Source organism: Ixodes scapularis, unplaced genomic scaffold, assembly GCF_016920785.2.
Source record: "Ixodes scapularis isolate PalLabHiFi unplaced genomic scaffold, ASM1692078v2 PGA_scaffold4__175_contigs__length_147842914, whole genome shotgun sequence".
NCBI classification, from domain to species: Eukaryota; Metazoa; Arthropoda; class Arachnida; order Ixodida; family Ixodidae; genus Ixodes; species Ixodes scapularis.
In genome coordinates this window covers 23,567,890-23,639,978 of record NW_024609879.1, presented here as the reverse complement: position 1 = coordinate 23,639,978, position 72,089 = coordinate 23,567,890, and the positions used below count along the sequence as shown (strand labels likewise).

General features: G+C 45.9%; 1 protein-coding gene across 1 annotated transcript; it reads left to right on the top strand.

Annotated features, from left to right (window-relative positions):
- Window positions 1–47,067: 47,067 nt before the first annotated feature.
- Window positions 47,068–47,619, top strand: LOC120843987 (classical arabinogalactan protein 9-like). The gene has a single exon (XM_040215530.1). It carries the CDS (start codon window positions 47,068–47,070, stop codon window positions 47,617–47,619), a length of 552 nt encoding a protein of 183 aa, XP_040071464.1.
- Window positions 47,620–72,089: the final 24,470 nt, after the last annotated feature.

Here is a 72,089-nt window from a genome sequence, read left to right as displayed (position 1 = left end):
TATGTTAATTAGGAGTATATGAGACATTTGGTCAACACATTTTGATATATTTTATGCAATGAACATGTTTAGGCTACAACAAGAAATATTACTTCCCTTCTCTGGTTACGTGTCGCATTTTGAGTTTAAAATTCCGAACTTTATATGTAATTGTCATATTTTCTTATGTCAAACAGATATGCAGTGCATATACATATGTGCGATTTAGTATCTGACGCTTAGGAAGTACGGTCTATTTTGTGCACATACGGGCTCTTTCGTAAAATAACGAGCATTTCGTGGCGTGTAAGGACGAGCATTTCGTGGCGTGTAAGTCTTCAAATGCGTTAGTCATGTGTTTAGGTTTCATTTCTATTTGCAGTGATTCATGCCAGGTTACTTAGACGTTTCCCTCGTGACTTAAGTTTGTCCGTGAGTTTAGATGTTACGTACTTCTCCGTCAATACATAAGGCGAAGCTCACACACCTTTCAAATCACCCCAGTGCCAAGTAAATAAATGTTGTAAGGATAAACATTGTTACTTCACTTGCTTCAACGCTCAGATATTGTGGTAAGTACTAACATTAAATAGAAAACTTTACATTGGCCAAAATTCTGCTCAGCAAAGCGCCTGTGCGAAGTCCCGTCCAAAACGCTCATAGCACGAGATTCGAGTCTTAATAGCGGCCATACAAACAATATCTTACAATTTCTGTTGGTAGTTCCTGATAGACTACTATATTAACTAACTGTGAATAAAAAATGAAAAAAATAAAAAGTGGGTTTTTTTAGAAAATCGACTCCAAACTTGCTAGTTTTTCGAAATATTCGTTTTTCAGGCACATGTAGCGCAATATATACTTGTGGCAAAATAGTGAAATTATACTCACACAAGAAAGAGTATAATTGGCGCTTCACGGTGATATAAAGATCATAAAAATATGTTGATTAGGTCACACAGCACAGCTTGCTGAACTTCGTCAAATATCGTCACAGAGAGGCGGTTTGACAAATAAAAAAAAATCATTAAGAATGTTATGACCTGGACGCTTAATTAGCATGAAAAAGCCTATGTCTAGAGTGTTCCCAAAAAGTTATATTGATGTAGCGTAAAAAGTAGGGAAAAGGGATGGAGTGAAATATGGCACCTCCGATAGGCTGGAAAAACATTAATTTCCACATTGACCGCTTCAACGGTCCATAACTTGAGAACAAAAAATCCGACGAAATAACCGTTTGCGTCTTCTTTTATTATAGGAATTGCCCCAAAACATATATTTTTTTCGTCAAAATTAAAAATTCGATTCTAAATCCGTGCCTGAGTTGAGATGAAATCACCCATATATATTTTTGTGAGGCATGACTTTTTTTCTACATGATTTGAAGTAAAATTGCCCAGTAATCATTTTTTATATGATTATTTACATAGGAACCTATGTGTACTTCTGTTTTTATGAATAAGGTTGTTTTTTATGCCCTTCTGGCAAGTGGTTTTGACTGGCAGCAGCATTACTATTTCATGGCGATATGTACGTCAACAAGCTTAAGCTTTGTTAATTGTTATCCCAGATGTTAGCAAGGCGCTTGTCAGGTCAGCAGAAGATAATTGAACATGTGTGGCAAGTGACAACTTTGGACTTTAAAGCACAGAGGATAAAATGGATATTTTGAAAAGGTTTGAAGGCCACGAAAATTGCTTTCAAATTTTTTGAACTTGCAAATTACGAACAGCGCGTGTCATTATATCTGTGATAATATCAAGAAATAGCGAAGACCTTTGCTGGCCTCGACAAGTCGCGGAACGATGGGCAGCGAAACTCGTTCACCCCTCATGGGTTCGCTAGAACCGCTCTCTTTTGTCCGTCACTTTGCCTGAGCGGAGCATTGCCTAGAATTCGCTAAAGTCGCGAATATGGAAAAAAACAATATTAATAACTAAAATAATATTTACCAATGGCGGGAAACTAAAATAAGTTTGATGCCGTAAATTGTTTTGGGCGTGACGATCCTTTACTTTCTCGCGTGACGAAGAGGGTGGGACGGTAAATATCTTATCGACAACGCTAAGTTGTTGAAAATGCGTATACCCGTATTTTGTTCCTTACAACCAGTGAACAATCAATATTCGTATAACAAGTCGATATTACATATCTTAATATTTTAAAATTAATCCGGTGTATGGAAATCCGAAGCCACGTCAATGATTGCGCCTTGGAACGTTTTTGCAATAGAATCATTTTTTACATATTGATAAATGTTGATGGACCGCTAAGCTGAGACATTTTAAATGCAGCCTTGTACGTGTTACTAAAAAATGTAACAGATTACAATTACAATTACTTGCATAAAAGATGTAGCTGATTACAGTAATCAATTATTGCATCAAAAATAATTAAAAATCACGAGAACATAATTGATTATTTTCACGTTATTTATATTTAATTTTTGACTATCACATCAAAACCAATGCGTGTGTCCAAAGCGGTTACATTTTGTGTATTTAAGTTATTCACACCTAGTTAAGCTTGAACATCACTTTTCACTATATTTCTCGTCGGTGATCTTCCCACGTTTCCCGTTCAATGTATCTGACGCGACGCTGAAGACCCTCTCGATGGATGCGCATGAGGGAAGAGCAGCTTTGTAGTTTACAAAGATTTTTCGTACCAGTTCGTAGTTGCGGAGTGCTTCAACATACGCTTCCGAGTCTTCTAGGAAGCGAAGCGCTTGACTTCTGCCACTGCCTGTTGAAAGCGTTTCAAGTGGGGGCAACGAAAGAACTAAAAATATCGTCCGCAGACAAGGCGGCCATTGATCTACCATAGCAGCGACGAATGAGTTCGTCTTCCAAAAGACGATGAAGCTCATGAGGACGCCCTTCCATTGTCGCCCACTTTGCCTTGAATCGAGGAATCGGAACGTCAGACAGGGCGATTTGCTACCTAAGCAAAAACTCAACTCAATAACCTTAGCTCCGTCGGAAACATATAATATATTACAAAAATAATAATTGAATTACAGCTTGCGTTACCGCAAAAACAAGAAATTAAAGCTTTGTAAAAGTTACAATAAATTGTAGTTGATTCCATGTGATCAGTTAGTTGTAACTCGTCACGTAAAAGTCTGGTTACATGGAAGATAAATAAAAAGTTATAAATCAGCACTTCAACATTTGTCTGTAAACAAACACCTCACGAACTAGCTTTAACATGAAATAGTTTCTGTTGTTATCCCTAGGCAAGTTGAACTTAAAAAGTTTTAAAAGTTAGTAAAAATCAAAAGTGCAAACGCCAAGAAAAGAATAGGGGACCGGGCACAGCGCTTACTCTAACTGAGTGTTTAATGCATTCCCCGAGGAATTCATTTTGAAAAACAGCACGAATATCACACGGACAAGGAGGAGGAACACACAGGACGAGGCGCTGGTCCTGTGTGTTCTTCCTTCTTGTCCGTGTGATATTCGCGCTGTTTTTCTAAATGAATTCATACCAACTCGCCCAACTTTCCATTCTAGTAATCCCCGAGGAAGACATAAAAGAAGAAACTGGACATGCAAAGGTAGAAAGAGGAGAACATTAATGGTATAGATTATACATGCATTAAGGAAATTATAATCAAATCTGACTGCGCACCTTTCTGCTAGCAAAAAAAAAGAGAGAGAAAGCGAGCGCGATGAACAGTTTTAGACATATAAACAAAAGCAACCAGGTCATAAATAAAGTTAGAAAACATTAAAGCGACGCGGGTTAAGAGGTGATGGGGAGCTTTGGAGTAACTTTGTTATTTATGAAAGAATACTTATCATGTTATTCACTGGAATAACCCATCTCACACCTGTTCCAAATATTAAATCAGATATTGAATATCTTTACTAGAACCCGAGTTATGGGAGATCGGTCTCACTTGGAATAGATCATTTGTTACGAGTCGTTAGAGAAAAAAATTATTAGTAAATTATCAACATTTTTAATGCAACTGCATTCACAAAGGTCTAATTTGTGCGGTGATGCTATTTTAGATCTTAACTGAGAGGGTTATGCTACTAAAAAAAGAATGTAATTATAGTGTAAAAGAGATGCTTTCTCAATATTTAAGAAAGTAATTAATTGGATAGAACTCTCAAGCTGGAAAACTATAAAAATAGCCCATTAAAACTTTGGTTTGGGATAGCTGGTTCATGGTAGGTATAAGGTTTAAAAGCGCAAACAGACAGGGGCAATATAAAAAACCACAAACGACAGGGACAAGGCGCTATTGTCCCTGTCTGTTTGCGCTTTTACACCTTATACCTATAAAAATAGCCTCACCGCACAGCTCAGTTCTTCCCCATTGAAATGGCACCAAACGTGTTAATATTGTCCAAGACCAACTTTAGAAAATGCCTGTAAGGCATCGGTACTTGTGAAAAAAGTATGAATGGAGAAAAAAGCCCTTGAAATATGTGTATTCCTATTGAATGTTCATAGGACATTAAGACTTCATATTTTTCTTTCATATTTAAAAATTAGATAGAGCAATAATATTTTGCTCAGAGCTGGGCGGTTATGTCTAAATACCAGAAAAGTCATTTTTTTAAAGTGAATTTTCCCAAACTTTTTACCGTTTAAAGAGCTTACGGGAAAAGGTTGAGGTACCCCATCTCTTTGTTAGACAACGCCATAGGTGGTGATTTTATGCAAGCTTCCCCTTGAGACACGATGATTTTTGCCTCATGGAGATCTGTGGATCTCCTTTTATGGTCACGCTTCAGGATTTTAGTCTGTTGGAATATAGGTGTGCAGTGGCAGCCCCGGACGTATATGGCGAGATGGCCCGATGGGAATGATTTAAGAGAAAGTTGATGCTCTCGAAGTCTCGCATTCACATAGCGGCCAGATTGTCCAACGTACACTTTTTCACATCTGAATGGAATTTCATATACTACGTTGATGTTGCAGATGACGTAGTTATGCGTATGATTGATGGTGCATTGTTTATTATTTTCTTTTAGAAAAATAACCTTGGGGTACAATTTTTTTAGTTTCTTCGGCGCTGATAACACCACCGGTACATCGTAGTTTGAGGCTATTCGTTTCAAGTTGTGAGATATGTTGTGGGTGTAGGAGCCGGCCGCGTTTTCTTCTCAGGTTTTTGTTTTTCTCTTCCCTTGGGAGTTGTCAGGCATTCTGCTACATCAAACATTAAGGAATTAGTATATCCAGAATCCTGCAGTCTTTGGACACATGCTTCGAAACTACACTTGGCGGTGTGTTCCCAGGACTTCTGCAGGGCCGCTTTGAAGCTACTTTGCACTATTCCTCTTTTGATTATCTTTCAGGGAGCAGAACCAAAAGGTAGGAGTCTTTTTTGGACCGTGGAGAGTAGGTCCAACACGTATGTGAGTCTTCAAAGGACAGTTGGAAGTCTAAAAATTGGAGCCCGCATTTAGTTGGTGACTGATGCGTGTCTTTGGGCCTGGGTCATGAAAGTGTTGCTTATGATGTTGAATGTAGCAGAATCGTATTGGTAAGGTCTGATACAAAGTAGAACGAGATGCTCATCCACGTATCTAAAGACCAAGTTTAGAAAATGAAATTCTGTCTCTCAGGTGCATTTACGGGACACGAACGCACTTGCTTTCCTTAGCCTAATATTTTATAGAAGATATCTGAAATCCTCGGCCAATGGTTGGTAACATAAATTGGTATTTACACGAAGCAGAATCTACATGATGGCATAACCATTAATGGAAGCTAGGTTTAACCCTTCATCGTCCAATATTTGCTTTTATTTAATGGCAGTCTCTTGGAGTAGGTCGCTCCCTACAATTAGGTTCAGAATTAGAATCTCGTCATTCCACTATTGTGCCAATGTTGGGCCAACAATCTTGTGCTGCCTGAGTTGAAGATGAAAAAAAGGCTGCTGCATGAATTTCCTACGGACTATTCAAGTCCGGCTTCCCAAATTTCGGTAAACAAAGGTGTCACTTCCCTGTACCCGTAGCACCGTGGGCTTTATGCAACAAGGACTAGAGCGACAACTATACTCCGCGACAACGTTTCTTGGCATTTCCGGGGAGAAGAAGAGAGCCCGTGCACAGCTTTATTCAGCGCTCAAAATGGGAGAGGGAACGCATGCCTGTACCTTCCATTGCGTGGCCAAGAAAAGCTGTCGCCGGGTATAGCAGTTAAAATACGACGTCGGATGTTTCCTTAAAGACGGAAGTGAATTAGTTAAACCAGAGGTCGCCGTACCTTTAGCGAAAGCTTCGCAGCTGAAATTACAACTTCGTTGTTAGCTGATGACCTTCTTCCGACGGTATGTTGCTTGTTAGATAGTTTAAAAATTTCCCAATTTGCTCAAGCAGCAATGAAGAAACAGTAATAAACGTAGAAAATCATTAGAAAATAGCAATTAAATGAAAAGGTATATAGTTCAAATCGACTCATCTAGATCGATTTGACAGTACCACGACATAGCCGCCTCCTTCCTGGCAATATATATATATATATATATATATATATATATATATATATATATATAAACAAACATATGCAGATGAATGAACCTTACTTAATCCAATGAATCAAAGAATCAACGTTTTCAGGAACCCGCCAAAAGCCAAAAAACGGCGGAGCCAGAATTTGAACTCCGGCCCTCCCAATGTCCGGTCGGGTGTGCTAACCTCGACACCACTCCCTCCACCTTGGCTTCCTAGCGTTTCTTACCTGTCTCAATAATGCACAAGAAACGAAATGTATCCAATCGGAGGTGTTCTGGAAACACACGCCGCCGCGTGGAACGCGGTACGACGCTTGGTGTCACGTTACACGTGCAGACGTCACGTGTGCTGCAGGACAGCATTGCGCGGAGGGGCAGATTCGCTTCGCCTTTCAATGAAGAAAACTAATATTAAAAAATATATATATTAACGGATCCCTCATATGAGTGGGTAAAAGGAGGAAATAGGAGGGGCAGCGTGTACAGAAGCGCGTGTAAAAGTCTCACTGCTTCGTACACACACACACACACACACACACACACACGCGCACACACAAAATAATGGTCCAATTCTAACAGCAAATAGAGTGCCACTTGATGAGGGTGCGTATTGGTGTTCCCTTTTAATTCCTAGACAACGCTTTAATCGCTGCAAGTGTTCCTGGATTTTCATTTATTCCTTTATCGATCGTGTTGAATCGGTATATTAGTTACGATTCGCGCTGCTCCCGTTCGCGGTCTGACTTAAATCCGGTTTTAAGGATCGTTACCAAAAGTTTCCCGAACGAATGATGTGGGAGGCTAAGGTGTTTTGAAAGAGGTAGGCTTGGGAGAGATTTTGAATGAGATTTGTGAATATTAAAGCGTTTCCTGAATGCTGTCTTCGTTTGCCCTATATGTTGCATTTTGCAGACACTGCACTCAAGCAAATAAACCACATTTGAAGAGTCACACGTCAGGGTCCCTCGAATTTTTAAGGAGAATTGCGATTTTGTGCTGCTAGCGCTGCTAGTACGTTGCATTTGTTTGTAGACCAGACATCCGCTTTCGTGCACGGCTTGCATTCGTTGTTTGACAATGACGAATTCAGTCGAGAGTTCACACGTGAGTCTCTTAGGTTACGTGGTCGTCTGTAGACCACACCGGGGGCGGACGGAAACGCACGTTTAAGACGTTCGCTTTGTTCTTGAATATTAGAGTGCCGTCTCAGTACACTGTTTCCATTAGGAAGGTTCGTGCTGTAAGTTAGACCTAGATTCGTGCGTTGTAGGTCGGGTTGGGGGGGGGGGGGGGGGCGCTGTTCGCACTTAGGTCCTCGCAGTTCGATGGTTTAGCTTTTTGAATTGCCTCGTTATTACACGTAATGGACATTTTTGTTTTTCTGGGCGCTCGCATCAAAATCTTCCTCTTTTGTGCAAATTCGTTTGAAACGCTGGGCTTGGCTGTAGGGGATGTTGTTTTTACATTGGCGAGGGTGGTCGCTCTGGTAATAAAGATAATGTTGTCGATTTGTCGGTTTACGGTAGAGATATGTGGAGAGTTTACCATTTTTAATTTTTACAGTTACACCTAAGAAGTTGATATCCGTTTGAGACTAGGCTTAAGTGAAGTTAATGTTCGGGTGTACAAAATTGTAACAGTGTACGAAAGCCAGCAGTTCCTCCTCGCTGTGTGTCCAAATAAGAAAGATATCGTCTATATATCTCCTGTAGAAAGTTGGCATTAGGGGGAATTCAGAAAGAAATTTGGACTCTAGCTTTCCCATAAATAAGTTGGCATAACTGGGGCCATTTTAGTGCCCATAGCGGTTCCGCTGATTTGCCTAAAATATTCATTACTAAATTTAAATGCATTAAGTTCTAAGACCAGCCTCGTTAAACGGGCGATGACGTGACAATCTTGGGTATCTGGATTCTAATGAAGATTGTACATGCCAATTAGAGCAGCTATTTCGTCGTCGTGGGGAATGTTTGTGTATAGAGAAGAGACATCGAGAGTGACCAGATATGCTCCCTTAGGTACGCACATCTCCGAGATTTCTCCTAGAAACCGAGTAGTGTCTGACATACAAATCGAGAGTTGTAGAAATATTGCTTATTAATTTGTCTATAAAACCGGAGATAGCTCCGGTAATTGTACCTATGCTTGGTGTAATTGGGCGCCCTGGGTTACCAGTTTTTTTTAATTTTAGGAAGCTTGTAGAACCAACTTGGTCTTGGATTTAGTGGTTTCATGACATTATGTTCCTAAAGGGTGATGTTTCATGTGTCCCAGAGATCTTGCAGTTTTGACGTTACAATACGTGAGCAGTGAATCGTTGGATCCCCCTCAAGACGCTCATAAAATTTTTGATCATTAAGCTGGCGGTATCCTTTCGAGCGTAGTCGACAGTGATGAGGATCACAATTGCTCCCCCTTAAACAGCTGGCTTTATCGTTATATCGGTCCTGGTTCTCAGAGTTTTCGGAAAGTACCATTCCGGTTTTGTTTGGTTGTACCGTTTTAGTTTCCGCGTAGGGTATTCTCGCATTATGTCTCTTTGTACAACAGCTATGTAAAGATTGAGGTAGCCATTGCGATGCGGTTTCGGCGTCCAATTACTTTTCGGGCGTTGTTGCGCGTGTTCTCAGAGTTTGAAGGCCTGCTTAGAAGTATTCCCGCAATCTCAAATTTCTTGCAAAATTATCAAGATCTCTGACTAACTGGATTTCGCAAAAGAAGCCTGTTGCTGGGCAAAAGTTTAGTCCTTTTGAGAGCAATTTTTCTTCGTCAGATGATAAGCTAATTTCAGATAATTTAACGATTACAGTGTCACAAGGTTCGGAGATGTTTTGTTCATCCGCTGTTTGCTGTCTGGGCGGTTGAATATTGCTACTATATTTATATGGCGTCAGCGCAGGTAGTGTGGGGTTCGAAACCTTGTCTCGTTCGAGCTTACCTAGTTTCGTGGTTATGATACTTTTGTACTTCATTTCCTCAAACGCCTTTAAGGTTGCTATTTCCTCTGTGGACAGGGGGTCATTTAAGTGGCGGAGGGTGGTGGTAGCAGTAGGTAATTGATTTATCTGTTTTTCCCTATGATTCATAGAAATTTATACTAGTTTAAGAGACGCCTTCAGGAGAACGTTTTGCCAAGCCTCACGCACGGTCAAGTTGATCAAGTTTTGTCGTAGCGGGAGGGAGGGAGAGCGTTAATCTTTTTTGTGTGATTCCTTCCTTCAGGTACACTTGCAGCATTGATTGATGAAGCTCGTGCCTGCTTCGCTTATCGGATAACTTTCGTACTCTTACAAATAAGGCACCGTCATTCAGAGTAGGGAAACTGGACTCACCGATTTGTGGTCAATCTTCCTTTGGGCGGGGACTTGGCGCAACTGCCCTGCGGAGGTTGTACAGTCTCGTAGGGCTTCTCGTAGTGGTGGTCATACTCTCGGCGAGCGTCGGGTACCCGTCGGCGGTTGGGGAAGGGGAGGGGGATGTTTTCCGGAGCTCTACACCGGAACGCTAGGGCGCAGATGTTCTTGGTTCTCGGGACGGGTGCCATATTGTCTTGTCTATACGAGCAAAAGACTGTTTATAGGGACGACAAAAAGCGCAAAGAGTGTAAGCAAACATCGATTTCCTTTTTTTTTTTTAAGTGGAGTTCGTTCACGCAGTTATCGGTCGACGTTTTGGCCTGAGTCAGGCCTTCATCAGGACTGGTTACGAAACATTCTTCGTAGCCGGGACCCGAGAACCCGAGTCCCATCACGTGTCACGTGACGTGCATACCTCATTGGAAGCATTAGAACAGGTGACAACTTATTTTGGGAGGGAGGTCAGAAGTAAGCGGCTCGCAGCTAAACTTTCCACAAGGTCAAACGCGGAGGCTCCCTCTGCAGGGTTCAGAAAAAAAAAAAAAAAAACACAATCATAAAAATGTTAAAAATACCCCCCTCCAAAAAAATGGTGTCAGCTAAAAGCTATTAGCCTCGACATCGACCTAAAAGTCGATCTCGAGGTCATCATTATCAAAGCAGGGATAGAATCACTGCCGCCTTAAAGTTTTCCACGTTCGCGCGAGACAGCGTAGATGCTTGCATTTATTTTGTCGCGTATTATCGGTGGGAAACCAATTCTAGTGGAAAATGGTGCGATATTGCTCGGCGCTCCAGTGGAGATCGAATCGGGTTACCAGCGTACGGCCTAAACTTAAATAATGGGTTACGTGGATGCGTCGTCAGCTTTAGGCAGACATTGGGAAGCATAGAACACCACGACGGATGCTTGTCTCTGGGTGAACTGCGCTATTTATGTTAAATGTATGTTTCTCTTTTTAATGTATCGGTTCACCAGAGTAAAAATTGAACAAAACAGTGAATTCCAACACGGATAACATAATACTGATACTGTAGGCTTTGAAATCGCAGGTTCTATGCATTTTGTAAATTTCTAGCTTTTGGAGTAATTTAAATATTTAGCCTGAAGAAATTTTTCTGCTCTATAGAAAATTGCCATGGTATCGAGTTAATCTGCAGCCAGTCTTTCCTTTTACTGTGCCATGGTGTGGGTAGGTTTTTCGGAGCCTGAACAATTCTAATACATTGCGATGAGGAGAGAGTGCCTTTTCTAGTTACGATTCGCAAACTGCACGGTTGGCAGGACAACTGAAGCAAAAGAAATAAATTGTTCTAATATATTTGCCGCGAGTGTAATAAACGAGTGTAATCGAGCAACGCAGCAACGTTCGTGTTATTCAATGCTCTTCTCGGTAGTATATGTTCACCCACTCTAATTTCCTTGGTACGGGCCGCGGATGTCAAGATGCTAATATAATAAATTTCTCGCTAAATAATCTTCTATTCAAGAACAGCAGGCTCTGCAACTCTAGCAAACGACCCGCACCAAGGCACCGACAGCATCGGCCGCAGCGACACTCTTTTACTGATGAGGGCTGGCGACTCTCACGAGCTTTCCGATCACCCTCCGCCCTCACCTAACGCATATCGGGATTGCGCAGTTCATCGATCAACCTTCAGATCATTCCAGTGGTGCTTTAAGTGCGGCCATTTTTTGCCGCTTAATCAGAATCTTGCGCTGGAGAAACTCAGCAAGGAGTAAACAAATGCCTGCCTTAATATATCTGACGTCTTTATTTATTTTATGGCACAGGCTTGCACAATAAACCACTTCAGCGTGCCTGAGATTGTCGCCGAGGAGGATTATATTGTTTAAAGAATAACTTAAAGATTACTTCACCTTAAAAGGCTTCCCGTGTTCATAATTCTGTAGGCGTCACAGCGTGAAGTTTAAAATGGGAATGCAGTGTGCCATTTAGAGCATACTAATAATAGTAAAAAAATAGCTACTTTTAACGTCTGTCATGCAACGTGACCGGAGAAAAATCAACTAACAGATTTATCGATTGATTATAATCAATCAATAAATCTGTTAGTTGATTTTTAAACCGACTAGTCGCCACCTTTTACTACTTTTACTTTTACTAGTCTATTAAAAGGTAGCGATCAGTCGAGCTTTCTAAGTAAACCACAGCTCCAATCAAGATTGAATGTTTTATAAAAGCTATGGTTTGTGCGAGATAACAAATATATGTGAGTCCAGCAGTTCTATAAAAACCACGACTTCAAAAATTATGGAAACATCCGACCTAATAATACAACACAACCTTTAATAAGAACAAAAAAATATGAAGCATTTAATAAGGAGGGTTCAGCTCAGCCGGAAACGGGCTTGCGTCGTCGAGATCCATGTGCGCCCGTAGCAGACGACGCACGGCGCTATCCCGGCTTTCGATTGTTTCCGATTTCGGCCGCACGGTGGCGACACGGCTCGATTTCGAGGTGAATAGGCTCAGCTAAACTCACCGCAAGATGAAAAAGGGAGGTTCCACTTTTGATAATGCTAATAAAAACGCAAATCCCAACAAAAAAAAAATTAATTCGAACTATAAACGCTGCCACTCAACAAAAAAAAATAAAAATAAACCAAACGCGCACGGTGCACAGACAATGAGTCGTACCGCGCAAAGGTCAGCGCAGCCATACGGCCACTGCCTCACCGACAAAGAGCGCACGGTACCCGCGCTTAGGTCTACGAGAATCGGAATTATTAAGTTAATACAAGCGAGTGCGAAACACCGCGGAAATAAAGCTTAAACCGACATAGTTGCAAAAGTATCAAAATCAATTTACAGTTTTGCCCGAAGAAGCAAGCCCAACACGGAGATTGCCCTTGAAAAAATGTGTACGTAAGAATCTTCCGGACGGAAAAGACGAAGGGTGATTGCGGCCGTTTAGAAGCGATAAGAGTGCTTAAGATGCGTTCATTGTATGCATGGATGTCATTAAACCAGCGTGTTTATTGATACCCGCTTTAAAAGCGTTGAACTTATAAATTAAATATGACTGTCTCTGTTCGCGATCCCGGATTGTTTTTAAAGCAGTCGTAGAATTGTCAGCTCGATCTCATGGTAAAAAGTTTCCGGGAATACTCATATGTTTTGAGAGGTGGAGTTAGGGGAGGGATTTTATATGGGCTTTATGATGATTGAATCTAATCCGGAAAGGTGTCATCGTCTGGCCCACGTACTGCTTATCGCTTGCGCCATCTTTCAATAAGTAAACGACGTTACTGGTATCGCAGTTTGTTACCGTAAATCTTGTTGGTAAAGTTGGAATTTGTGCTCTCTACGTTGTCTCTTGGTGTCACATGCAGACATACCTCCCAGCCTACCTTACCGCATGGTCGACTCCTGGTGTTCTCAGACACAGTTGGTTTTGACGTAACTATGGTTTCCCTAAAATTACTCGATCGTCGTTATGCCACTCGGGGGACGGTTCTGAAAACCTTTGCTAGGCGGTCACTGCGCTCTAAAATATTGAAATGTGTTTATATATATATATATACAACACGGGCACTTCACGTCATCGTACGTGGTCTCCGAGGAGGATATAAATGAATATGTGCAGATGAATGAACCGTACTTAATCCAATGAATCAAAGAATCAAAGTTTTCAGGAACCCGCCGAAAGCCAAAAAACGTTAGGGGACAGATTGCTGAAGGTCAGCACGAGGTTGGCTTGACGACCAGTTTCTGCTTGGGAACATCGTGTGCTTAATAACACGGGACGATCAAGAGCCTGCGCCTTCTTTACAGCATCGTCCATATCTGGTACAGGGTACTTTTGTTCTTTTAATACTTCACGTAATTGATTAGTGTTGGCGTTGAAGCCGTCGCTGTTTCAACACACGCGTTTGCAAAAGCGGAAAGACTATAAGAAATACTGGTTTCGCAAGGACGAGGGTGGCAACTGTCGAAGTTCAAATAAATTTGCGGTCAGTCGGGTTTCGATAGAGCGGAGTGACTAGTTTTGTGCCCTCAATTATTGCCCTGACGTATCAAAAAATTAAGATCGGTTTTGTGATAATTGTGAGTAAATCTAATAGAAGGGTGCGCAGACTTAAAGATCCGATAAATCTAAGCAGCGCTTCCTCTTTGCGTGGCCAAATTATGAATATATCATGAATATATATTTTAGAAATCATCGGTTGGAGGGAGTAGCTTGAAAGAGAATCGAACTCTATATTCTGGCGCATACAATAAGGGTGCGTGGGCCAGGCGTTGCTACCTTTCCGGATTAGATTCAATATTGATGCAGCCCATGTAATATTCCTCCCCCAAATCCCCCTTTCAGAATATATGAGTATTCCCGGATACTCATTCAATCAACTCGAGGCGACATTTCTGCAATCTGGTTTTAAAACTAACCAGGATCGCCGGAAAGAGGGAACCACTTAATTAACAATTTCAACACTATTAAAGCTGGGATCAATGAACACCCTGGCTTAAAAAATCCATGCACGAAATGAACACACCCTAAGCAGTCAAATCGGTGTAAACGACCACAATCACCCTCGTCTTTTCCGTCTTGAAGATCACTACTTGCGGAGTTTTTCATGGGCAATCGCCGTGTTGTGCCTGCCGAGTTGGGCAGCACTGTAAATTATCTTTGAAACATTTGCAGCGGTGATGGCTTAAGCTTTACTCCCGCGGTGTTTCGCACTCGCTGATATTGTTTTAATAATTCTGAATCTGGTAGCCCTAAAAGTATTTTGAACCGTGGACACCGTGCGCTCTTTGTTGATGAGGGAATGGCCGTCCAGTTCTGCTTACTTGTACAGAGCGCGACACTGTTAGCGCGAACGAGCGATTGCCGGGTTTTGCAGTTTTTCTCTTTAAAACCAAGGGATGCCATCCAAATTATTATTGCTCTGGAAAGAACTCATTTAGTTCTATAACGTAAGCGACAACATTTCGTGCTTGCTGAGACTTTTTAGAAGTCTGATGAGAAAATGCGCCGATGTCGTGTTCGCGCTAACAGTGTCGCGATGTGTACGCGATACGACTCATTGTCTGTGCAACGCGTGGTTTTGGTTTATTTTTGCCTTTTGCTGAGTATCAGTGCTTACGGTTCACGTCACCTTTTTATGGATTTGTTTGCGTTTCTATTAGAAAGTGTTTATTGAGTAAGCCTACATGCTTAGAGATCTCATTTTACAATCTTAATCAAGCAGAAGAGTCATGCTAGACTATTGTTTTTTAATAGAGTGATTCACGGTTATTTGTTTGCAGTATGTTATCATCTGTGAATTTTCCCGCACCTATCAGTGGAAGCAGACATGTCTTTCCATTTTATTCTTTTCATCGGGAGATGCAATGTGCCATTACTCGCATACAACGTACATTTAATGATATCTCCACTAACTCTATGGATATTTTTGTTAATTACAAATATTTTAAACGTGAAGTTGATTACCTTTTGTACATATAGCTACCATAGTGTCTTTAAACCTTTTCAATCAGATTGTATCAGTGAGTGTATCCATGTCATGAATGTATGAGCATGCTGTGTTTTGTACCCAAGTGTCTCATACAAACACTTCGGTCGTTTTGAGGCACGAACAGCCAAATAAATAAATATATAAATTAGCGTAGGCAAAAAGGGGAGGCTCTCTTTTTGAGCTTGTGATATGTTTATCAGCAAGGCGCTCGCTCCAGACCTCCCTCCGTCCCCCCCCCCCCCCTGCCCAAGCAGAAAAAAATAAAAAAATAATTGGCCACTTCTTATAAAAACTTGAAGTGCGATAGAAGGCATGCACTGACGTTTACAGCTTTCCGAAAAACCGCACAGCTTCGGCGGGTTTTTAAGTTTCGGTTGTCAATCGGGGCGCTTCTCGGCACTGGCGGCACCGCTCCCCGTGGAGAAATTGTGCAACCTGCCTCAGCTGCGTTGCGCGAGGACAGTGAGGCAGATGTTGACTGCACTATTTCTCCACGGGGAGCGGTACCGTCGATGGCGAGAAGCACTCCGGTTGTAAACCGCGACTTAAAAACCCGTCGAAGTTGAGCTGTTCTTAAGAAAGCTGGAAAATACAGCGCGTGCCTTCTATCGCACTCGAAGTTTTTCTTTTATTTTTATTTTATGCTTTTCGATAATGCTCAGCAAGTTTTCAAATAAAACCATGCCCTCAAACAAATATTAAAAAAAGTTATTTACGCAAAAATACTTAACAATCTAATTATTTCGAACTTTAATAATTTTCCTAAATAGGCCTCTGGTCGAGGACGAAAACCACACAACCTTTTTGTGGTGCGATGCGCCAGTTTTCGCAATATCAAATTTTTCCAGCTTTCGTGAAACACCCTGAATATACATATACAGTGTGTATATGCCCGGGGGGTATTTCTAAGCTTTGCAGAATAGTTTAAAAAAAAAAGCCGTTGGATTTACACTTATGCAGTTTGTGCAGGTGAGGTACACGGCCAGGGGGCATAGTATGAGGGGCTAATCGTAACGATGTCGGCTAGTTAAACGAAAGTCGTTTATTAACTTTTTAAATGTTGAAAATAGATATATGGTTTGAATTAAAACCTACTGGGCGGCATCAGAAACCACTACATCAGTCAATTTGAGAACGACTCGAAGCTCGTGGGAAACTCGGGGGCGCACCAAAGTTATCACTCGCGCAGTAGGCGCTTAGTTAGCAGTGAGGAACACGGAATGGTTCGATCATAATCACGCTCCGCCACTGCTAGCTTTGCGCCTGCTGCACGAGTGATAACTTTGGTGCGCCCCCGACTTCCTTACGAGCTTCGAGTCGTTCTAAAATGATTATTATAGTGGTTTCCCATTATGCTCCTTAAGTTTCTAATTGAAACAATATGTTAATTTTCACTGATTAAAAACTTAAGTAATGAATTTGATTTTTAATAAATTAGCCGACTTATCGCAAAGATTATCCACCCAAATAATATCCCCCTGACCATATCAGAAACCTGCACAAGCCGCATAAGTGTAACTTCCATGCCTTTTTTTAAGAAATCTGTAAAGCTTGAAAAAAAAAAAAACACCCTGTGTATGGAGACAAAGTGACATAAACGGTGCTACGAACTCGCTAATAAAAAAATGAGTGCAATCCAACCAACTCTTGCAAAAATACAAAATCTTGTTCAGCAACCAAATATATATTATTTTTTTTGCGTGCAGTCATCTATTTTTTTTTTTTTTTCGAGTAAGCCAGGGTAACTCCTGAGCAAACCAATCTTGATCAAATAGCACCCAACCAGACTCTTGTCGCTTTTTTTAAAAATGATGTTTACCTTAATTTTCTTGTTTAGCAATTATTTTCAAGGCTGCACAAGGACACATTTTTGACACCTGACTTGAAAGTCTGCGTGTTTAACTGCCGTATTCATAAACGGGCCTCGACTCTACACTCCACCTCGACTGACTGGAGTGGAGGAAAGCACCTCGCCTCCACTCGAGGAGCCATCGGGCTTCACAGACGCGCCTCGGCGTTTCCTCGGCTGAGGTGCGCCTCGAAAACACTTCCTCCAATCGAGTAAACTCGAGTAGACGTGAAAGGCGTCTGGTTACGAGGTTGTAGTAAAAAAAACAAAGTTGAAAACAATATTGTGGAGTGAATTGTGAGCATATTAGTTCATTTTCGTTCAAGAGACACATTTTACTGACATTGAATTGGAAGTCTGCAAGATTTCTGCTTCGCAGCGCGCATGTTTTATGCGTTGCGGCCGGTTTTCGGACAAACAGCCACAAGCTTTTTCCAGTCTGGCAACGGTGGAGGCCGCTCTCCAGCTTTTGCGTCGTAGAGGCAGCTGCAGCTCGCTACCGTCGTTCGTCTCTGCGTCTCGCCCGTTCTTCGCCGTCTCACCTCGTCGCACCGCTTATCTGCATCGCTGTCACCGCCCACAACGAGCATCTTCAACCTTCCTCTTTCTTGAAAGTCCTACTAGAGTGCCTTGCCCCTACAACGATGTCGTTCAACGAAGGTGACAAGAAGGGGCGAGTGGTTCCACCAAGAGGGGCGTTTCTTCGTCGTTCTTCTATCAACTCCCCGACAGAAGCTAAAAGTGACGCATAGAAGAATCTGCACCAAGTATAAGCCCCAGCCGCATGTCCGCCCACGAGTTTTGGGACAACGTTAAACCCAGGTGGAAGAAAACAGACTCCGAGAAGAATCAGGGCATCCAAGCAACAGGTTTGTAAGCAATTTCTAATAACACAACTGGTTCGCAAAATCACATGACAGGACGTCTGTACTAAATAACTCTGTAAGGGACTTTGCTGTGGCCACCTGCAGCTAGTCAAGCACGTTACCGTCGAGGTCGTAGGTGGGCAAGGACGGTGAATTGTCGCAATCTTTGGTGATTCTTGTGCCGACATTGACAACTTACGTTTGCGTGTTGTGCTATATCCTAGCGAAAATTGCGCAGCGAACACTCTGGTTACGCCACACTACTTTCGCTTGAGCTTCGGCCCCTTTCTTGAGATTAGAGAGGCAACCTGGACGTATCAAAAAAACGCCACGCACGAAACTGACACTAGTGCACGTAGAAGTTACGCTAAGTAGGAGTTTCGACTATGTCAATTAGACCTAGCACCTCATCTCCTTGTGTGCTAATCTTTTGAAAAAAAAAATCTTGTGCTGGTTTAATTGACTACCCTCTCTCATTTCTTAATTGTAACCTCCTAAGAAATGTCATTATGTGAACATGAGACGTGCTAAAGTCTATTTGTTGACAGATGTCTTTTTTCAGGTGTCCATGTTAGTGTGCAACCATTGTCATTTACTTGCGAGGTTAACCAACCCATTGTAGTGACACGATTAAGCTGGCACAAATTTAATATAGGTAGAAGTATACATTATTGATTTGAAAAGTTGCGTGTCTACAATAGGACTGTTGTCGATGATCACATTAAGCTATTCCAGTATTTTCCATGCCTATCAAGAAACAGCACAGGTATGACGTCACTTGTTTTGCATTTCATTCTTGCAGTTTAGTGTCGAACCACAAATGGTACCGCATAAGTTGTAGTATGATTTGCTTTTCTTTCTGCGTTGTGCTCTGTACATCTCAACTCACGGATGCTGTCACAGGATACTCTTCGGCCTTTCGTTGCAGGAGGGGGCACTGGTGTCGCACCCGCTGAACAATGCGCCCGTCCCTCCATCTTGTGAGGGCACCGGTGTCCCACATGGCAATGCGGCTGCCAAGCAACGTACAACAGTGGCAGCGCCCGCGCGGGTTAGCCGGTGCTCTCAATGCTGCCAGCCGCCATTCTTGAAGCCACAGTGAACGAGCATAACGACTGTCATGACGCCTGGTGAAAGCTTTCGATTGCATTTGCTACGTACCCATGAAGGTTAGTTGCTACTTGATGACTCGGCCTCCAATGTTTATTTATACAAAAAAAAAATATGTCTATGCTCTTCTGTTTATCTCATGGATGAAGAAAGAATAAACAATTAAAACAGGGACAACACAACCACATCTTTCATGTTCTGTTCTGTTCTGTTCTGTTTTCTATTTCAATTTTGGCATACTGTCTTGTAGGAACGCTAAAAACTATGAAATGAGCCACATTTTCATTTTCATGAATGCGACTTCTTAGGGGTGCCACGTAGGAACACAGTAAATTCCTTGAGTTTGGATAATGGCATGTTTATTGACGAATACGCCAAACGTTTGCCCAACGGCCAACAAGGTCCAAGATCACAGCGCTGTCTCTTTTGATGGGGTCACCATTTAGAGTTCGCCCTGCCGCTACTGACAGTATCACGGAAAGGAAAGGGTCAGAACAAGGAAGGAAAACTTTCATGTTTACCAACTGTTGGCATTTAACATTTCTGTAATGAGGCCGTTCTGACAGTTCCTACCAGTTCTCTGGTGTCTTCACGGTGCCTGTAACACTTGGCGTGAATGTGTTGTGCTTGCCTAGATTACCGCTGCTGGACTCGGGTGACATCATGGAGGTTGCGGTTGCTGCGTCACCAACCAAGCTCCCGCCTTCTCTACCTCCTCAGTCGCCACGTATGGTTGTCCGAGTGAAGACAACTAAAGGCCGCACCGACTGGAGGAGCTGCACCTGCTGCAGGTGGAGCTATGTCAGTGTCAGGTTTTCTATGAACAGACGCAAGCCCAGGTTTTCTATCAGCAGCAGCGTAATGAGCTGGTTCGAGCTTGAGCTGCTTCAGCTCAACGAACTAATCAAGCTGCAACAACTGCTTGTTCTCGGGGCCCAGCCACAACAGTAGGATAATTTATTCGATTTGTTTCATCTTTCTCTTTAGTAATTACAGTGTTTTACATTCTCTTTTGTGTTTAAGAATGCTTTATTAAAGTCTGTAACTTGGTTAATTTTATCTCTGACCTGAAGTTGTTACAAGTATTGACCTATCTCGTTCAGTAAAGCCTAGCATTTGTTTTAAACTTGTTTCTGGATCGGCTATTTGTAGTGAACATTTTATGCAAAAGGGCAGTTACGTCAGCTTTAAATCTATTATTTTAAAACTTAAAAAGTAACCGAGTATTTTTTCTCTTACTAATTACATTGTTTGTATGTTTAGACAACGGGAAGTTAGTCAGTTCCAGTGAGCAACTTATCTCCACTGTAGACGAGATATTCAACCAGTATCGTACCACAGCTATCCTGGGATCTTTAACTTAAATCACAGCAGTGATACACAACCGCATGCTGTTACAATGATCGTCCACATCGATACAGGCAGGAGCAGAGATTGAACTAAAGATTCCTATGTTCAGCTGCGCGAGCTTTCACTCCACGTGCTCCAAGCTGTGATGTGTTAGTGCAGTCGACCACCTATCCCCTTGAAGGAAATTAGGAATCAGTTTGAATGTACAGCCAGGGATTTCCTAAACATTGTCACTGTTATTTACGCAGTCTTTTTTATTATTGTGTAGTCCATGTACAGCCTCGTTCATTAAATGCTGTTGTGACAGAGATTCGCCATAGTTTTCATTAAATTCAGACGTCTCATTTCCTGTCCGGGGGTTTGTGCCTCGCGATCCTCTATGGACTTGCACCGCCTACCAGAGTAAAGTCATCACGACACTGACGAGGCTTGTTTACTCCCTTTTCATTGAATATGTGGCGCCGTGTCACCGAGCTTTTGGTTGCTTGTCAAAAGATCCCCAGGTGGTCAAAATTAATCCTCAGTTCCCTGCTGGGGCGTGCCAGATGCCCGTCTTTGGTTTGGCACGTAAAACCCCCAAATTTGACTTCACTGGCTTTCCACTGCACACTACTACAGTGCCGACGTAGCAATTGGGCCCAAGTTTGCAGCTGACTACACAGTGATACAGTAATTGAGGAGCGGTTCCAGCTAAACCTTGGCAAGGCGCTCACCTCATTCATGCTCGCATTACGTGCTAACCGGTCTTTTGTTGTGGGTGATACTGTGCTGGTCAAAACGGTGCGAGGCGAGCAAGTGTCATGGGAAGAAGGTGTGGTGACTCAAGTCGTCAGTCCTGTGACATATTTAGTGAAAGTGCCGCAGGTTGTGCAGTTCACACACGCCGGCCACATCCGAGACCGCCTTGAAAGCCCGACGTCCCTTACTGCACCGCCTACGCCGGAGGAGCCTACGCTCCCAGATGTTCCGGTGCCTTGAGAAATCCAGCCGATGGTGCCACAAGTTGCTTCTGCTGCTGTGCCAGCGGACTCTCAAGCCGGCAGTCAACAAGCTACACGGACGCGTCAGCAGCCGCTTCCACCACCGAGTTCCACAAGTGCGCCAGTGACGACACCGGAGCCTTGTACTGAGGCACCGACTTCCAGAAGAAGTACTCGAGTGCGGCGTCCACCGGACAGGTACAAACCGGAGGACTTCCGAAGCTGATGTGAGGGGGAAGGAATGTAGCAGCGTGGCGCTGCAAGTCACAGCGCACCACGGCGCATCGGCTGTGCGCACCCCGGTCACGGATGTCACGTGACAAGTGCCTATAAGTATAGCACGTTCAATAAAGAAGGCCTCTTTGCCCGTTGGAATGTCGTCTGCTCAAGTTAGTACAGGGGTTATGTTCCCCCTCCGATGGATACAAAGGCCAGTTTCAGGGGCTCGGTTCTCTCCGATGAATACAAAGGTCGCTCTCTTATGGCGAATTCGGGTGGTCAATCACCGGCGAGAACGAGCAGGCGGAACCGGCAACCAGAAACGCGCCGGCGGCACATCACGTGACCCTCACCACCCGAACACGAAACGCCAGAAGGTGGCAGTTTACTTCGCGTCTTGCCCGCGCGACACCGCTAGCGAGAGCGTGTCGCCGCGTCACCCACGTCCCAACCACTTGGATTGACTCTCGTAGCGGCTGCTAAAGTGGCCTCAGATCAGTTTCGTTCTTTCGTTTATTTTTTTTTCTCACTGACCGTCTCTCCCATTTTGGAAGTGACGACACCGGATACAGTCTGGCGCCTACTCGCCCGGCGCGCCCGGCCGTTTGGAGCTCGGGCGGAAAAAGCGCCGGAAAGTTGCCGGTGCTTGCCGGAGAACCACCACCCGAACGGTGCGCGCCGGCCGGAAACTGACCACGCGAACACTATTGCCCGTTTCCCGGCAAAATAAGTTGCCGACGATTGACCACCCAAATTCGTCATTAAAAAGTGGGGGTCGGAGACAAGTTGGCATCACTCTGTAGCCAATATCTATCCTTTGAAGCGGAACAAGGTGCGTTTCCAGTGAACTCTTCTTTCGATTGCGGATGGATTTGAAACGGGCGCATTACGTATATAGCGACTATAGCATCACGTATACACCGACTATAGAGAACAGTTTTTGCTGCCACGCGCTAAATCACGTAACCAAAGCAAAGCGGAGAGAATAGTGTCTCCGTCACGCGATGCTGGTCACTACGTCACCATTCAGCGATCTCAGCGCTTCAATCAGTCCCGCACGAGGCTTATATTTCTAATTCTCGGGGTCCATTATACACCTTTTTTTTAAAAAAAAACTCTTTGATACCCATCTGCACTGTACATAGTCTGCAATACACTTCACCTCAAACTTGTCATCTGTGCTTTCCTGTATTTCATCAAAATTAATGAACTTTCCGCTAAAATAATTGAATTTCAAGAATAAGGGCAAAACAGAAAAACATCGGTGATACCCTGTGTTCTTATTAGATTTGTCTCATTTTGTAGATATGTAGCATTTCTTTTACTGTGTCTTGAATAAGTTTTGCCAAATTTACTCTAATTAATAAACTAAGTGAATATTCGAATTAGGAATTTTCAGGGAATTATCGGAAAGCACTAAATGAGTCAGTTTCTAAATATTTAAAGCGCGTGCTTTGTTTATAAGCGTGTCTAAAATACGTGCTGCTTCAAAGCGCCCAAGCGGTGCTTCGGTTTCCTACCACCCGCCCTTTCGCTGCGTCAGCCGTGAGCAGGTTGCACAAGCGGCAACACTTGCGTATCTCACGCTTCCTGTGTGTTGCAAGTCTTCTCGAAATTGACCTCAGACGTATAACCTCTTCTAATGGCGTGGGTGCTTGATGGAGGGCATTTCTACGAGGTTGTTGCTCCTTTGCGTCGCCTTCCGCTTTAATAAATAGCAAAAGGCTGGCGACAGAAACGAAATGTGAAATAAAAAACCTCAATGTTAAATTGTTTTTTGTTTGTTTTAATGGGCGTTTTTTATTTATTTTTTATTAAAACCAAACGTGTCTTGGATTCGGAATTTTGTAACAAAAAAAAAAAAAAAACTATGCCCATACATTAATATAACTAAATGTATAAGACCATAAATCTACGACAACGCCTCTTCTGAGATTCTTTTTTCTGCGATATGTGAATCAGATATTGACGGGAAGACCAATGTGACTAAATTATCTAGAGTTATCTTTCGAAACTGATTTGGTTAATATAACATATAATGGAACATGTTAAGCACGCGTCGTATTTAAGAACAGGCCGTTCTAATCTTCTGCTGTATTTTTTCTGTTTTTTTCTTATTAGGCTCGGTTAGAATTACTTTGAAAGAGTAATACAGCATATAGTTTAGTCGTCGTGGCCTTCGTTTTCGACATGATAGAATATAATAGGAGTCGTTATGATGTGGTTCAGTCTAAGGCGTGCCAAGCCATAGCCGCTGACCCCAGCTTGTGGTGTTCGTTTTCAAGCTCGTGTCGCGCCACTCGTGGATCATGAATGCTCGTGCATTGCTCGGTCTGCGAGACAGGAGCAGCTTCCAATACAAAGAAAGTTATGTTGTTTTTTTTTTGTTAAAGCGTGTTATGCTCAGTTTTTGATAAGATTCAAATATTGATTAAAAAAGCTTTATGAAAACAAACAACTAAAGTGGTCCCGCTCGATACCACATGTATAGGACTGTAGTTGCATGCTATTTAATATTTTATTTGCTTCCCTTAAAGCGTTTTGTCGATAGAAGTACATTTTCTTTGATATTTCAAAGATTGCATTGTTAACTACGAAAATGGGGTTTGTACATCTATTTTGAGGTATACCCACAGACACGGTCCGAAACGCATGTTCGATATCACATGAAATTTCTAATAAACATAATGGCAAATAGACTCTTCGCTTAATATCAATCTCATTCTCCTTTCAATCACACGAGGACAAGGGTAGAAGGTATTCACTTCGCCAAGATGTAACCTGCCCAAATTAAATTATTTGGTGGTTTGCCTTGTAGCTTGCTACCAGAAAAAGTTGCCTAAGCAAGATAAACACGAGCCATCTCGCATTGGTGCATGCCTCAAGAACATGTGCGCATTTTACTAAGTAAAAAATGTAAACAGTTTAATATCTAGCCTCCATTGCAGTGCGCGTTAGAATATCGCACCTTTGGAGGAATGGCAGAAAAGTACACCTAATGCAGTCTTGTCCAGCAAAATCATTCAGGGGTAGGCGAGGGAGCGAGCAATATTACCATGAAAATGTGCAAGACACCATGTTAGCCTAGAACAAAGACATCGAATAGTAACGCTTTAACTTCTTCATGCAGCTGCTGTGGTCTCGAATAAGCGTAATTCGACTCCACGTAGCCCTCCAAAGGAACGCCTAACTCGACTCAAGCTTCGGAATCCTAGTGGCCTTAATTTGGCCTAATACAGTTTTCCTCCAAGGCCATGGTTAGTGTCGAGATACATTTCTTTGACGTTTCTACTGCCTTTTCTTGCTCGGCACATACCGCCCAAGTGCAAGACATGAGCCGAAGATTATACGTATGAGCCAAATAACCTGCAGTAAAGCCTACATCTGGCACTTGTTTTGCCATTTAGGCTCCAAGTTGCCACACGAATGCCGAACAAGCAGAACTGAAGCCTAACCTTGGCATTTGTTTAGCGAATACCCACATCATGGCCAAAGAAGGTAAAGTATGGCTCTACCTTGGATTCTTCGATCTTTTTAAGACACTAAATTTCCCCGGAAAAAATCGAGGTACAGCCCGAAAAATTCTGCTACCAGGGACTACATCGCAAACCGCAACAAATTGTTATTCCACACAAAAAATAAGCAACCTTGAGATGCTCGGCGTCTAGTCAAGAATGATCATTTATTTTTTAGCGCCTATCCGCGATGTACAGCCGAATTCATAAACGGGCCTCGACTCGAACTTGACTAAAACTCGACTCGAAACTCCACTCGAGGCCGGTTTTGCGCTTCATAAACCGACCTCCATTCCAAACGCTCCTCGACTCGAGGAAATACTCGACTCTTTCCTCGAGAATCTCAAAATAGCTCTGTTGCTTCTTCGAGCCGCTCCTCGACTTGAGTTCGGGGTGTCATGGCGGCCGGCGAGTCGTTCGCGGAGTTCGTGCACTTCGTTTTAAGCGCAGAAGAGATCCTTTACGACGACGCATGCGACAGCGAATCGAGACGTGTGACGAGACGAAATTTCAGAGAACGCCTGAACCCGCTGGAACACTTCAGTGACCGCGGATTTCCTGTGCGGTGCCGCTTCACGAAGGCGACCGGCGAGCACTCTGCTGTCTCTGCCAGGAGCGCGAGTACTCAGGGCCTGCCGCCCTCAATGATGCTGCAGCTCCTCGTTGCTTTGAGCTTTTATGGTGCGAGGACGTTCCAAGTTGTTACGGAAACCATGTGAACATGCCGCAGCCGACAGTGTGCCGGGTTGCGGAGCGAGTTTCGCGGCTCCTCGCACGGACCATTGTCATTCGCTCGGTCAAGTTCCCGCACTCCCGCACAGCGCAGCGAACTTTAATGCGTTCGTGTGGGGCTGCTGCGAAATGAAGATTCCAGGGGCGACTGGGTGCATTAATAAGAGGACCCGACGGTCACAATGTGGAAGTGTTCTCGAAACAGAAACATATACTTTTCCATCAACGTGCAGGTAAGCTCACCCCTGTTGTTTGCGTTAGTAGTGCCAAACTTAATTAATCAAATTGTACGCTGAGATGCGATATCGTAGGTCTAAACTCTGACGTAACGATATCAATCAAAACTTTAAAACAAATCTGTATCCGACTACAGTTTGCACGATCGAGCGTGAACATACTCCTGTTCTTATGAAGAAAAAAAAAATGTCATTAAACGGTTGCCGACTCTTGAGAGAGCACAGAAATACGTTAAATTAAAACGAACTCCCGATCGGGTTACCGAGCACAATGATAGTAGCGGCCCGAGCTCATCCTCCCTGCAAGAATGATCCTGACTAAAGCACATTTCCAGTGAATGTGGGATGAGACGATGTTGTGTTGCAACACAGCCTTATCCCAGATGAACCTTTTTGATCGTCAGATTTTCAAATATGAAAACTTAAAATTAAAATTGAAAATGATGATCGAGTGTTTACTTTCTACATGCACATGAGACCATTCATTTGGTGGCATTCACTAAGTTGTCTGTACAATTGGTAACTACAACAGCCCCATATGTAAACAGTTTTTGTGTCTGCATGTGCTTGTGTCGTGTAAACCAAACTGCACGGCGAACACCCACTGCTCAATAACATTTGTTGTTCATTGAGGTTGGTTTTTTGTTCGTTCTTGGCATCTGTTGCCTAAATGAGACCGCGGCTTACGAGTCCACAGAGATATACAAGAATGTAGGAAACATACGCCGATACCACACCCTTCGCAGATTGACATCCTTCGGCAAGCAGCAGGGTGTACTGAAAATACAACTACTACCAAAGTCCATATCGTACAGCATACCACCCGAACCAGACTGATGCCTGCAGCCATCCAAAAGAGACTTTCTGAAGCTTAAGATCTGCGCGAAAGGACATTATCCGCTCACGACAAAAAGCTGTGTGTGTACATCTGAAGAAGAGTGTTATCGTACACAGCACTTTCTATCGAAAACAGTAGTCTGAGCATTAATTCGACATACATTACTCCACAAACTAGTCCCCTATTTTCTATTCAAACAATAATTGTGCTGTATTGTTCTTCATTCTTGTCTTATTTAGGTACCAAAAAAGGATGTGTACTGGTTCCTCATTCTTGTCTTCTGTAGGTACCAAAAGGCCCACTTCTGGATTAGGAACTCAGTGCAGCGGGCCTAGGCACTTTCCGTGCCTCGACATGTGCTAGCAGCACAAGCCTGAATGGTCAGCTGTGATGATCACTGGTGGACTTGCTCTGCAAAACTTGGCCCACCTCCAGAACGAGCCACTTCCCGCTCTACCAGTCCCACCCCCCACTGACGATGCTGAAGGCAGTCTCATCTCCCATCGACTCCAGACCCCGTGGTCACATACAACGGGGCATAGGTGCAAGCTCAACTCGTTGTGTGGTGTTTCCAGTAGAACTGAATGCAGAGCATGTCCTTTTTAGCTTAGGGCATTAAAGAATCGAGTCACTGTCCATGTTAAAGCTCAAAATGCAATCGGGCCGGAAAGAAATCAGCCTTATACTATGGCCATACACTTTCTAATTTGAACCGCAAAAAATCCGCCGGTTTCTAAGCTAGTTGGTCACCACGGATTGTTGCAATGTCTTTGTTCCAATCAGGTTCCCGCTGGACGACAGTGCTTGAAACTATGCTGGTGGTTGCTGTTTTGTGAATCTTCCAAAAGAAACAAGACCAACTTGCCTTCTTTGTAGTGGAAACGTTTTGCTCGAGAACAATTCAATCTTTGTCGTCACAAAAGGCAGGGCGGTAGCAGGATACAAAGAAAGTGAGAAGCTTCAGGTAATTACATTGAAAGAACTGAAAATTTTGCCGTGTTCAGACTTGAGACTTTTTAGCGAGTTCTTCAGTGCACATTTGTTCGAAATAAACTTATAGATGAGAATGTCTGAAATCATGTCTTGCAGCTGTGGCCCCACATGAAGAACTTTCTTTTAAAATAAATATTACAATAGCACAGCAATTCCTTGTGAGGACACCTTCGGATGTTAGGCAGTCAAGGGTGTCCTACCTAACAATTACTTACTCAAGCATGCAGGGCCCATCCACTCAAACCGATGGCATCACACTATGTATTATATTTTCATGCGGATAGCACCTGGATGGTCCTCATGCAACAGTGCCAAAACCTGTGACTGCAGCTTTTCAGGTACAATCACCCTTGAGCCCCAGGTGACGCAGCCTTGCTCAAATGACAACTCGTCACGTCGTACATGGTACGGTTTTAGCTCTTCGCTACTTTGGGCAGGCCATCCATCCAGAACGTAGTTAGCTACGCGAGACAAGGTCAAGTCACGTTTTGTAGCTCTAGCTACGTCTTCCGCGATCAAGGGAGTACTGTCAAACAACAAAAGACACTCAGCAGGGTCATCAGCTGTTGTCATCGGTCGTGGGAGTCTAGACAGAGCATCAGCCACCTTGACATCTTTTCTTTTACGGTACTTGAGTTTGTACCTATAGGCTGCAAGAATCATTGGCCGTCTTTGCATTCGAGCTGCCGCTAGCGTAGGTACAGGCTTATCGTGCCCCAGTATCCCAAGCAGTGGCTGATGGTCTGTAGAGAGAGTGAACTCCCTACCATACAGGTAGCGATGGAACTTTTTCAGACCAAACATCAGAGCTAGCGCTTCTCGCTCGCACTGCGCATAGTTCTTTTCCGCTGACGTGAGCGTTCGCGACGCGAACGCCACTGGGCGCTCCTTCCCCTTCTGGTGTTACATGAAAAATGACAGCACCAATCCCGTACGATGAGGCATCACACAGCAATGCAATTGGCTTGTCTACGTCGTAGAACGTAAGAACCTGGCTGTTTACGAGCAACTGCTTCGTAGCAGCAAAGGCCTCGCTACACTTCCGAGTCCACGACCACTTTTCACCTTTTTTCAACAACCGATAAAGCGGTTCAGCTACGCACGAAACATTCTTAAAAAAGTTAGCGTAAAAGTTTAGCATCCCCAAATACGCCTTCAGTTCCGTTACGCAGGTGGGCTCGGGCGCTTCCGTGATAGCCTTTGTCATTGCTTCTGTCGGGTAAATGCCATCGGCACTCACCGTGTGACCAAGGTAGGTCACCGAGCTTTGGAAAAAACGGCACATGTCCGTTTTCAAAGTGACATTGTAGTCACGAAGTCGACGCAAGACGCATTCCAGCGTCTTTTCACAGTCCTGGGTGTCCTTTCCAGACACGATGACGTCATCAATGTAGCATCCTACATGAGGTATGCCTTTAAGCACCTCGTTCATGAAGGACTGAAAAATGGCTGGCGCACTGGCCACACCAAACGGTAGGCGTTGGAACTGAAACAACCCCATGTGCGTGTTTATAGTCAAAAGTGGTTTGGACTCGGCAGCCAGCGGTACCTGCTGATACGCAGCAGAAAGATCCAGCACGCAAAACACTTTGCCACCTGCGATGGCAGCGTACAGATCTTCAGGTCGCGGCAGTGGGTAATGGTCGATTTTTAGTACAGGGTTGATCGTTACTTTGTAATCCCCGCACAACCTGAGTGATCCGTCTTTCTTGTGAATTACAACGACCGGAGTCGCCCACTTACTGTGACTTACGCGGCGTAAAACCCCGCTCTTCTCTAGCCCGTCCAGCTCTTCTCCAACCTTATCGCGTAACGCGTAAGGCCCCGGTCTCGCCTTGCAAAAAACCGGCGTACAATCTTATTTTAGAACTATCTTCCCTTGATAGTTGTTCGTGACCCTAGACTGATTAGAAAATACTGTCGGGAACTTGTTACGCAGCGCTTCTATTCGGTGTGAATCAGTTACATGCTCCAGTGACATGACGCTTTTCCTATCAAGTCTGAGCCTCTCAAGCCAGTTCCGCCCCATGAGCAACGGCAATTGCTTGCCTTGGTTATCGACGACGGTAACGGGCAGTTTCAAAGTCTGGTTTTCGTATGTGACGGAAACGTCACATTGCCCTTTTACCGGGATTCGTTCACCCGTGTACGTTTTTAGGTTTACCCGAGATGGCTCACACTTCACATGAGGGAACGCGGTTTTCGCAACACTTTCAGCAACAACTGTTACAGCCGCTCCTGTATCAATTTGCATGAAAACGTCCGCCCCTTCAACATTGACTTTCACTTCATAACCCGAACGCACCGTGTTAAGGCAGTGATAGACGTCCAGTTCTGAATCGTCCTCCGAGCAGTCCACTGCATTCGCGTTCTTGGGTCCCTTTTTCTCGTTCGAGCACACTTTTTGCAAATGGCCTAACTTGCCACACTTGTGACACGTAGCATTCTTGTACCTACATTTGCTTGCCGCATGCGCCCTTCCGCATCTTTCGCAAGACTTCTTGTTTTGCTTGTGTTTTCGAACGTCACGCTTATTGACGTTGTCTTTCTGGTTCGCTCTTATCTCGTTCAACGACGCGTCTTTGCTTCCGGCGTGTAGTAACGCTGTCTGTCGTGCCGCCTGCTCTTGATCCAATGCGATCTTGCATGCCCTTTCGAAGGTTAAGCTTTCTTCGGCGAATAGCGCACGTTGCGTTTCTTCGCGCCGTATTCCCGCCACAAGCCTGTCCCTCAGAGCATCTTGTAGAAACTGGCCAAAGTCACACTTCCTTGCCAAATGCTTTAGCGCTACAATGAAATCTACAACGCTCTCCTGTTCCTCTTGTACACGTCTGTTGAATTTGCACCGTTCCGCTATGACCGAGCTCTTCGGGCTATAATGGTTTTTCAGCAAAACTTTCACTTCTTCGAACGACTTATCTCCCGGTACTGCCGGTACGACCAAGCTTTTCAGAACTTCGTAAGCTCGAGGTCCTATAACGGTCAAGAACACCGCTAGCATCTTTTCTGGTTTGATGTCGTTTGCGCTAACGAAGTGCTCGAAACGCTCTAAATACGAGTCAAAATTCTGTTGTTTTTCGTCGTATTCGTCAAGCTTTCCAAGAGCTGCCATATTTCGGCAAACCGACGGTGTACTTATCGCTTGCTGGCTTCCGTCCGTCGTGTCCGCTCCGTCCGTCGCCCGCTTGAGATGCGATGACTGCGCTGCTTAGGCTGTCGCTGTCCGTTCAGTTGGCCCCGCTCCTATGGTGCTCGTTTGCTGCCGTCTGCGACGCTTCCGCTGGGCAGCGCGGGTGCGATCCCATCCTCGTTGCCAATGTACTAACTTGAGCAGACGACATTCCAACGGGCAAAGAGGCCTTCTTTATTGAACGTGCTATACTTATAGGCACTTGTCACGTGACATCCGTGACCGGGGTGCGCACAGCCGATGCGCCGTGGTGCGCCGTGACTTGCAGCGCCACACTGCTACAACCCCCAAAGTCGTTTTTGTTTCCATCGGCTCTAATCTCCCTCTCGTGGCTTCTACAACGCTAAGTCGGAGCCGAAAGAAAAAGCAAATATTGACAGGAAGACAAAACCCTCTTCCGCGTTGGTCACGACGTCACGGAAAAGATGGGACTCTATTGGATGCGGAGGTGGCGGAGGGATATATGAATCCCTTTGAAGGGCACTTGCCGCTACCTTCTTGATCTGTAAATTACCATGGTTATATTTCATTTCTTTCATGATGCAAAACGTGCGCAGGAAAAAAAAAAACTAAAAACAAATCCGAATACGCCAAGCGAAACAATAGAAAGTTGTGTGTAAGTTACGATGAAATCTTAATATAGCTTCAAGACCGCCAACACCGCCCGGAATTTTCACCGTGGAGACTAACAAGCATAAGTCTACATGAGTTTCAGCGCTTCCCAGCCTCTATCAGCAAAATTAAAAAAAAAATGAACGCACTAAAAGCTACAATGCTTGTTGAAGGCCCCTAGATCCACGTATCCCGGAAACGACGAAAACAACCCCACCGACTTAAGCGGCCGTAGCCATCGGTCATCACTCGCTGCAGACGACCGGCTGCTTTGTTGAACAGAAAATGTTCACGGGACCCTTCTCGATTTTGCTTAAGTGGACCCCTTTGAGTTTGAACATTGAGCTAGATTGTCAGTTGAGAAGAGGAGTCTTCACTCTTCGTCATCCTCTTGTGATTATGTGGAAGCGTCGGGCGGTGGTGGCAGACACTGACGTCGCAGAGTGCCACACTCGTCGATTTTATTTGCTGCTTTCTATGACGCAACACTCAAATAAACAAGGTATGGATTAGCGTGGAATCACGCAATACGAACACTTCATTGTTGGACTATGTCTCTTTTATTCAGAAATAACGGTACACACGTCAACACGGATTGAGCTAGAACATGTATCGGGAGCAACGCTAATCACGAGACGTCTTATGAACGCTTCTTTTGCCGAACTCACGTGAGTATCGGATCGGAAAGTCACCACAGAAGGTAATGGAATAGCACTGCTGCGAGTGCGTTACATTTCTACGCTCGATCAGCTTCGGCAGAAGACAACAGCCTCAAAACCGCGCGAGCAAACAGCAAGAAAACCGGCGATTGGAATACCAAGTTCGACGCCTAATCAACCGTCCTCGCGACTGCTTTTTGTGTACTGTCTTGTACTGACAAAGTTGAAAAAAAATCCCGCCCTTAGAACAAAGCACTCCCAGAATCTATGTTTCGTCACTTGACAAGCCCCCGAAGCCTCGACCATGACCGACTTGGTCATGGTCACTACTATAAAAGTGGGTGATGTTCCGTAGGCTGTGACGTCATTGTTGTGGCGCTGCTTCAGTTTAACTTTGGTGAGATTTGCAACGAAAAGATTTAGTCATCAGCAACCCCAAACTTTCGTCCAAAATAGAGAATGAAACGTGAATTCGGAATGATATAACAACCTTCTGCAGAAGCGGTTTCGCATTACTTGTTCCTTCGTCACATCAAGGAGCGGTCAAGTGGCTCCACTTCATCCGCCGAAACTAATTCTTAACAAAAAAGAAAATAAAATTTTAAACTGTCTAATTGGGAATCAAATTGGTTAGACGGTTTTAGTTGACCTAATGAGTAATAAATCCGCTCAGGTTAGTCCAGGCCATCAAACTGGTCATATGAGGAATTGAACCAGCGAAACAGGGTGGTGTGGGTAATTCTCCAGAAAATTCACGATTAATTTGACTGTCAACGAACTTTTAAACGCCTTCCTGCCAATAATGTAACTAAAGCAAGGGTGCAGGCGAGCTGGTTCAATACTGACATGGCAACCCTGAAGTCGGGGGAAAGAAGGGACGTAAGACAGACACAAAACTCCAATTTTGAGTTTTGTGTATGTTTTACGTCCCTTCTTTCCCCCGGCTCCAGGGTTATCATGGGAGTATTTCTGCCATTATTCCTAAAATATTGCTTGTATAGCATAGCATTATAATATCCTGAGCACAATGATGTTGAATATCTCACAATTGGGATTATTTTAGAAAAACAAATTGAGTATGTATAGCCTCCTATGTTTATTTCAGCAAGTGTTTGTACTGTTAACTACCACGCTGGTGTCAAGGGCGTAAACTTTTGCTTTAGTAAGACAAGTTTTAAAAGTGTGTTTGAAAAAATTGTACATCAACGTCAGCTACAATTTATAGTATGATATGAACGTCCGATGTTTCTATAGTATTTATATTTTAATAATTAAAAATATGTTTGATTCTCCTGATTCTCTATTCTCATGATTTATTAGTTGTCACAAAATCGTATTTGATGTCAGTGGGATAAAAAAGGAGACCCATCACAGTGCCAGGCTTCACCATGACAGGACTAACGGCGCGTTTACGCCAGGACTGGAGCCGCAACCGCACAGAAGATCTGCGCAACCGCAAAGCTGATCTGGGCGTTGGGGAACATTTTCTCCAACCGCGTCACCGAGCCAATGAGATCTCCCTGCGGGAGCTCCCATTCACCAGCAGCGCGAATGCACTATAATCGGGGTGGTCGTGGTCTTATCACGGCACTTTCTGCTCCTAAAAGCATGAGCAACATCGTTAGTAAGCAACATATTACCTGGTCTGTGAGCGTTCGGGCTGAATAGTCGTCTACGATGTTCGAGACTGTAGGGTGTATGCTGATGTACCCTTTTTGCCCAAAAAGTCCTCTCCATGGCATCTTTCACCATCTCCATATACGTTGCCGTTTCCTTCCTTTCTCTTCTCATTGCATCCATGTGGCCGGCTATGAAATTTCAGTCTTCAGTCGTGGGCGAGGATGCTTGCAGCTTCCGAATATTAGAAGGAACGAAGTAAACCAACCTTGAACATAGTAAAAACACAGAGATTGCGAAAAAGAAAGGACAGGCAGCCACAGTCTTAATTAACTAGCACCAGCTCGTTTTCGTCCTAAACGTCTGTTCATAAATCAACCCTTTTCCATATGTCTGTTCTCCACCTGTGGTCGAATATTTTTTCTACATCACATGTATTTTTCTGATAACATTCAAGAGACAAAAGAGCCTACAAGCCCGAAATCAATAAATTAAAGAGCTCAATATTCAGATACTACTCAGTCAGTTCAACACCGCCTAGTTCGCAAGGCCTTAGTGTTACTGGATTCTACCCCCTCTCATAGGTCATCGCAAGGCAGACTGGAAAAAGTGCTGGATTCGCATTCAGCTGGAACACGTATTCTCACCAACTGAGCACGAGTTCTAGGCCGATGCTAACATAGCACTGTCCACTTTGTACCTTGCACTGAAATATGATAATCGGCAAAGAAAACCAAGCGCTAAAGTATTGGTATTTAGGAGGTGTTAGGCCAACTCAAAATTAAACTGTCCATTAAATGAATTCTATAGCAACATTTTTTGCCGTGAAGAAAGCTGTTCATGGCATGTGCAAAATAATTTTTACGTGACTTGTTTTTATTTTTGTATGCGGCAGCTTCTATTCCAAAATGACGATGCTATGTGGTATAACCCTATGCTTTATGTAAAATACTGTCATAAAGCATAGTGTCTGTCATAACCAGAATTTATTAATGCGCAATTGAACGACAGTCAAGACGAGAAAATTGCACCCTAAAGGGCTCCGAAAAAAACATTTATTTTAAACAGTTTGTAAGGGACACAAGTGTCAAAATAATAAATTTTACGCAAAAAAGTTTTTAGGGTAATATTGCCCTATGAAAAAAAAAAAAACATTTCAAATTCAAACGGGTGGCAAACTGGTCGACCCGTTTGAGTCAGACGGGTGGCAAACTTGTCGATCCGTTTGGATCAAACGTGATTATGGGATACGGGTACCCGTTTGAAACATTACCCGCTTAAAACGGTACCCGTTTGAAACGGTACCCGTTTGATACAGACGCCCGTTTGATACAGGTGGCCGTTTGATACGGGTGCCCGCTTGACCTGGCACGTGACCACACGTTTGAACGTGCCATTCGAATCGGCAAATTATGCGCTAGCCCTAAATGGGTATCGTCTGGGAGGCTGGTTAACTTAAACTTATTTAAGACGTCCCGAAACTCATAAACCTATTTATGACGTGGACGAAACACTTAGAACAAATGTGCTCGCGTAGGTGCTTGCAAATGGACAGGAAAGCAGAGACAAAAGATTGTTTTCCATTCTTCTCGAAGTTTATTACCTCTTCTGTAGACAAGTACAAACGTGCAAGCGATCTGTGAAATGTGAGAGGCACTCTACGTTTTTATATACAACTGAGAAGATTGCAAAGCAAACAAGAACCGAGCTAATTCTAGACTATATAGGCAGACTTCGGGTAAATTATTTTCCCGGCTGCCGCGAGAATAGACGCTACATAATTCTATGAATAATCTGGAAGAGTACGCATAGAAGAACGGTCAACCTTTGCCAACAAGTAGGTTGCAGTGCGCTTGCCATAATAATAGCGGACTTGAACGATGTAATCCGTGATATTTGTCGACACGGTCAAAGCAGGACAACCACAAACACAAACGAGAGGGAACGGCTCCTTGGAAGTTTCAGCACGATGCGGCGCACAAGCTGTCATTTGCCGAACCCAACCAAACCGCAAGAATTCCTGACTTTGAAGAATCCATTGTGACCGATATACGGGTAGGACTTTTTGAACACCGATAGCTTTGGTGCACATTCAATACGTTGTCGAGAGACATCCTAATAAGACCGCAGGGTTAGGCGACAGATTTTAGCGCACTGAGCGTCTGTTTCTCGTCTCTTTGTCCTTGTGTTGTTCAGCGCTAAAATGTATTCCAAGTTCCAAAACCAACTCGCCCAACAATCTACTCTGCTGAGATCGAAGCAGGTAGGACGCACGAAGTTCGAACTTCAACTGACAACGAGCAGACAAAGAAAAAAGCGGCTGCAAGACGCCCTTTCCGGATCTCAATGCTTATCAGCGTGTAGCTCGCACGCTACTGCGGGTCACGTGACAGAGGGGACAACAGAGGAAGGGGGGGGCGCGGTGAAGGCGGAGGACATCGGGACCAAATACTTTTCTAGGGGGATTACATTCCACTCTGCTCATTTGCATCAGACAGAACGCCTACAGCGCCGAATGACGGAGGGGAGGTCCGCGTCAGTCCACGCGCAAGTGCACGTGGATTTTCGCGACGGCCGCGGGTGGTGTCGTCTCCGCTTCCACCTAAAGCCCCTTCATGCTTCAAAAGTAGCGCAAGGTGCGTCGATACACGAGGCACGTGCAACGTGCAACCCTAGAGAAGATCATGGCGGCACAGTGCACCAAAGTATTTAGCGCACCACTGAGCTAGATTTTAGACGTCATTTTATTCTTAGAAGTGGCACGCGGCACGTGTCTCGCGCATTTCCACAACAATGAATTGCGTATGTAGAACAACCATCATCATTTACCGCCCGATAGCCGAGACCTCCCCGACGATAGATGGCTCTCGCCAAGCCCAGAAAACCTGTCCGCGCCAAAGCGCATTTGAGAGGAGTGGAATGTATTCCCCCTAGTAAAGTATTTGCCGGGACAGCCCTCTCCCCAGGCATTTTAGCGTGACGTGCTTTTTGTAGCCTCGGAAAGCATGCGCGCGCGCTGGAAATGGCGGCGGCCAGAAGCTCGGCTTGCGCCCGAGCGAAGAAAGCACTCAGCGCGAGCTCGTAGTTTGACTGCTGCAACGGCGGGCGTGCTCTCGCAATGCTCGTTGTTCTTGCAGCCGCGTGTTCGCGCGCTACCTTCGTTGCGTCTTGAATCGAAGTGAAACGGAATCTAGAAGTACATTCTTTCACAGGGTCGCGTCTTCTGCGAGAGAGATTCGAGCTGAATAAGTAAATTGAGGCAACAGAGTTGGACAAAGTTTTAAAGTTCTGAAAAAAATATAGGCTCACCAAGGTCGCGCGTTTACGTAAAAAAAAAATGTGTTAGTTTTAGTTGCAGTATAAGCGAACATCCGCGCAATTAAATTATAAATATAATTACTTGCATTACGCGGGAGATCTGAAATCAATGAACCAGCGCTCCCAGCCTTCCGGAAACATTGGTTGCCACGGCAGAAACAGTCGTGCCCATGCCGCCGATCTGTACGTTCTATATCAAACGGGCTCCGGAGAGCCATTTGATTAAACCGGTACAGTTTTCCGGTCGCAGGTCACCCGTCTGTGCAACATGGTCACCGGTTTGAGCAAACGTGCGACAACTTTGCCCAAACGAGTCGCCCATTTGCCCAAACGAGCGACCGGTTTGCCAAAGCAATGACCTGTTTGTCCAAATAGGTGAACATTATGGCTCATACGGGGGACCCCTTTGAGCCAAACGGGCGACCCCTTTGACAAACTGGTGACCGGTATGGTTAAACTGTTACCGGTATGGACCTCGTTTATTTTCAAACAGGCGCCAAATGGTTTTTTCAGTAGGAAGGGTCTCGTCGGGGTGGTGCCGTGGCCTGGCGGCTAGCTTGCGGCGGTCGTCGGGCCATGGCGGCGTAGCTCAAGGTTGGTTCCTCTGGCATCGTCGTGTTGGTTGAAATCTCAGGCTGGACGGATCGGTGAACCTCCTCCCGGACAACCTCGCCGAGTGATTGTGAGGATGGGCTATCCGCACCGGGGAGCATCTTGCGGAGCTCTTCCCGGACGACTTCACGGATGACGTCGCGAATGCCGGGAATGCTAGGGCTGATGTCGTGGCCCAATGCACAAGAAGCACCGATGCTCAAGTGCCGATGATAGTGGCTGGCTCCTGCGAGGAGGGCACGTTCCATGCTCGTTGCTTCCTTGACGAAATCTTCGACGGTGGCTGGAGGGTCGCGGACAAGACCACCGACGGTGTCATCCTTTACGCCTCGCATCACGATCCGCAGCCTCTATTCGTCGGTGGCTTTAGGGTCGGCGCTAGCGACCAGGTGCAAAACGTCCTCAACAAAACTGGTGATCGTCTCTTTTGCGTCCTGGGTGCTCAATCGAAGAAGGTCCTCGGCCCTCTCCCGTCGATATTGGCTGGTGAACGTCCCTTTCAGCGCATCCTTGCAGGCAGTTCATGAGGTCAGCGAAGTCTCGCGATTCTCGAATTAGTGCCTGGCCGTTCCTTTGAGAGCGAAGTAAAGACTCTGAAGGCGGTGTTCGTCCGTCCATCCGTCGTGCTGTGCCAGTCGCTCGTACTGTTGTAGCAAGTCTTCGACGTCTTCATAAGGCTCACCGTAGAAAGACGCGGGCGTACGGGCAGCGACAAGAAGGACAACGACGGGTAGAGCGATCATCGTTACGGCGACTTCACCGGGCCTTAATTGGTCTGGTCTTCTTTGAAGGGTAGCCTCCCGGGGCTGAGCACGTCAGTTGGCCAGCGTGTTTTCGGAGGGGTACGGTCACGGCCATAAAATGCAAATACCCCGCACCTCCACCAAAATGCCACAAATGACAATGGATGAGGCGATGATAACAGATGAAACTAAACGTTTAATGGGGCGAACTTATGCCCCAAAACAAAAGGAAATTTTTTTTTTTATTTATTGATACTACTATCTCCTTCGGGAGATGTGGTAGGAGGGGGTACATAATGTTGTATAAAGGCATACATTTCTAGTCATTTTAGCACACGCGAATACGGCAATCAATGTCATCATTATACAGTATTGAATAAAAATTAGAGCAAAAAAAAAGCAACAACAACAACAAAACAACCTACAAGAAATACCGTCAATCGCAGGAGTTACAGAAACTGCGAAGGTTAGCAATGAGTGATGACTCAGATGAAGCATTTATTATATGACTGGGTAGGGCATTCCAATCATGAATGGTCCTTGGGAAAAATGAGAACTTAAATACATCGACCCTACAGCTGTATTCTTGTAATGATCTACAATGAAAATTTCGCGTGGGGTAGTTATGAAGAGCAGGTGAAATATATGTAGAGGTGTCAATATTAAATCGGTTGTTTAGTAGGTCGAGCAAAAATTTTAATCTTTGAGACGTACGTCTATGGGTTAATGGGCTAATGCTGGAACACACATATAGTTCGGAAACCGGGTATTGTCTCTGAAATTTGTTGTATATGAAACGCAAGCCTTTTCTTTGTATGAATTCAAGTAAATTTATGTTGGTTTTAGTAAACGGGTCCCAGACGACGGTCGCATACTTTAATATAGGCAGAACAAACGTTTTATAGGCTGTTAATTTTACATCCGATGAGGTTTGCTTGAAATTTCGCCGGAGAAACCAGAGCTTAGTTAATGCCTTGCGAACAATATATTTGATATGGGTGTTCCAACGCAGGTCGTTTGAAATGATTACACCGAGGTATTTATAGGAAGTCACTTCGGCTAGGACAGTATTGTTAATGGAATAATTATAGAAAACAAAACTAGTTTTGCGGGTTATATGCATGCGAACACATTTGTTAACATTTAGTGACATCTGCCACGAGTCACACCAATCGTGGATCTTGGATAAGCAGCTGTTAAGTAATGTCTGGTCACTAACACCATTTACCTCAGTGAAGATAACAACATCGTCCGCGAATAAACGTGCCCGTACAGGAATGTTAGCAGTGATTTCGTTTATAAAAATTGAAAAAAGTAAAGGCCCAAGGACTGACCATTGTTGAACGCCTGATAGCACAGGGACTGGCGAGGATGCACTAGAGTTTATCCGAACGTACTGTTTTCTTTCTAGCAAGTAATTTTCAAGCCAGGAGTGGATGATATCGTTTTGCAAGATTGATTTAAGTTTTAGAAGCAGTTTACAGGGGGACACTCTGTCAAACGCTTTGGTGAGGTCAAGAAAATTTACATCAACCTGTTTAGAACAATTTAATATTGCAGCAAAATCATGGACGGTTTCAAGTAATTGCGTCGTGGTTGAAAGGCCATGACGAAAACCATGTTGATTCACATTAAAAAAGTTGTGATTTTCTAAATACGCTGCCAAATGTTTAACAACAACGTGCTCTAAGAGTTTAGAGCAGTAAGGAAGCAAAGAAATTGGCCGGAAGTTCCCAGGCAAGAGATGAGATCCAGGTTTGTGAACGGGAACGATCTTGGCAATCTTCCATTCTACAGGAATGATGGACTCCGGCAATGATTTTTTAAATATTAGATAAAGATACTTTGAGCACCATTCTGCGTAGCGAACGAGGAACATATTTGGAATGCCGTCGTGGCCAGCAGCTTTTTTTGTCGAAAGATTAAGCAACGCTGAAAGCAGTATCGGGAGAGATAAAAACATCGGGTAACACTGATAGGTTGGGTGACAGGTTTAAACAAGGAATAATGCCGTTATCTGAGGTGAAAACAGACAAAAATAATCATTGAAACCTTCAGCGATGGTACAGTCATCCGTTAATAATCTGCCCGAAACCATAAGTTTGGAAATGTATTTTCGAACCGGGGACAAAGACCTCCAAAACTTATCGGGTGATTCCCTAAGGAACGTGTGCAAAGTTATATTGTTATACTTATGTTTTGCAAGACGAATCATAGCTTTCAGTCTTGTACGCATTTCATTGATATTTAAACGTCTATTGCCCTTCCTGGCACGATTAATTTTTTGTTTTAGGTGTAGGATATCGCGAGTGATCCATGGATTATGTTTTCTGGTAACTTTGATACTCGTTGGAACAAACCTTCGTAAACATTCAAGCACGGTTTCTTTAAAGTAATTCCTAAGGGTATCAATAGAAGAACCATCAGAACACATGTTTGAAAAAGAATCAAACGACACCTCAAGCGCGTCAAGTACTGACTCGTCTTCTGCTTTAAAAAAATTAAACACACGCCTAGAAATCTTTTTACGTAATGAAGGACGAAGTGTTGAAGTAGAAAACTCAACAAGTACCATTTGATGATCAAAGATCCCATCCACCACTTGGCAGTCGTACGTACGTGCTGCAAGTGGTTCCGATAAAAACACGAGATCTAGTGTAGATTGAGAAGACGAGGTTATTCGTGTTGGACTACTAACAATTTCAAGTAGATTGTTATTATAAACCAGGTCAACTAGCAAGGATGAATTAGGGCAATCACTGCCACTACACATAGAATCCCAATCAATTAAGGGTAAGTTAATGTCACCAGCCATAACAAGAACCGGGTATTTTCGTTTAATCTTAAAAACAAAATCAGCAAGAAGATCAAGAACGGATGAGCAAGCATTTGGCGGACGAAACACTACGCCGATGACGATTGGCGGAGTAAACCCGGTAAGCTTTAGCCATAAACACTCAATATCATGAGCGTCATTGATTACAACAAAATCCAAATGAATTTTCAGGATAACGGCAACGCCCCCACCACGTGATTCGCGATCGTTCCGAACAATGTTATACGATTGGGGAATTATCTCTGAATCATGAATAGAACTATGCAGCCACGTTTCTGTTACAGCAACAATGTCAGATTCGTGATCATACAACAAACACTCAAGGTCAACGATTTTATTAGCAACACTTCCGGCATTGGCATTTATTAATTTCAAAGATTTCGAACAAGGTACGACGTGCACGGTGAAAAGGCACCTGTTCATTATCAATTTGTTGTAGAAGAGTTTTACCATGTCACCTTGCCTCATGTTAGCGTCTGCACTATCCCACAATTTTTTTCGAAGTAATCGTACTTGTTTTGAGTAGTCGTCAGAGATAGAAATTTCGGAACCTTTTAGTTTGTAAGCGTTTTTAAATAAATTGACCTTTTCGTTAAAATCACGAACATTCAAAACATTCAAAATCACAGGCCTCGGGCGATCTCCTTTGTTATAACCAAGCCGGTGGATCCTTTCAATGGTAATGACATGTACAGTCGGCCGCAAAATTTTGCGGGACATGGGAGCGCCAGCCAAACTGCATTGCCGCGCCGTCTCGTGGCCCGCTGCCTGGTGTCAAGACCCGCGCATTGCGCATGCGCGGTCTTTCATACTAGGAGGCTTGCCCTGTTCCCTGGCTTCCGTCCGACGCGCTCCCGATTACTGCGACCGGCGCAAGGTGCCGCTTCGCAACCGCTATGCAGCGAGTCTGCTTCAGCCGGCGCGACGGGCAGCTGGGCTCGCTTGACCCGTCTTCGCGGCGCGGTACACTCTCCAGATAACATTTCACTAGAATCTCTGCTACGGGTTGAGCAGCGAATTATCTTTATTCTGGTCTTATCCATGACCCTGCAGGTCGTGCCCTGAAATTGAAAATGAGTGTTCCGCGCACCGAAAGTGAAGCGAGGCGTCCCGTCAATGACAGGCTAAGTGCAAAGGGCGACGGAAAAGAAGGATGGGGAGGAGAAAACACACGGAACGGTAGATGAAAAAGGAGAAAGCCTCTGTTCCCCTCTTCCGTTCCGGAAGCTATGAGCCAATACAGTGCCACGAGAGTAGCACGTGATCTTCTAATTTGGCGGAGCGACCTGGATTGGCTCGGATTACTCACAGCGTCCACTGCGCTTAGACTGAAGGTGAAAGGGAGTATAGAAGCAGAATTTTCTGGGTCGGCTTTTGGAAAATTGTGTAGTACCGAGGTTTGTGCTAAGAAGGTAGTGAAGGGAGTTACACAAAACGCGAAATCAGCGAATGAAAATAAATTGGAAATCATTTACTTGCATGAAATAAAAGAAGGTGAAATGAGTCGCCCAGACATATCGCCCTGACTGCAGAGCGCGGCTAACGGCCAGTGTGTTGTAGCGTGCGGATTGAGTTATCGCGACTGAGTCATCGCGGAAGCGCCGCCCGGCTCGTGACGTCATGTCTGTGATAAAAACGCTGCGCTCAGGAATAAAGCACTTCTTGTTCGCCAGCACGCCATGGTCTACAGTCACTTCATTTGGCGACGAGGCTGTCTACGTGCCCTCGTAGGCAACGGAAAGCGACAGCGAGGCGAGTGACGCGAAGGAACGCACGGCCACGGAAGAGCAAGCGCAGCTTGTCATGCGTTGAAGCCTGCCAGCGACGCTACATATTCCCGGAGTATGACATCGCAAGCAGCACGCCGGCCACCGCCTTCGTGTACCGACAAAGGGCAACGAGCAACGCCCCCGAGATTTCGCCTCGGCAACTCGACTTGAACAGCAACGGGGACAACCTGCTAGGCAAGGGAACGTCGAGCGGATGAGTACTGTGTTTCTTTTGGGGTTCCGAAATGTCACGCTTGGGAAGAATATCGGAGTTTGACCCTAAGACACAGAACATTGAATCGTATTTGGAACGATTTGAACATTTTTTAGTGGCAAACGACATAAAGGACGAGAAAGTGCTTCCCGTATTTCTGACAGTGATAGGCCCTGAGGCTTATGAAGTGCTAAAGAGTCTGGTCGTGCCGGCGTCCCCTGGCGAGAAGTCGTATGCAGTTGTTAAACAGTTGTTAATAGAACATTACAGCCCTAAGAGTTCCGTTATAGCGGAGCGCTGTAAGTTCAACAGACGTGTTCAGGACGAACATGAAAGCGTAGAAGACTTCATAGTTGAACTGAAACACTTGGCTAGGAAATGCGACTTCGGCAACTTCTTGCAAGACGCCCTTCGGGACAGGCTAGTAGCAGGCATACGTAATGAAGAGAGCCAGCGTGCCTTGTTTGCCGAGGAAAACTTAACGTTTGAAGGCGCTTGCAAGATTGCGCTCGATCGAGAACTGGCGGCTCGAGACACTGCACTCATGCAATCGAGAGACAAAGAGGCATCGTTAAACGCTATAAAGAGTCGACAAAAGGGACGATCAAAGGGCTCGAAACCTAAAGATATTCAAGGGCCTAAAAAGGAAAGGTGTGAAAGATGTGGTAGGAGTCATGCCTCGAATGTTTGTTGGTACAAGAGCTTTGTCTGCCGCAAGTGCTCGAGAGTAGGACATTTGCAAAAAATGTGTCCAAACACAAGGGTGCCGAAGAACACGAATGCTCTGGAATGTTCTGACGAAGACACTGAGCACGACGTGTACCATTTTATAAATAAGACTCAATCGTGTTACGAAGTGAGTGTTCAAGTTGAAGGGAAACCCTTAATCATGCAAATTGACACAGGAGCGGCAGTCACAATTGTTCCTGAGAGCGTGTACGACTCTGTTTTTCCACATGTAAAATGTGGTCCGGCTAAATTGTCACTTCGCACGTACACTGGAGAACATCTGCAGCTCAAAGGACAGTGTGATGTCGCTGTTGTGTACAAGGGTCAAAGTATGACGTTGCCCGTCGTAATTGTCAAAGACAATGGAAGGAGGCTTCCAGTGCTGCTTGGACGGAACTGGCTCCAGCGTTTAAGGCTGGACTGGCATGAGATTGGCCAAGTCACAACGGAAGATAGGGCTCAGGCACTGCAAAGGAAATACCCTTCCGTGTTCTCAAAAACACTGGGCACCATACAGAAGTTCGAAGCGACGATCTTGCTGAAGTCTGGTTCGGTCCCTGTGTTTAGCCGTGCTAGACCTGTTCCCTTTGCTTTGCGAGAGCAGGTAGAAACCCAGCTGCGCAGCATGGTAGAAACGGGCATGCTTCGACAAGTAGCGCGCAGTGACTGGGCAACACCACTTGTCGTTGTCCCAAAAAAGGACGGTAGTCTCAGACTCTGTGGAGACTACAAGGTAACGATAAACCCTGTTTTGAAAACCGATCACTATCCGCTGCCCAGGCCGGAGGACCTGTATTCTGTCCTCGCAGGAGGCAAGGTTTTTTGCGTACTTGACCTCTCTGCGGCGTATCAGCAGGTGCCACTCGCTCCAGAGTCCAGACCATTTTTGACAGTTAACACTAGCTTGGGTCTTTTTGAATTCCAACGCCTTCCCTACGGTGTGGCTAGTGCACCCGCAATATTTCAGTCTATGATGGATGAGGTGCTAAAAGGCATTCCGCACGTCGGATGCTACATTGACGATGTAATCGTGGCAGGATCTGACACGGCAGACTGCCAAAAGACTCTCGAACGTGTCTTGGGAAGGTTGCGTGAGTACAACATCACGCTCAACGCGGACAAGTGCCGTTTCTTCCAAGAATCCGTGACGTATCTGGGTCACACGGTGACCGCAGACGGGATTTACCCTACAGAGGCCAAGAAAAGAGCGATCTTGGCAGCACCTGAGCCCACCACCGTCACAGAATTGAAGGCATATCTGGGCATGTTGAACTTCTATTCGAAGTTTTTACAGAATGGTTCAACAGTCGCAGAGCCGCTTTATCGGCTTTTGAAGAAGGATCAGAAATGGTCATGGACGAAGGAATGCAGCGAGGCGTTTGCTAATACGAAAAAGTTGCTGACTAGCAGCCGGGTGCTGACATTCTATGACGTCGATAAGCCGATCGGAATGCTCTGTGACGCGTCCTCGTATGGCGTAGGAGCAGTTATCTTTCACGAGACTGCTGACGGCGAAGAGAGGCCTATCGCGTTTGCCTCGAGAACGTTAACGCCAGCCGAGAAAAAGTATGCTCAGTGCGAGCGCGAAGCTTTGGCGTTAATCTTTGGTCTCAAAAAGTTTCATCGCTATCTTTTTGGCAGAGAGTTCACAATCTACACTGATCATCAGCCGCTACTAGGCATTTTAGGCCAGGAAAGGCCTGTACCGACACTGGCCGCCGCACGAATGCAGCGTTGGGCCATGGTGCTGGCAGCTTATAAATATCGGCTGAAGTATCGCCGAGGGAAAAACATGGAAGTGGCTGATGCTCTGTCGAGATTGCCTCAGGCGGTGCCCGCTGAGGAAGAACCTGTTGAGTGCCTCTCAGTGTTTCAGTGCCTCCCATTGAACGTAGAGGAGATTGCAAAGTTTTCAAAACGAAGCCTTACATTGTCCCGTGTTGCTGAGTTTACTCTAAATGGTTGGCCAAGACCGCACGCGCAAGAACTTGGGCCTTATTACGTGCGCCGCGACGAGCTTTCACTTGAACAAGGTTGTGTAACATGGGGTGTCCGTGTAGTGATCCCGGAACAGCTAAGGGACCGCGTGCTGAACTTGCTGCATGAGGAGCATCCAGGCGCCAGCCGCATGAAGATGCTGGCACGAAGTTTTGTATGGTGGCCTGGAATTGATGCGGCTATCGAGCATCACGTACAGAAATGCCAAATCTGCCAAGCAGTTCAGCCCGCCGCCCGTCCGGTACCACTGCATCCCTGGAGCTACCCTGCCCGGTGCTGGTCGCGTGTGCACGTGGATTTCGCTTCAAAGGGTGCCCATGTGTTTCTGGTGCTCATCGATTCATTTTCGAAATGGATCGAGGTTTGGGTGATGTCTTCTACATCCACCACTAAAACATTGGAAAAACTTCGAGGAGCCTTTTCTGCTTACGGTTTGCCCGAGGTACTAGTGAGCGACAACGGTCCGCAGTTCACGTCAGCTGAGTTTGCTGACTTCATGAACGCCAACGGCGTGAAACACATTCGCACCCCGCCTTACCACGCAGCCTCTAACGGTGCCGCAGAGCGCACGGTTCAAACTGTGAAACGAGCATTGCTCAAGCAGGTGCTCGAAGGCGAAGCAACCGGTCGGCAGTGTTCTCTTCAGGAAAATGTTGACAGTTTTCTGATCTGTTATCGCAACACACCAAACAGCGTGACTGGGAAAACGCCCGCCGAACTATTCCTAAGGCGCCAGCCACGCACAAAACTTTCCCTGCTTAAACCCGACTTTGCCGGCGCCATGCAACGCAAGCAAGAACATGTGAAGGAACAACGCGATGTGTCGCGAGGTGCTGAACGTGTGTTCAACGTGGGCGACCGTGTTTTTGTGAAAACAGTGCGCGGTGAGTGTGTCTCCTGGGAAGAAGGAATCGTGTGTCAGGTTGTCAGTGCTGCGACCTACGTTGTGAAAGTGCTCAACCAGCTTCGCTTCACGCACGCTGACCACCTGCGTCCTCGACACGCGGAACCCATCGTGAGACCGGGCAGTACGACTGTGGATGACAATCCATCGATACCGCCACCCACGAGCTTTCCAGCCCAGGTGCCGTCAGCACCACCCAGTGCGAAGGCACCGACGCTAGCGGCGCCACCTCCAGACGCGGCTGGTACGACGCCGACGCCGGACGCAACAGCACCAGCGCCACCCGCAGACCCCGCCCGGGAAGGACCGGCGACACCTACTGCAGCAACGCCGGTTCCGTCTACGACAGCTGAGAAGCAACCCCTTCGACGAACTTCTCGCGCATGCAAGCCGCCTGACCGTTTTAAACCCGAGGACTTTAGGAAATGAACATTTTTTGCGTGAGGGGGAAGGAAATGTTGTAGCGTGCGGATTGAGTTATCGCGACTGAGTCATCGCGGAAGCGCCGCCCGGCTCGTGACGTCATGTCTGTGATAAAAACGCTGCGCTCAGGAATAAAGCACTTCTTGTTCGCCAGCACGCCATGGTCTACCGTCACTTCACAGTGAAATTACCGTCCACGGTAATCACCTCCTCTAGACGTCGTGGCATTGAATCGTAGAGCGAAGCCACGATCTCAGTGTGTTCACGCAGCGCTTCCCATTCTTGACTTATTGCGCTCCAAAGCGCTTCGGCCGTGGCGCTGCCCAGATTCTGTGATGCGAGGCGTGTTTTCATGAGGCCCCACACGTTTTCGATGGGGTTCATGTCTGCCCCATTGGGCGGCCATGGAAGCTGGCACACGCCGCGATCTTCGCTGAGCGCGTCCACCCTTCGTGCAGTATGCACGGGGCTGCGGTCGTGCTGCAGCAGGTAGGCACCGTCCGGAAAAGGCCCGTCGAGGGCATACGGAATTAATTCCTCGTCGATAACGTTGCAGTACGACGATGCGTTGAACCGCCCTTCGATTCGTACGAGGGGACCGAGGCCATCCTTGGTGATGACACCCCAGACGGCGACCGCGCACCGGCCACTTGAAAGCACAGTTTGAACGTAGCTTGGCAGGTATCTATGCAGAGAGTAAAAAAAGTGGCGTGAAAATGTGCACTCTACACGATCGTTGTTTGATACCTCTATTTAGATTAGAAAGCCCAAACATATTTATCGGTTATTCACTGGCATTGGGGACGTTCCCTCCGTTTTTCCGACGAAGCCAAGCCACCGAGCCACCTGGGGCACTACGGCTAGTTTACAAATCCTAGTTGGTTTGGCATTCCACGAGCATTCCGCAAATCTACACGAGTTTCGCAAGATTTCTGTCTTCCAATCGGCTTCTATTCATGCGTGGCATACGCGAATGGTGCGGTACAGCATGTCCGCTTGAGTTTCAAGGGTCCTTGTGAACACTGCATTGTGTTTCTGAAGTGCGCATTTGTTTTTACGATCTGCCGTGAGCAAGATTTAATTTTTTTTTTCCGTTCGCCATCAAGCAATAAAAAATGGGGAGGAGGAGGGAAGAAAGAAAATCAAGACAACTTACAGTTGTGGAACAGCTAACATAACGTGCGCGTTTGGGTTTTAAAACGTGCTGAAATCACTTATTTTTAATATTGAAGCTGCTAGCATAAACAATAGAGGAATAATATCAAAGGCAGCGACGATGATAGAAGTGATAATTCCGGTAACTGAGGTAAAGTAGTTGAGTGACTTGCCACAAACGTCTCTCGGCTGCTGTTTTTAGCATCATTATTTTATAACATCTGATTTTCTTCAAATTTCTGTAGTTTAAAGAGGTTGCTAGTCAGCCATACCTGCAATTCCACAGCCGCCAAACACGCCGCTTTTGGTCCCACCTGGCGCAAAACGTGGACTCATCCGTGAAGATAACTTGGGACCAATCGTCCACGGTCCACTGCTGGAATTCCCGTGCGAAGTCCAGTCTTTGCTGACGCTGTCGCTCGGTGACATGCGGTTTTTGTGCCGCAACACGGCTCTCCAACCCTGCTTCCTTGAGTCGTCGACGTATCGTGTCGCACGAAATATCAAGACCCAGCTCTTCACGAATTTCTCGCGCGTTTAGGAAAGGGTCGGCTACTGCTGCAGCTACGATTAACATGTCGTCTTCTTGCTTTGTGCATCTCCGGCGGCTAGAATGCTTTGCGTCAGAGAGTCTTCCCTCATCATCGCGAAAAGCTTTAATAATTCTAGTTACCGCTGTTTCTGACCGTCCCGTACGGCGACAGATCTCCCGCTGTGGAACTCCTTCCGTGAAAAGTCTTGCAATCAACCTCCTTCCCTTGATTGCAACTCTGGGCGGCATTTTCTCAGAACTGAAAGCATAAGCAAAGCGAGTTGGTTTATATACGCTTTATTACATGTTGGTATCCAATAACACGGCCCGGGTTTACAAGAAAAAAAAAAGAAAGAGTATAAAATAATACCGCCCAGGTTTACGGAAAAAAAAGAGAGAAAAATAATCACGATCACTGTCAAACACTGAAGAAAGTGCGTCATTGCCAATTTCAGGGCACGACCCGCAAGATCATGAATAAGAACAAAATACAGATTATTCGCTGCTCAACCCGTAGCCGGGATTCCAGCGAAATGTTATCTGGGCTTGTAAACTCGTCATGCAGTTGACGGAGCGCACCGATGGGCTCATCACGACGATGACTTCGCGCTTTTTGCGCCGAAGTCCAATGGGCGCCCTCCGCGAACTTTCGGCTCATACTTTGTGTTTGACGAGTTTAGGGCCCTTAGAAAGTGCACCGCGACGCGAAGAGGGTTCAAGCGAGCTTGGCTGCCCGTCGCGCCGGCTGAAGCACACTCGCTGCACAGCGGTTGCGAAGCGGCATCTTGCGCCTGTCGCAGTAATCGGGAGCGCGTCGGACGGAAGCCGGTGAACAGGACAATCCTCCTAGTATGAAAGGCCGCGCATGCGCAATGCGCTAGTCTTGACACCAGGCAGTAGGCCACGAGACGGCGCGGCAATGCAGTTTGGCTGGCGCTCACATGTCCCGCAAAATTTTGCGGCCGACTGTACATCCAATTTACCAACAAAAACATCACTGCAAACTTTCTGCTTCAGTTGGACAGGGTTCTCTTGACGATCTTCAGGTATACCGAAAACAATAACATTGTTCCGTCGACTATGATTTTCATAGTCATCAAGCTTGTTTCCCATCTGAGAAGCAGTCACTCTTAAATCGGAAACAGTGTGATTTAGCTCAGCAGCATTAGCCTCGTAAGCCTGGAAGGACCTTGCTGTGCTATTGACCTCATCAATGGTGGCCTCAATAGAACATAGTCACTTTTTCACACCTACAAACATTTCCTTAACGCTTTGTTGTTCCTTTCGCATTTCTTTGATGTCCTTGGCAATGTCCTTCTGGCTTTTTAAAATCTGCTGAAGGGGATCCTGCGTATCGGCTTTACTAGCTTTATCAGGGCCGGGGTTAGTTTCGACGTCACCGGCCAGTAATAACAACTTTACCGTGCGAACACATTCTACAAGGATGCGAAGAACAGTGCCGGGGCATGGCAGCACAATAAGGCAAAAATAATTGCTCTTATACTCGTAATAAATTGACTTATTTTTACTAACCTGCGCAATCAGGAAGAGCTATTTAGTCGTCATGCTCCGAGATCGCTACCATGCCCACTGGCGAAATCCAGTCGGGACGCGGCTTTTGTAGGCGATGTCGCTGCTGTCGGGAACGGTGTAGACGTCACGAAGCCACGTGGTCCCGTTGAGTAGTTATCGTAGATGCAGGGTGAGTCAGCACGTTGACGCTGCACTTGAGGCGACGGGTGCTGGCCACGTGTTCGAAGGCAACCGACCGATGCCAGCATCAACTGCGTAATCAGGAAGAGCCATTTAGTCGTCATGCTCCGAGATGCGCTACCATGCCCACTGGCGAAATCCAGTCGGGACGCGGCTTTTGTAGGCGATGTCGCTGCTGTCGGGAACGGTGTAGACGTCACGAAGCCACGTAGTCCCGTTGAGTAGTTATTGTAGATGCAGGGTGAGTCAGGACCTTAACGCTGCACTTGAGGCGACGGGTGCTGGCCACGTGTTGGAAGGCAACCGACCGATGCCAGCATCAAATGCGTAATCAGGAAGAGCCATTTAGTCGTCATGCTCCAAGATGCGCTACCATGCCCACTGGCGAAATCCAGTCGGAACGCGGCTTTTGTAGGCGATGTCGCTGCTGTCGGGAACGGTGTAAACGTCACGAAGCCATGTGGTCTTGTTGAGCAGTTATCGTAGATGCAGGTTGAGTCAGCATCTTGACGCTGCACTTGAGGCGACGGGTGCTGGCCACGTGTTGGAAGGCAACCGACCGATGCCAGCATCAACTGCGTAATCAGGAAGAGCCATTTAGTCGTCATGCTCCGAGATGCGCTACCATGCCCACTCAGAAGATGACTAACGTAGAAGTTTGGGCTAGTTGGTATTTCATGATTAAAAATTAAAACAGCGCAGTGACACGGGCAAGAACAAGAAGGTAGACGAACAAGGCGCTGACTTACAACTTAAGTTTATTCGTGCTAACATGAAGTATAAATAGTTTAACGTCATGACACACATGACACGTCATGACACACAACATAAGTATAATGTCTTTAGAGTTTGTCAGGTCACCTTGGCCTGTATTGTTGAGACTGCTGCTGCACTCCCGTCTTCGAAAAGTGTGAAGTGATTGGGAAAAATAAAGACAAACTAACTCGAGAAATTATTGAGGCGCGGGAAATTAGAAAATGGGGGGAAAACTGTGCCAGCACCCCTTCAATATGTTTATCCGAAAAGGAATGTGGCTTAAATTTCTTGACACACAGTGACAGCGCATAAATGTGGCTAAGGAGCACGTGGCGTCCATTACATGTATTTTATCTTTATTTGTGTGTCATGACGTTATAGTATTTATACTTCATGTTAGCACGAATAAACGTTAGTTGTAAGTCAGCGCCTTGTTCGTCTACCTTCTTGTTCTTTTCCGTGTCCTTGCGCTGTTTTAATTTTTAAACAGAAGATAACAGTAGAGCGCCGCGGGCGTTGATGGCGGCGGAACGGCAGGCATAGAGCAATCTACACAAGGTAAAGAGCGGACACTGCCGTAGGCCCCAGCGTCCCGTATAACAACTAGCGCGACAAACGGTCGATGAGAAAAGCTTACTCTTGATTCCGGTTCCGGTGGTTTCAGTTTCGTTTTCGTTTCCGGCGCTTTTTTTTGCCGAGCGTGCTGTCGCGCGGCTTCTCTTACTTGATGGCACAAATACTTCTGATTAGAGGCTTCACACCACGAAAGAGCAAAAATTATTGTCTTTACTGCTGTGAAATATTAAGATATCTATTCTTGTCATACTGCTTCCGTTTGTTTACGTGTTTACGAAGTATTTTCAGGCAACAACAAAAAGTGCTTCAGAATGATTTATTTTGAGGTCAATCATAAAGACACTTGGACGATTCAGAATCGCGAAGTGTTCTTCATGAGGGCACACACATTCATATCAAGAAGAAACGTTACAAGAGTCCCACATTTACCAACACTCCAAACCAGAACTTTCCAGTGATGCTAAATGGTTTGATTGAATTAATCATTGGTCGTCACAATGCTGAGCAGTTTCAGTAATGTGGACATGTGGCCATAGCTATCATTAACAAGTAATGTAAGCGACTTTATTGTTGCCAGCTCGACATTTAGCGATGTGCCAGTTTCGGAAATATTTCGCGGGCACAAACTTTCACCACCGTGAGTGACATTGCATGTATTCACGTCCATAGGGCAATTTATTCACGTTACCAATTTCTTGTGAGCTTGATCAAATCGCGATATTTGCGAAAATTAGGTCCACGCGAAGATTAAATCGTTTACGCTATTAGAGCACAGCCTAGACTGCACAGAATTCAAAGAAGCAGATTCAATGTCAATATACACTACACTATTTAGTAGCCTAACACTTCTCGTAGGCTAACAAAAAGAACCTCATACAGACTCAGGGAATATTCAACATTCCCATGCATATTCAACAGAATGTGTCTACAGCAGAAAATATAGCGTGCTAGTACAGGGCCTGTGAGAAATTACAGCAAGAACAGGCAGCTAAGGTCAAACCACCTAAGAGTGTTGGGTAATAAAAATATACAAAATATCGGTTACCAAAGTAATCATACAACATTTGGTCAATATACAAGGAACATTGATTAAAACAATAACATATCGGACATGTTCGGCATATACTCCACGCACGCACCCATCAAAGATCACTTTGCTACAAAACGTCCTCATCCCGTATATAAAAAAAAACAATGTCCTGCATTATAAAGTTGCAAAAAAGCCAGAAATATAATCGGCATGCAAACTGCACAACCCAATTAAAAATCGTTCTTTCATAGGCGCCTGAAACACCATACCACACTAAGCTTTGAACTTGTCGAGTTGAGCGCCAGCAACAGAAGAATGAATCCGAACTTTTTCCAAGTTTCGATTAATAAAGCGCACATGCCAGCTCAACCGCACCCTGCAAAACATCTTCAAAAACCTCCGCTGACACTCCTCGGAGCATAAATGCAAAAAACCAATACGCGACAGATGGTGATACAAGACATCACAGACATTGCGCAGGTGTGCTACGCTTTCTATAACACACATAAAGTGAGATTCCAGGCTCTGAATGTAAGTGAAAGTAGCCTCCGAAGGCACAGTTAAGTTGCCGAACATCTTTCCTGGAACATGAAAGGCTTTAGGCATAGTAAAATATTGGTGGGGCCAGTTCAAGCTGTCAGACCCTTCCCTCAGTGACCCAGTACAGAGACAACCCTGTGAACTTTTTTCCAGGAACAGCTTGATTAGAAATCCTGCCACATAATAGGTAGCAGAGTCGTCTATTATGTTAGAGTCTTTACTTGATGCAAGTTCCGAAATATCGTCCAATGGAGGGAAGTCGTCCACAGGGGCACATTCCACGGCATCAGCGATTGAGGTTGTCTCTAGTGAAAACGGGAACATCTCCTGAAGGAGGTTAGTGTTGTCATCTTCAACATTTCCCTTTTCCGAGAGTTTTAGCAGCTTCCTAATCCCAATGTGCCTCAGTCCACAAGTAAACTGATACAGATTAGGATTGGTGTTGCAGCCGTGTTGTTGCCTCATCTGCCCGAAAATATTTTCGAGGGCATCTTGCTGCAGTCGCCGTGTCAAAAGAAAGCTGAAGTTATATTTCTCAGAAATATCCTCCCAGAGCATGAGGACGGCCCTGATAGTAACCTGCCACCCAGTCACTGTTTGTGGCTGCCGCCTACCCTCAAACTTCCAGGCTGCCACCCATGGAAGTTGGTTGCAAAGGAAATCAACGATTTCAGTGCCGCCCTTTCTAATCGCATAGCGTAACTTTTGTTCAGATTTTTTTGGTCTCGAGCTGTTAAGACAGTCAAAAAGTTTGTCCATGCGGTAACAAAAGTATGCCGTGGACATGGCCGCCTCGGGGAGCTGTCTGGCATACACAAGAGCCAAAAGTGCAACGCAAACTGATGAACTGAGGACCTGAGTCGCACGTTTCACCATCATGTTACTGAAAGGTTTCTGGTAAATATGCCGGTCTGTCAGTTTCGGGGCTAATCGTAGTCGCATCTCCTGCGTGGAGTGGTAAAGTTGCACAATGTAGTTCCAGTCTACAGTTTCACTCCCGATGTGTAGCTTGTGGGCTTGCAGGTTGTTACGGGTGGTCTTTATCAGGTGCGGGACATCAAAAATCAAATAGACACTTTCATTTCTTACTTTGAAGAATGGCTGCTCAACAGACACTCCAAGTTGATGCGCCAAACTTACGTTGGAGGCACCCTGGTCACAGACCACTGCTTTGATAGTAATGCCAATGTCCTTCAGCTGCTCAATCAATGACATAAGCAGGTTACGAGTTACAGAGGATGGTGTTGACGTATGCCCAATAGTGTATGCTACAGGTTTCACCCACCTCCTAGAAACTCCAGAGAGGAGGAAAACCTGGGCTCTGTCAGCAATACTGGAAGTTCGCTCAACACCATCATCTGCAAATCCGAGGACAACATCCTGCGCCACTTCGTATGACAAGTTCTTTTTCAATATCATCTCGTCAAACACTAAAGTACAAATGCGGTCGCGTTCATTCCATGACTTTGTTTTTGACGCAATCGATGACATGATGCCTGGAATTATACCTGGCGCCATTTTGACATTGGCGAGCCATCTTCGTAGTGAACGCCGAGATGGTAGCGTGAACACTAAAGACATAAATCGGTATGCCCGCGGTCCATGAAAATTCAGATGGAGCGCAAATTTCTTCAGCCACAGTGGAAATCGCTTCCCCTTGCCCTTCGACCTATTCTTTATATGCGATGATATGAGGTGAAATACCTCTTCAGAAACATGAGGCCGAATTATTTCCAGAGCTTGAGAAGCTGTCTGAGGCGTCTTCAGCTGCTGTTTCCGCAGTCTGGCTATCGTCTTTCTGTAGCTGGAAATTCTCGCCTGGAGTCGCTTGATAACGTCCTCGGGCCTTTTCGTGAGCTTGCGGCAAACAGGTGCAGGATGGTTTGGACCAGCTATAAAAATGGCAACAAGTCAGTGAGATTAAAAACAGTTGCAATAAGTGCGATACGATTTAACCAGTACAGGCACCACTAACCAGTAGCACACCAGGTAAGGTGTGGAGTGAAGCCTGAATTTTCTTCGTGTGCTTTACTATTTAAGCACTGTCAAAGCCAGTGTAACTTCTGACCACCAATTACGTTATTCTTTTACTAGTCATGTAAAATGGTCTGTACTAAATGTCTTCACGTAAAATCCTTGATAACCTTGCAAGTTCGAAAGGCTGAAATAGCTTGAAAAACGCAAAACAGCCATGAAAAATTCTCTTGAAACCTCCGCTTGATATGTGTGTTCCATTTTCCCACACCTCCCCAGTCATTAGTAATACAAATGGTTAGATCGGTATGCCACACACATGAAGCAAAGACTATAGCTTATAAAGGGACCTAGAATTCTTTAAACTGACCCTTCTGGGACATATTGTATTATCTACTGGCTATAGAGCTTTTTCTCACTTTTCTTTGACACTCTTCTTTGACAGACTGTCACGTGACAACTGGCCAGACTAACATGACTAGGAAAGTGTTTTGATCCTCGCGATGCGAATTTCGAGTGATTATTGGGCGCGATACTGTTGTATGTTTATTTGTTCCTACTTCGATTACTCTATTATTCTTTGAACGAAGTTGATAAAACTACATCTGTGCGTTGTTTTTTTTTGTTTTTTTTGTGTATGTCATGCGCCAAGTGAGTTATTTAATTTCGCTGTTCGCACATATTTTCCTCAGTTCATTCTTTTACCTGGCACGTACATGGAATGCGAGTCACCGATGTTTCTTTTATCATATTCTGGGCTTGCTTTTGATTGAGTGTGTTTTCCTGTGAGTTTGCGTTATTTCTTGTTTTTTGGTACATATGCGTGTGTGTATTTCTACCCTCACAACTATGTACCTCCCCCCCCCCCCCCCCCCTGCAATGATGCCTTCGGGCGCGGCGGGGTAACCCGAAATAAATAAATAAATAAATAAATAAATAGAGGTTTACACAAATATGTTTCAAAAAGTGGAAAGCAAAATGGGACACTTACAGTGTTGACCTCAACCACACTGGCCAGCGAAAAGACCAAAAGAGCTGGTTGCCTGACTTGGGTCTGGAAGAGCGCGCATATTAGGCACAGGCTGGTGCTTTAAAATAACTATATTACCGAGTGCTGCAGAGTGCATTACTGCGGAGCGGCATGGGAGTGGTGAATTCTCCAGTCTGTCGGGCTCTGCCTGGTCTGGAAAGGTTTCATTATTAGACACAGAAGTGCAGCATGACGAGATAACCTCTTACCAAGCACAGCACGGCTCGCTGCGCCGGAGCTGCACTGGAGTGAAGGGCGAGACGAGCTGGTTGCCTCAGTGGGACCTGGAAGAGTGCGCATATTAGGCACAGGCTGGTGCTTTAAAATAACTATATGTTACCGAGTGCTGCAGAGTGCATTACTGCGGAGCTGCATGGGAGTGGTGAGTTCTGCAGTCTGTCGGGCTCTGCCTGGTCTGGAAAGGTTTCATTATTAGACACAGAAGTGCACCATGACGAGATAACCTCTTACCAAGCACAGCACGGCTCGCCACTCAGGCAACCAGCTCAGGCCACATGAGCTGGTTGCCTGAGTGGGACCTGGAAGAATGGGCTTACTAGCCTACATAGAGAAGTTACTTATACCTTTGTGTATATGAGGGAAACACATTATTACAATCACCTATTGCAGATGCCCAGTTTATGGGAGGACGAACAGTAGGCACAGCTGATCGCACCAGGGTTGTTTGCCCTGGGTCCATAAAATCTTTTGCAGTGAAGTGATCACTGCAGACGCGATAGGTGGCATAGAGTTGCGAAGCAGACGTTCCGAGAAGATCGTACCTCTTGGCATTTTTATTTCTATTTAGAGGATACTACAGGCCATTGAAGGCCCAAGTAGGTGTGGGATACAACATATACATTCACACATACAACGAAAGCAAATAACACGACATTAAAAGGTTTACTACTAACTAGCAAATATACAGGCATAGTCGAGCCAAGCCTTTGACCTGGAATATATGTTATTTTCCAATGTGTTAAATGTACACTTTGGAACAAGATGTTAGATGCCAATCTGCAACCCTCTCTTCGACATTTTGGCTCCGCTTGCAAGCGATGGGGACATATTCTTATTTGGCAGGTTTGCTTTGGATGTCTCAACGCACACAGACAAATTTGGGCTCCTGCTCCAGAGTAGTGCAAAAGTAGCTCAACTAAGAAATCATGGTTTTTGCGCGAGAGGACGAACACAAGGCAGTACAACAAGCACAAGCGCGCTTGTGCTTGTTGTCCACCCTTGTGTTTGTCCTTTCGCACAAAAAACATGATTTCTAACGTTCACCAACTCGCCCAACAACAGGTCATTTTATAGCTATTTAACAGCAGGTGCACATTCACATTTCTTTAGGAAAAGACAGTATCAGTAGAGAGCAATATTCACCGCCCCCCCCCCTATGAAGCAGCGCTTTTATAGCTCAAATTTAGAGCCACATTAAAAAACACGAAACTTCACCCCACCATGAAGCAGCACATTTATAACCCCAACCCAATTTAGAGCCGCATTAAAAACGATACATTCAAGCTATGTATGAGAGAAATCAAGGGCTGCTTCTTTTCCTTAACAGTTTTGTCTTATAAGTTTAATTTGTCAGTTTTTATCTTCAAAGACAAAGTGGTAATTCAGTACTAAAACTAGTATAACTGACCTGAGATCGCTTAGCCCAAATCCCCACATTACAGTTAAGGCATCCAGTCAACTTTAGCGCTTGATTTAAAAGCGCATTCTAGTAATTAATTATATTGTGAAGAAAAATAAATTATTGGGATTTCTTTTATATGCTCAAGTATGCAAATGGTTCCAAGAAACTATTGACAAGAAGGAGCTCACGCCAACCTACCTTGCGTCAAGTGGGATTCGGAAAAATTTTATGCCGGGTTTCTTGCGCGTTTTACCGTTGTTTTCGCACCATGCGACACAGCAGTAGCTACCGTAGTAGCAACCGGAGGGCATCTGAGAAAGAAAAAAATGTAAGATATAAACACAAATATTCGTAGCTCTTAGTACGATAGCTCAGCCCATGTAACAATAATAACACACACGTAAAAAGCCAGCTGCTGTCTGAGGTTTATTTCGCAGCGTCTGTTGGACCTCTGAGCATGCAAATAACGGGTAAAACAAACGGACACGATACAGTTTGCTTTTTTCTCTTGCCCTTGTATGCGCACGCTGTGTTTTGCTCGCGACTATGCGATAACAAAGAAATGAGAAAACGCCTTACCTTCTGAAGAAACCTGTTAGGCGCAGACAATATCCACGTTGTCCTCACATTCTGCTCGCTGTGCTCACATGTGCTCAACACAAAACGCGTTGACAGGTGTCAGGCACCATGCGGGCACGCCGTCCGTCTGTCCCGCTTTAAAGCGCGAAACAGATGTACGACGAAACCGTCCGATCCGACGTGCGGACTGCCGGAATGACCTTGGGGGGGAGAGGGTTTTCGTAGCATCGGAGAGCGTTGAAAACCCTCGCCTCCGACCGTCGTATTGCGCGGTCGGACGTCACTCCAGCCGCTCCAGCCGCTCCAGCCACTCCAGCCGCTTTCTCAAAGCAACTGCAGGAACCGGAAATGGCCCGTACATCACGTAATCTTAACGTAGTAAACAAAAACTATTTCACCCTTTATGATACTTGCAACAATTTTAAATATAATAAAATTAAAACTTGAGTATTTATTTATAACAAACCTCACGAAATATTTTCATTCTTTGGCACACTGGCACCACTTAGCGGTCGGTGAGAAAACTAAACGCTCGGCCGCGAAACGGCTCGAGTGGCCACACTTTCCCTTGTGTAGATTACTCTATGCAGCAGGATCTTACGCTGGCGCGAGACTGACTTTGGCTCGCCACGCGAAGCCCTTATGTACAGTCGGGAGCAAAAGTTTGCGGGGCACGGGAGCGCGTGCCAAAATGCATCGCCGCGCCGTGCAACGGCAGGCTGCCGCAATAAAAAGTCGTGCTTTGCGCGTGCGCGTCCTTCGTGCTGGCAGTTATGTCTCTTTCGCTCGTTTCTGTCCGACTCACTCCTGATAACCGGGGTCGGCGCCAGGGTCGCAAATTGCCGTTTCGCTGGCTGCCATTCCTCGCGTCCTCTTCAGCTGCCTCAGCAGCCGCGCTGGGTGATGGAGCGTCTGGTTGTCCCCCCCCTTTCCCCCGCGAGCTCCGTCACAAAGCGCGGCAGCGGTGGCTGAGGCGGCTGAAGCAGACGTGCAGCATGACAGCCAGCGAAGCGCTAACTCGCGCCCCTGCCGCCAGCTTCTGTTATCAGGAGTGCGTCGGAAAGAAACGAGCGAAAGAGACAGGATAGCGTGCAGAAAAGGCGCGCATGCGCATAGCGCGGCTGCTTAATGCGACACCTCGCCGTCGAACGGTGCGGCGATGCATTTCGGCACGCGCTCCGGTGCCCCGCAAACTTTAGCTCCCGACTGTACAGTAGAAGCGTGGGCTTCTAGAGTAATCGGCGTAGAACGTTCCACGCGTAGAGAATTCGGACCTAGAACAAGCAACAGGATTCTCGAATTTACCAGAAAACTAAATTGCATGGATAGCAAAAGATGCGTGGCTCCCAGGAATCGAACCCTGGCCCTTCGCGTGGGAGGCAGGCACACTAACCGCTGGGCCACGCGCGCGCTGCCCACTTGGGCAGCTGCGCGCGCGGCACTATCGCGTGCCAAGATGATTCCTTGAGTTGGATGCCACGCTTCATGCGAAGCACAGATGTGCCGGTGACTCGCTTTCCGTTCTTGATGCAACACACTCAAACGTTTGACTTCGTTGCGGCAGTGAGAGACCAGGACATTCCTGCTGCTTATATCGCGTGCCAAGATGATTCCTTGAATTGGATTCCACGCTTCATACGAAGCACAGATGTGCCGGTGACTCGCTTTCGGTTCTCGATGCAGCGCAGTCAAACGCACTCAAACGTTTAAGGCCGGTTCAGACACTTGCGTTTGAGTGCGTTTGACTGCGTTGCGTCGAGTGCGGAAAGCTAGTCACCGGCACATCTGTGCTTCGTATGAAGCGTGGAATCCAATCCAAGGAATCATCTTTGCACGCGATATAAGCACCAGGGATGTCCTGGTTTTTCGCTGCCGCAACGCAGTCAAACGCAGTCAAGCGCAACTGTCTGAACCAGGCTTAAAGCCTGGTTCAGACAGTTGCTTTTGAGTGCGTTTGGCTGCGTTGCGTTGAAAATCGAAAGCGAGTCACCGTCACATCTGCGCTTCGTATGAAGCGTGGAATCCAATTCACTCCCTTTCAACTGGTGTATGGGCGCAAGGTAACGACAATGCTGGACGCTATGGTGCCCCACGAACCGGCTGTCGACGTAAGCGACGGCATCCAGGTGGTTGCCCAAAGGGCAGAAGTCCGCCAGCTCGCCAGACTCCGGATTAAAGCCCAACAACGCGTCGAAACTGGCCGCTACAACCTTCGTCGTCGGGACGTCCACTTCCAACCCGGAGACAGGGTTTGGGTCTGGACTCCCATTCGCCGCCGTGGTCTCAGCGAGAAGCTTCTGAAACGCTACTTCACACCCTACAAAATCGTCCGACGCCTCGGCGATCTGAACTACGAAATTCTACCCGACGGAACGCGCCCATCTGCAAGACGCTAGACACGACCCGAGGTGGTGCACGTCGTTTGGCTCAAGCCGTATTATGAACGATAGAACTCTGGACTTTCGTCAAAGTTTGAACTGTTCAGTGTGACTCGCGAGTCTGCTAACCTTTTGCTGTGTATCTGTGTTTTCGTTTTGTGCTGCATCGGGACGATGCACTTTTTTAAAGGGGGGGATAATGCCGCGAGCGTAGCTGACCACGAAGGCAGCGCGCTCGTGGTCTAACTTCTATTTCTGTTTCTGGCTGCCGATAGGAGCGGACGCAGAATGGGCTCCGTGCGAGCAGCGATAGCGGCCGTCGAGGGTCGCGGTGACTCGGCATCTTCTGGTTCAAACGACTATCGTATCGTCCTTCCTCCATTGCCAGCCGGCGAGGCGATGAAGCGTGCAGTTATTCTGCACTGCGACATCTCCGGAAGACCCTACAGGCTTGAAGATTTTCGGAAGCCGCTGAAAGACATCGGCGTGATCGGGGAGGTGACCGGAATCGGGGCATACCAGATGTCGCATGTCTGGCTCCTCGATATGCGGTCGGACGAAGCGAAGAAGAAGCTGCTCGACGTCGGGCAGTTCCTTGTCAAGGAGAAGGCGTGCCTCGTCGTGAATCCGACAAGGCAAGAAGTGCGGGCTAAGTTACATTGGGTGGCGTTCGACGTGACCAACGACACGATACGACGAGCCTTCGGGGAGTATGGCGAAGTGAAAGAGGTGACGCGAGAGAAGTGGAGGGTCGCCGACTTCGAAGGCGTGGAGTCTACGACGAGGCTCGTCCGGCTGGTGCTACACGAGGGCGTCTCGCTGGACCGTCTTCCACACCAGCTGCGCCTTGGCAGTGGCGCGGTTCTGGTGGTGGTTCCCGGCTGGGCTCCGATGTGTCTACGATGCCGCACCAAGGGGCATATTCGGCGAGACTGCCGGGTACCTAAGTGCTCCGAGTGCCGCGCATTTGGACATGTGTCGGCCGACTGCACACGCTCGTACGCGGGTGCTGTTGGGCGTGGCACGGACGGAGACCACAGCGAACTCGTTATGGACGAGGACGAGGCGGAGGGCGCAGCGGCGCCTGCAACGGCTCAATCCGAGCCGAGAGAGGCGCAGGAAGGGGCCACCACCACCACCGCTGTGACGAGCGGTGCTGACCTGCAGCCGGTGGCGGTGACTTCGAGGCCGGAGCAGCCGGAGGCGCAACAGTCGGCCACGCCGGAGTCGGGCATCAAAGAGGTCAATGCCTCTGGAGTGGATGTTTCTGTGTGCGACGATGTCAACAGCAACTCGGAGATGGAAGTCGAGTGGGCAGCGTCAAAGCGTCGCTGTGATGCCGGCCTTGAGGCATCGCAGGAGCATCGGCTTAGTCAGCTTGAAAAGGAGTGGAAAGTTGTCGGCGGAAGGGGAAAGAAGATGCGAGTCGCCAGTCAAGGGCGGTCGTCGTCGCTTCCACGCGGTGACAAGACGGCGGCCGGAACGCCTGCGGGCATGGAACACTGCGCCTCGTAAAACTGAGGGGGTAAGAACCGAGTGCTCCGTCTGAACCATTCTACCATCGTGTCTCTAGATAGGTTACTGCGAATTGCGACCCTAAATGTACGAGGGCTGGCTGCTGGGAGGCGGCAGAACCAGCTGTATCGCCTCGTGACAGAGCAGGACTTGGATGTTGTCGCGATCCAGGAAACGAAAGTTGAGGGCGAAGACCAGACGGAGCGCATGGTGAGACCTTTTACGGCGCGTTATGACGCCTGTGTTAGTCACGCGGTTGGGAAGTCGGCGGGATGTGTTCTTTTTGTTCGCAAATGTTTAGGGGCTGTTATCCATTCAGTGGTCACATGTGAGTTGGGGAGACTGGTCGTTTGCGATTTTTCTTTCGAGGATCGAGAGTGGCGCATCATCTGTGTATACGCGCCAACTAGGGTTCAGGAAAGGCGCATATTTTTCGAAAGTGTTCGGCACTACTGTGATACTGAACGGGTTGTTTGTTTGCTGGGGGACTTTAACTGTGTGTGCTCTGCACACGATAAAACAAGCTCTACTCCGTACCAAGACTCGAGCACCGTGCTTTTAAGCGACATAGTTAACGACTACGGCCTCGAAGACGTGGGAGAATGTGTCAATAGTGGGAGGGGCGTTCAGTTTACCCATTTTCAAGGGACCAGTCATTCCCGTCTAGACAGAGCGTATGTATCGCTGGAGGTGGTACCATTTTGTTTCGACTACACGGTGTGTCTTATTTCCTTCAGCGACCACTGTCTGGTCAAGTTCTGCGTTGGAAAAAAATCGGGAAATCGTAAAATATTTAGTTGGGACTTATGGAAACTAAATTATAAGCTGCTGGATGACGACATTTTTAGAGCTGATGTCGAGGCCGCAATAGAAAAATTAAGGGATGTAAAGGCATGTGGGTATAGGCTAAGCTGGGAACATTTTAAGCAGGAGATAAAGATGAAGGCATTAGAACGAGCTAGTATAATTAAAAATGAAGAAAAAAAAATTGAAAAAGTGTTGCGTTTGAACTTGGAAATGTTGGTCAAAGAGGAATGCAGAATGCCGGGAGCATATAAAGACGACATTTGTTCTGTGAAGGAAAAACTGGAGATTTTAGATAAAGAGCGTTATCGTGGCGCACTTGTCAGGGCGAGAGCGGAACGGTTCATAACGGGGGAGGCGCCGACTAAACGAGCGCTGAGCATGGAAAAAAGATACGCTCGTCGTAATGAGATAACTGAGGTCGAATGTGACGGTGCAGTCACGAGCGACAGAGTGGAAATCGAGCGCGCCTTTTTTGATTATTACTGTACCCTATTCGCGGCGAGTTCAGTCGATGTGGAGAGCTTTAAGCGTGACTTTTTGCCTTTAATGCCGCGGTTAGACAACGCAACAAAAGAGGATTTGGAAGCGACCATCACGGCCGAGGACGTTTTGTTTGCTATTGAAGCCCTGAACCCGGGAAAGTCCCCTTGGCCAGACGGGCTCAGCGCTGCATTTTATAAGGCGCTGAAGCATGAGCTTTCAATAGTTCTGGCTAAGGTCTTCAATGAGGCTTTCGAACTAGGTGTCCTACCTCCATCCTTCTTGTCGTCCCACACCATTTTAATCCCGAAAACTGAAGACACTGTCAAACTGCGACAGGTAACTTCGTATAGACCTATCAGTTTAACTAATGTGGATTATAAAATACTTATGAAGATACTGGCCAGGCGGTTACAGACTGTAATTACGGAAATAGTTGGCCCCCACCAAACATGCGGTATTAAAGGTAGGACTATCTTAACGAATATTCATAAAGCACGGAGTGTGTTGGAGTGTTGCGACGCCATGCAGAGTGGCGTGGCAATGCTACAAATAGATCTAGAGAAAGCGTTTGATCGGGTACCGCACGACGTGTTATTGGCTGTTCTTGATCATGTTAATATTGGGTCAGTGATCCGCGAAGGAGTACGCATGGCTTATAGCGGCTGTACAACGCGCCTTGTAATAAATCATTCCGTAGGCAAGCGCATTCAAGTGCAGCGCTCTGTTCGTCAAGGGTGTCCCTTGTCACCTCTTCTTTTTTGCCTTTATTTGGAATCGCTCTGTTTAAGTATTATAAGGCATGACATTGTGAGTGGGTTTAAATTATTTTCATCTGAAGTTCGTGTCCTTGCGTACGCGCACGACATCGCTATTTTCTGTACGAATCACGAGAGTATCATCAGTGTTGTCAATATAGTCAAACATTTTTGTCGTGTAAGTGGTAGTGCGGTCAACTGGCATAAATGTCTGGGCTTCTGGCATGGAGAGTGGAGTGTTACCCCAAGTGCGTTTGCCAATGTTAAATGGGTCACCACTCCTGTAAAGTACTTAGGGGTGCCCCTTGAGTATTATCGTGTGAGTGAGGAATATTGGCGCAGTCAATCAGTAGTCCTTCGCGAGAAAGCCGAAAAATGGAGGGGTAATGGGTTTTCGATGTTTGCGCGTGCCACAGTTTGCAATTTATTTCTTGTGAGTAAACTGTGGTACGTTTTGCAGGTGTTACATTGTTCGCGTGTTAACGTACAGAAACTGCATCGTGTTTTTGCGGTGTTCATCTGGGGCTCGTCTTGGGAGCGAACAAGCAGAATGAACCTTTTCCGAAGAGTTCGCGAGGGAGGACTGGGCTTATCGCACCTGTTTTTGCGCCAATTAGTAAACCGTTACTGTTATTTTCGTGATGTCAGTGATCCGTTTTTGCGTACGGTTTGTCAAGTAAGATTAGGTCGATGTTTGCCTGAGTTTGTTGTTTCCTCGTCCAGTGTGCCCGGTGGTATTCATGGGTACCTCAAAGAAGTAGTCGCATCATGCCGCTTTTTGGCGGCCCGTTTCTCTTTGGAATATTTGAGTGTAGTACCCCGTAAGCGGTTGTATAAGGATGTTTGCGATGCTGTTTTTCCTGTTCCATTGTACAGGACCATGTACTCTACAGGCCCAGGACAGGACGTCTTGAAACGTGTGAAAAAGATGTTAGTTCCACCCGGGGTCAAGTCTTTTTTCTTTAAATTGCATACCGGTACATTACCGGTTAAAACGTGGATGGAAGAGAGGGGCTTGTTTGTCCCGTGGGGTGTTCATTGTTTCCTATGTAAAAAACCAGAGACTATTGAACACGTCTTCTTGGAGTGTTGGGATGGCGTCTTTCTTTGGGATGTCCTACAGCGCACCTTGAAGAAAGACTTTCCACTTGACTCTCACGGGATTAGGTACCTGCCGGTAGAAAACGAGGGTGGCGCCCCATTCGATCTTGTTATGTTGCTGGGCCTGCATGGTATCTGGAGGTCTCGGATGGCTGTCCGCCATGCAGACCGTGATATGCGTGAAGCTAAGGAGTATTTCCGTGAAAGTATTATTTCATTTATTGAAGTTCATAAGGCTCAGAAATGCGCGCCTGAGTGGCTTCCTTGCATTGAAAAGCTGGTGAACATGAGCAAATTTTAACCCCGCACTGCTAGCCGCAAGCCGGCTGGCAATTTTAGCATTACCTCTTGTATGCGTACTGTCTGTGACTTTAGTTTCTGTGTACTGTCCAAGTCCGGCAATAAAAAAAAAAAAAAAAAAAAAAAAAGCGCTCGTGGTCTAACGGTTACCGCGCGTGCTTTCCACGCCGAAAGCCAGGGTTCGATTCCTAGCCGCGGAGGCGCATTTTTGTTGACTCTGTAAAGTAATGTTCTGGTAAATTCCAAAACCATGCGGGGCTTGTTCGAGGTCAGAATGTTCTACGCGCCAAACCTTCTACGCCGAGCGATCCAGAAACCCACGAGGTTACATAAGGGATTCCGCAAGGCGAGCGGAGTTAGTCTCGCCCTAGCGCTCGAAACTGCTGTTGCGCAGACTTCGACGCCCGCGACGCTCTGTTCATTTCCTTTGTGTTCTCTTTATTTCGGGCACAAGTTCGCCCCTCTAAACGTTTAGTTTTTTTAAGTTATCATCGCCTCATCAACTGTCATTCGTGACAATATCACGTGCCAAAATTATTCATTGCATTGGATTCCACGCTTCATACAGAAGCGTGGAATCCAATTCAAAGCGAGTCATCGTCACAGATGTGACGATGACTCGCTTTCGGTTCTCGGCGCAACGCAGTCAAACGCACTCGAACGTTTGACTGCGTTGCGGCAGCGAGAAAGCAGGACATCCCTGCTGCTTATATCGCGTGCCAAGATGATTCCTTGAATTGGGTTCCACGCTTCATACGAAGCACAGATGTGCCGGTGACTCGCCGGTTTCGATTTGGATGAGCAATCAGTCCCAATACCCGCCGGTTTCGATTTGGATGAGCGTCGTACCGGCGTGCGGTCGTATATCACTACTGCGTGGTGCATATTAAAAACCAGAGGCTAGCGGTTGTACTGCACTGGCTAAATTGCTCATCTACAGCTGGGAGACAAGTCACTATTATAAACACTGAAGTGCAAAGGAGAAGACACAAGAACGAGAAGGACACAGGACAAGTCACGGCATAAGTCAGCAAAGAACAAGTCACCGCACAAGTCAGGAAAGGACAAGTCACAGCAGAAGTCAGCAAAGGACGAGACAAAAGACTGAGAAAGACACAGCACAAGTCACCAGCTGAGGGAGATTAACTTCAGGCTGTTTAAACATAATTATCAAAAAAACTGCGCCGTATTTACATAACAACATAAACAATTTAATCGGAAGTTTCGTTTCCCATGCGGGAAACATCATCAGTGAAACCTTCAAGCAGGAATGAGCGAAAACTCTTCAACAGTCCTATTTAAGCAAGTCCGCGTACACAGGGGGGGAGGGCCGCGGTTGGAGTTGCAGGCCGATGAGTCACTCCGGATAACCCATGATTCCACGAACCTGCGTTGAAATGTTTTGCTCATTCCTGCTTGAAGGTTTCACTGATGATGTTTCCCGCATGGGAAACGAAACGTTTAATTAAATTGTTTATCTTGCAAGTCGGCGCAGTTTCTTTGATAATAGTGAGTCCCGGCCAGGGTGTAAGATAATACTCTTCAGGTGAGCACAGCGCGTTCGTCGCGACGTGCCGAAAAGTTCGCTTTTCACTCTCTCTCTTTCTTTCTCTCACTATGGTTTCAAGCGGCGCTGGCAGATGACTCGTCGACCAACACCTCCTAGAGAAGAAGGCCAGAGCGCTCTGAGAGGTTACGTCACAATGGCGGAGGAAGGAAGTCCATGGCGCAACTACGTGAGAATACGCTATCGACGTGAAAAAAATGTACCTCGGCGCGGTGGTGTTCATGCGCGTTTATCCGGCATTAATATACGTTTTAAAGGCGCAGTCTTGTACAATTTATTATATATATAATATAAACGTAATATACAACGCGTTACCAAGGTTGAGAGTACCAAATTTATATTTATGAGTATCCCCGTAACCGCGGGACTACCTGCAGTTCCGCAGCACCCCACACTTTTCGAAACAAGGAGGTTATAAGTACTAGGAGGGGGCACGTTGCAATATTGGTGAAGCCTAGTCATAAAAAGTTTAAACGATTTTGTGCCCAGCGTGACCGCAGATCTCTCTGGCGATTGGCGCGCGTGACATGTCACGTGTGAGATGGATGGTTGATTGTAGAAGGACTCCTTGCAGGCTTGCGCGCGCTCGGTCCGGTAGGTTTTATCAGATCGAAGGCTAGACTGTGGTGTATTCTAGTACCCCATAGCAAGACGAAGGCTAGCTACGGTCACGTGATGTGGTCACGTTGGCATGGTAGGTGAGGAGAGTAAGGAGGAAAATGAGAAAGAGGCGAGGCGTCAAGGGAGCATGGCTTGTGAAGGCTACGCGGCCGACGTCATGCCCTCTCCTACCCTTCTATTCTCCATGTTTCGAAAGGACCGGCTGCGATGCTGCCGATGCCACATGGCTCCGATTCTGGTAAATTTACGTTGTGTGTGAGCTGCTGACTGTCTGAAAAGGAACGCTGAGACATCTCAGAAGGGAAGGAAACCGAAAAGAAATCCAGTCATTGTCGCAGGGAGCGCACACGAGCAAGAGATGGGTCGACAACGTCAAGCCTTTCGTCGCCGCTGCTCTCGTGTGTGGTACTTTTGAGACTTGTTTCCCGTCGTATTTCTGTCATCACCGTAGTCTCGGGTAGTTTTTTTTGTGTTCGCTTGATACTACGGCATTTAGGTGGATTTGTGAAACAAGTCCTGCTTCGGTTTGAGTGACATGTGTAACAACTAGCCAACGAATACTGGCCGATTAATCGATAGACCTCTCTCGACAGAGAGAGGCTTCTTGCAGGTCGTGTTCATATGTGTACGTCACGGATATTGTGGGACGCATGGATACGATCGACAGGTGAGAAACAACTTATTTACGGGCTTTCTTGGTCATTTAGGACGCAAGTAAGATGCTGCAATCGTTTTTTTTTTTTAATCGCATGATAGATTGCAATTTTGTTCTTTGTCATGATTCGAATGCAGTTTCGTCCACATTTGTAAATATGCGCGCTAATCTTGTTTTCACTGGAAGGTGAAAAACAAGTTTGTGTGATTATTGAAAGTGCGTTGTTCGTGGTTCTGTGTTTGTTTATACTAAAGTTATTTTATTGCCTTTTCCGCGTTTATACTAGAATCTTAACTGTATTAAGGTAATAGTAATATTATATACAAAATAAGTTATGTGTTGTTCTAAGGCAGCTCGAGCCCCATAGGGAGAAGTAAATTAGTAGGCTAAGTAGTAAGTTTAGTACCCCTGCCACACGGAAAAGTTAACATATTTTCATTCAGTGATATAGGATTTAATCAGCTCGCGGTCTTGAGTGGTTATACGAGCGCCGCAAGCGGATTTGTCGACCCCACAATGTCATTTGATCGAAATTGCATTAATTTTGCCATGTGGCCGGGGTATGATGCAAGAATTCAGTGACTGCACGCAATAACGTCGCTTACATGATCGTGAGGAACACTTGTCTTCCCTTGTCGGCGTTGACCACGTCTACCTGATTTTTAACTGTTCTGTTTTGCTGTTTCCAAATCACTGCGTGTCTCGCTATTTTGTCGAAGTATTTCTGTATAAAATGTGCATTCCTACAACAATAATTGCATGACTCAATGTTTTCGACTTAAAACAATCACATTTTTCTATAGACGTCTTGTACGCATACCTCGTGCCATTTCGTACCGATTATTTAGCGGTGTAATATTTTTCTCGTGTAATAAAATGTTTTCTATACCCGTTGCTATGTGCAGCTTTCATTTTAGCTAATATGACACTCGTATGTGACTAAAAACGCGTTACGACGGTCGATCTACGCGCGTTGCATTCGCTTCGACGCGCGCCCCCGATGGCCTTCCTTTGCGACGTCACGAGGAGAGCGCTACGGCCTTGTCTTCTAGGAGGTGTTGCGTCGACCCGCGGGCACGACAAAGACGGCTCGTGCCGCCTCATGCTCCACACGCGCAAAACTCCAGCGAGGTTGTCGCTCGTGCAGAAAGACCACGGTGTACCGGGGTGTCTGGCAACGAGATAATTGTTTTTGCTCTCACACATTTTCGCGGTTTGGTCGCCGGCGACAATGACAGCCGCGGGCACGGTGGCCGCGGAATGATGCAGCCTTTCGGATGCTCGTCGCACGAACGCTATCTGATTCCTCGCGCCGCGCATTCAGCCCCGCTGTGTCCTCACCTAAAGAGTGTATCTTACACCGTGGTCCCAGCTTATTCGCAAACAGAGATAAAGTACGCACGCAATATCTTTGACAGGCTTCATGTCTCTCGGTGCTTTTGAAGTAAGCACGAGCAATTGCAAGCCTGCCAAAGATACATTCACGCGCGTGAGTCATTTGCTTGAGGCTTGTCGATGTTGGTTGTTTCTATTGGTCGCTCTCGTTTGACCTGGGCATGAGCATAGGGATCCCGCAACCGCTCAGAGCGGCAGTGCAACCGGGAGGTCGCGCTGTTATACTTCAAAGCATGCTCTGCAACGCGCACCAGGAGCACTGCAGTACACCGTGGCCGCGGTAGCAAGCGGTAACGCTCTTCTAAAGTCCCGAAAAGACAGTGGCGGTTGAGTGCGTTTGGGCGTGTTTGACAGCGTTGCGGTTGGGAAAAACCAGGACATCCTTGCTTCGTATGTCGCCGAGCCGAGCTACCCTTTAAATTGAATTCCACGCTTCGTACAAAGCATGGATGTGCCGGTGAATGGCTTGCGTTTCGCGGCTTCGTCGCAGTCAAACACACTAAAACGCAACTGTGTGAATGGGCATTTAAACATCCTATTATGCATGGCATTTATTCTTACGGTTCGTCAAAATCTGGTTTCGGCAGCACTTGGAAGCATCGATTTTTTCTCCGTGTCGTCAAGGAACACGACCGCTCTCACTGATGTAACGCATACAACCAAAATATTCGTCTGTATCTGGGATGGACAGTATTTCAAATACAAGTATTTGAAATACGTATTTCAAATACTTTGTGTATTTTGCATTTGTATTTATTACAAATTGGGTAGTGTATTTGACGTGTGTATTTAAATACTAAAACGTAGGTATTTCAAATGAAATTGTAATTAAATACAATTTTGTGGGCGAAAATACATTCCTCAAGTTTATTGTCACGACTCATTTTGCTCATCCTAAGACGTGTTCAGAGCAGGAAGAAAACTACGTTCTGCACCGAATGCAGTGTCTCTCAATCAAGCATAAGCGTTTAGTGACTTTGTGATTACGGTGCTAGTCCAGGGCAAGAATAGTGACGAAATCGACGTTGACAGGCAGACTGACAAAATAAGTGCCTGTGACAACTTATAGTGATTTCCAGCCTATTTCCGTCCACATTTTTGCCTGGAACATTCTAAATGCGCGGGTCGTCCAGATTTTCGTAACTGGTGGTCGTTGCAACAATAAAAAATTCTCTATGTGGTGCTGCGCGTCTTGGTCGTCTCGGTTTTTTGTTGGTCGATACCAAAAAGTAATCGACGAAAAAAGCTGCTTGAAGCTCTGTACTTTTTCCCCCTATAACGTCTAAGCTGATTATATTTTTTGTGTGATTATATTTCTATTGCGTTACTAGAGCCTTGCACACTAACTCCCGAGTGTTCGATGCAAAGTTAA

Coding starts and splice junctions, on each gene's coding strand:
- LOC120843987 (XM_040215530.1), top strand. CDS start 47,068: ATGCAACGCAAGCAAGAACATGTGAAGGAACAACGCGATGTGTCGCGA.